Source organism: Amblyomma mixtum, chromosome 3 (assembly GCF_055824585.1).
Source record: "Amblyomma mixtum isolate Tamu chromosome 3, ASM5582458v1, whole genome shotgun sequence".
In the NCBI taxonomy this organism is placed as follows: Eukaryota; Metazoa; Arthropoda; class Arachnida; order Ixodida; family Ixodidae; genus Amblyomma; species Amblyomma mixtum.
Window position 1 is genome coordinate 335,003,582 of NC_143014.1, and position 72,089 is coordinate 335,075,670.

Consider the following 72,089-nt stretch of genomic DNA (forward strand, 5'->3'; position numbering starts at 1 on the left):
AAGGTCGTTACACCAGCTATGCATTCTGTTCATTTTCCAGTTATGACCAAAGGGATCTGAGCGTTGTATATCCTGTATTTGTACATAGTATACATTACCGCCCTACCCCTATCCTTTCTATCGCTCCCCCTTTCTTTCCCTCCCCCGGTCCTTTTTCCCTGCTTGCCCCAACTCAGGTGCTTCAGGCTTCGATGGCAGATGCCGCGGCTAGCAACATCTGTTCCTTCCATATTTATTTTTATTTTCCATTTTTCTTTTCCATTAAACAACTCCTAACAACAACAGCAGTCTAATGCTACAGCTATCAACAAGGATCAATTAATAGCAGCAGCAGAGAGAAATGAAGACCAAGAAGTAACACACACACGATGAGCATGATGCTGCTGTTTTTAATTGATCAGGCATCAACAGCTCATACTTTCGTAGAGGCTGATGTTTCTGCAATTCAACCATGCCGACTGCAATGTTCATATGTGAGTCATCGGTCTTTATTAGCGTCGCGCATATGCAAAAAGAAAGGTAGGGACAAATTTACTGCTTTCTAACATGGCACCTAGCTGTCTACAATGATCGCATGTGATGATCAACATAAGCAGTCAGAATTGAACTCACCATTCATGCGTTTTACTTAAAAATCTTAGCTCGATTCACGGGAAAACTGTCGTTATGCAGATGTCTGTGAGATTGCGCTCCTTTTTGTAAGAAAAGTAGAGACAGGAACAAAATGCATGTAATGATTGTATCACTCATTCGAATCTACAAAGTCTAAAATATAGCACGAACTACAATAAGCCACAGCAATGATAAACAAGGCAAATTTTTTGAGGTCACAGCTAAAGGATTGTGACAAATTAATCACAGCACTGAACTAATTGTTTAGTAACTGAACAAAATATGTGAAGTTGGTTGCTAGAGATAAGACGGATTCCAGTGGCGCGGTCTCTCTGTTGCGCGCGCGTTGACGATGTCGGCCATCCTATTTTTGAACGTTCTCTCAACGTGGTTGTCCTCAGAATGCTTCTTGCAGACAACGGATGGAGTTGGCTTGCGGCACTCTCTTTTGATCAGTCGCTTCCACTCCACAAGCCGGCATGACCCCAAGGCGCGCAGAAAATAGAAATCTTGTCCGGGTTCGACCGGTAGCAGCTGCGACACAGCGGTGTGAAGCATATTTTCTCCCTACCGTGATGCTTCCAGTTCTGTGGGCTTATAGAACAGTGCAGACAAGGCCAAAGAACGATGCAGACGTGAGCAAAATGCTTCGTAAACACAAGACACGGACAGTGCAGCTGCAGCGATCGCAGCGAGACAAGTGAGAGCCGCTGACGGCACTTCTACGACAAGCAGCGCCCCCTGGCAGCCACAGTTGGAAAGCAGCACTGGCGCTGCTACGTCCTCCCATTGGGAGGTCCCTCCGCTCGAGACACTGGCCAGTGTATCCAAGGCAATATAGCACGAGCGCTGAAGACCATTCTCTTTGGAGCTGATTTTTATTGTTATCTGTCTACATTCTGGTGGCGGCGAAAGACCGGAAAGAACGCAGACGAGGCTCACTGGTTGAGCGGTAGACGAAACATCCCTTTTTAGACGAGCACCCCAATATACAGGGTGTCCAGGCTAACTCTAGCGAAGGATGAAAAGATAAAATATTGGAGGTAAATCAGGGAAACCACATACATACACCTGCCAACTGGCTAGAGCATCATAGGCAATTTTGTGTTTGGCAATTAATTAATTACCATTTAAGATAATTTCTTTCTAAACGCGTAAATATTGACTTCAGACAGCAAATGTGAATAGTAGAGTTGGAGAGCACCTTCCGAAACCGCCTTTCCATTTATTTGCGGTAATGAAAGCCTCACGTGTGTCGTTTTTCCGAGCTGCAAAGAAAGTCCGCCAAATAAAAAAAAAACCACGTGACTTGTACATTCGCGCGCCAGGATTGTGCTGCTCTCAATCCTGGCTTGAGTGAACGAAATCAGTTGCTGGCAAGGCGCTAAGACTTCATTGCTCCGGCAGGCCGACATGTAGACGGTGGTTGCGGCGCAACTTGCGCAGTCGCGCTTGCGGAGTGGCTCGCGCGGGCGTCGCAACCACTGGCCACATATGGGCCTGCCGGAGCAGTGGGATCGTCGCGCCATACATGCAGCTGATCTCGTTCACTCAAACCTGGATTGAGAGCAGCACAATAGTGTCGCGCGAATGCGCTAGTCACGTGATTTGTTTGTATTTCACGTACTTTCTTTGGAGCTCGGGAAAACGATACACGTGAGGCTTTCTTTATCGCAAATAATGGAATGGGAGTTTCTGAAGGTGCTCTTCAACTTTGCTATTCACATCTGCTTTCTAAAGTCAATATTTACGCATTTAGAAAAATTATCTTCATTACTCCTTAATTAATAGCAATACAAAACATTGCCTAGATGCGCAAGCCGGCTGGTAGCTGTATGCAAGTAGTTTCCCTGTCCTACCTCAAATATCTTATTTTTTAATCCTTGGCTTAAGTTAGCCTGGACTAGAGATGTAAAATTTCAGGGAAATTTGAATGGCGTGAAGAAAACCGTTTTTTTCAGGGTTTTTTTCATAAAAAATTGGAAATTTTGCAAAACATGACAAAAACAGATTTATTTGCAATAGCACAACAATCAATAATAATGCTCCGAAGTTCAGTCGAATATGCAGTTATAGATGTCATATTGTGAAACGAACTTCTGGTTCTATTGCACCGAGAAGATAAATAATGATTTGCACTTCATGCGAATATGGAGGTATATATATCATATTTGCGGAACGAACTTCTTGTTCTATTGCACCGAGAAAGGGAACATGAAAACTGATCTATAAGTCACTCCATATGGGACTGTCGCTGGATGCGGCACTACGCGCAGCAGCATGGATTGAAGCTGTGTCCACAGCTAGGTTCGGCTGCACATACACAAGCTTTCGAACGCGTTCCCCTGAAAGCCTGTTGCGAATCCTTGTATGGACATTCCCGAAACGTGACCAGTTTGTTCGCACCTGGCGGTTGATGGTGGTATCTGCAGCAGTCTGCAAGCCAGACGAGTTAGCGACTGGTTGGGGTAAAGGCCTTGCCACCAGGTAGATGGGGTCACGTGCTTCGCTGAAGACCCCTGTCCTGTACCAAATTCCTGCGGATGTTCTGTACACTGCTATGTTGGAAATCCAGAAGCTAGGCTTCTATTTGGCTAAAACCGCTTACATGCACAGCAGCCTATGTTATTTATGCCGTGTGTGTAGCGCTGTAGAATTTGCAGCCGTTTTGTTCCACTTCAGAGTGAGTTCAAGTATTAGTGTGTTTTTATGTCAAGCCTGGATCTTATATGTGACCTGGCCTTCAACCCGCGTACTCGTAGCACGAACGTTTTAAAAAGCACTACCTGGCACCGGCGATGACGACTGCCCTCCAATCGTTCAAAGATACACGCTGTAATTGTTTTCAAAGCAAAAACAAAAACCTAAACTAAAAGCAAGCAGTCGTAAAACCTTGAAATTGCATTGTGAAATTTTCAATGTTTTTTTTTCATTTTCCCTCGTCTGAAAAAAACGAAAAAAAAAACCGTTTTTTTCCAAAATTGCAGTGTTTTTTTCAGGCCTTCACATCTCTAGCCTGGACACCCTGTATAAATTTATACTCTTTATTCAAATGGCACTTCTACCAGCCATTTACAAAGTGAACACATACCAAGACAAGACTTGTCAATTCACTGAACAGAAGCAAGAATCAAAACCACATGCACAACATACAGGGTGCTTCACGTAAGGCTAAGCGCAATTTTTAAAGATAGGCATTTTGTGTTAGAAGAGCGCTTTTTTTCAGCATAGCATTGTCAGCGGTGTATTACACCAGAATATAGCTAAGATGTGCGAACTAGCTGGGTGGTTACTGATACTGAACAGTTAAATTGTCATATCTTACTGCACTTTTATTTCTCTTTCCTTTCAAAGCCCTTTCTAACATGTGGTAGACTCCTTAATTGCGGACAGGCTTGTAGACCACCGTAACATTTAAGTTTTATAGAATATCAAAAGTGCGGTTACCAGCGACAGAGTCCAAACAAATTTCGGCTATTTAGAATGAAGGCCCCAGGACACAGGGGTCTTCATTTCATTTAATCAGCTGATGCTTTAGCAAAGGCAGCCCTGAGTGCTCCAATCGCTGACCCTCTTCCAACCCGTGCGTTCATCACGGCGGCAAGCTTTCCTACATACACTTTAATGACAGAATTTCGGGCATCATCGCACACTTCCTTGAATGATTTTCAGCACCTTCCGCTCCCTTGGAGGAGTAAAGCTCGGCGATTTCGCAAACGTCAAGTTTCCTTCATGCGACTACATTGCCGTGTGCCACAACTGAATTTTTACCTTTAGAGACCTGGTCTCGCGAGCTCCCCATTATGTCCTTATTTTGCTGAACCAGGAACCGTATATCACTTTTTTTATCGCCGTAGCTACTGATCGCTAAGGAGGCGACTGTTAGAAGTTCTCGTCCAGAAACTAAGTTTACGCCTTACTTCGGCGGTTTTTCTATTCAGGCGAAAGCCTTTAATGCCTCATCGTTGTAAGCAGTAGTCGTCGACAGAAATGTCACGCTTTTCAGTTCATCCATAAGGCTGCGACGTCGGCGTGAGCGAATTTCAAGCGGGGCCAATTGTACTTCGGCTAGTAACCATGCAACCAATTAAATGGATCGTATAGTGATTCTCCAAGTAAGTAGGAGTGAGTTTTGTTAATTGACTATTTAGCGTAATTAATCTTCATAGTCATACCAGACAGATAAATAAAACCAAGTAGGAAATTAGCTGAAGTGGGGAATCGAACCAGGGTCTCCGGAGTGCGAGACGAGCACGCTAACAACTCCGCCATGCCAGCTCGATGGTTTGATGAACAAAGGCGTGTCTAGTGAATACGGTGTCTTCGTTCACTCCCTTCTTCCTCGCTTCCCTTACGGTGAGGTGCAGGTGTCCACAGAGATATGCAAGGCAGATATATTTCCTTTCCTCAAAAACCAATTTACCGACGAGGAAGCTGTGTAGCCGGACGGGCGATCGCGTTCTGTCGACTCCCTGGCAGCGTTGCAAGACGCTGTCGCGTTCCACTCTTAGAGTCGAAGCGTAAAATCTTAACCACACATCAGTGACACAAACAGCAACACCGCGCTTAAGGCTTTCGCCTCACCACACTTTAGGTCAATAAAGCGCCGTCCTGAATTTTTTCTTTGGTGCTTTTACGCTTGGACGTACAGGCGCGGACAAAAGTAAACGGAGCACGCAACTGTCTTCGAATATTTTTCATGCGTCACCTAATTGAAATTTCCAGCAGTGATACGCGCATGCTGGTAGAGGAGATTGATGGGCTTTCTTGCAGACAGACAACGCTTCTTCATTACCAATGGAGAAAGCGTGATTGCACTTCGAACGCAATAGAGTGCTCCGTTTACTTATGGCCGCGCCTGTACCAACGCGAATGTTTGCTCCGCCATTCAAAATTTTGTTCTAGACTCGGTCTTCCATAACAAGCTTTCGTTTTGCTATTCATATTCATGTTTTTTTTTCTTTTGTTCTTTACCTGTAGAAATTTAAGCTTATTAGGCCTTCTTTTCAGGTGCTCAATTTCTTTTATCTACCTCAGCCGCATGCAATCTACAAGATCGGTAGTCACCACCTCGTCATGGCCAATCTCCCTTGTGGGTATGTGCCGTTTTATGTGGCCAACAACAACAGCAGCACACGAACGAGTAAACTGGGAGCTATTTGGACTGAATGTCTCAGTGAGCACTTTCTAAGTTTCCTATAATTAGGGGGTTTCAACAAAAAGTTGATTTGACCAACATACCCTCAGCCGCGGCGGATGCCACTTAGTTAAATAATCAAGATTATTGGTTAGTTAATAAGCCAGCACTCCTAATTAATTATTCAAGTAACACAGACTGCTGGCTAGTGCCGTTGGCGAGATCGTAGCCTCAGAGTGAACGATGTCACTTCAGGATTTCAAACAAAAAATTTCTCCTCCAAAGCCCTGCAGCGCTAGGAAATCTTAGGCTTTTTCCCTTACAAAACCGAAACTGAACACATAAAGAGCGCAGGAAGCACGGTGAAAACCCAGTGTTCCTTTGGGGACATGTTGCACCTGTTACGGCGCCAAATTTGAACTGCCTGCTCTGCTCTGCCATGGCGTCTAGTTTCCTTAGCTTCGTCGCTGCAAAAATATCTGCCACGCACAAACTGACGAACCAAACGAAAGTCCAGAAGAGTAGAAATACGGGCTGGTTGGTACATGTTTGAAGAATTGGATAAAACAGCGCAACGGAAGACGAGACAAGAAAAGGACAAACACCAGTGCTGACTAACAAACAAATGGTTTATTGCTACAGACAAGGTAGCATATAAATGAAATGGTACAAGTAAAAACACAAGAAAAGTATGAGAAAAAGGTACCGCATGACCACATAACCTGACTGAAAGTAGGCACGGCACTGATTAAGATACGCATGTTCCTTCGGTAGTAGATTTATCTATGGGCTGCTGATACTGGTGTTACTTAGCTTTTTAAAATGGCAGGCCTCCGAAATGAGCCTCGTGGTCTCATGTTTATAAAGGGCAATGATCGTGGTCCGATTGAGATGCGCCTTGCAATCTTCACACTCTGCACAATGCAATGCAAGATTGTTTCTGCGTGACTTGTTCCCTATATCTTTTGCGTGTTCACGTAGTCGATCGTTTATGCAGCGTCCCGTCTCACCGATGTAGAAACTCCCACAAGAGGTCGGGATCTTGTAAACGACACCAACACGACAGTGGACAAACTTCCGCTTATGCTTGTTCTGGCAGCCTTTTTGCTTCCGTCCTCATTTACACCTTTGCACAATCCGCTAGTTAATTCCTGGCTGAAAAAACCGGCCTAATGCCTCCTTTGCTCACTATTTTCTTTAGATTGTGCGAAACTTTGTGCTTATATGGGATTAATGCTGTTTTCTTTCTTACTGCTTGACCCGCCTCGGTGCGCTTGATCTTTCGCCGGCTACATTCAGGGAGCAGGGACTCTGCAACATTTGACACAATCTTCTTGGGGTATCCCGCTGCAGATAGCCTGTTCACCTGCGCGTAGAAACTGCCTTTGGTTTGGTGCACACATGATCTTTGCCGTGCGGCTCTTAGGCATGCCTTCGCGATTCCGCGCTTAACAATCTTGGAGTGAGCCGACCGGAAAAGGAGAAGGCTCTTCCTGGACCGCGGCGAGTATGCCCAACAAACATGTTTGTTAGAAATTGTCAGTTTCATGTCTAAAAACCTGAGCCCATTATTAGAGGACAGCTCTGAAGTCAATTGGAAGTCGTTAAGTTCATAACAGAACACGTAAAAATTCTCTGCAGCTGTTTGCTGTGAGTCATCAGTGCGATATAAAATTAAAAAGTCATCAACATATCGCACAGATGACGCACAGTGAACAGCTCCAGAGAATTTTGACGTCTTCTGTTATGAACTTCACGACTTCCATTTGACTTAAGAGCTCCCCTCTAATAATAGGTTCACGTTTTTACACATGAAACTGACAAATTCTAACAACCATGTTTGTTGGGTATACTCGCCGCGGTGCAGGAAGAGCCTTCTCCTTTTCCGGTCGGCTGACTCCAAGATTGTTAAGCGCGGAATCGCCAAGGCATGCCTAAGAGCCGCACTGCAAAGATCATGCGAGCACCAAACCAAAGGCAGTTTCTACGCACAGGTGAACAGGCTATCTGCAGCGGGATACCCCAAGAAGATTGCGTCAAATGTTGCTGAGTTCCTGCTTGCTCAATGAAGTCTGCGAAAGATCAAGCGCACCGAGGCGGGTCAAGCAGAAAGAAAGAAAACAGCATGCTTCCCTATGTGCACAAAGTTTCGCACAATCCAGAGAAAATACGGAGCAAAGGAGGCATTAGGTTGTTTTTTTCAGCCAGGAATAAACTCAGCGGATTTTGCAAACGTGTAAATGAGGATGGAAGCAAAAAAGGCTGCCAGAAGAAGCATAAGCGGAAGTTTGTCCACTGTCGTGTTGATGTCGTTTACAAGATCTCGACCTCTTGTGGCAATTTCTACATCGGTGAGACGGGACGCTGCATAAACGATCGACTACGTGAACACGCAAAAGATAGAGAACAAGTCACGCAGAAACCATCTTGCACTGCATTGTGCAGTGTGTGAAGATTGTGAGGCGCATCTAAAGGATTTCTGCGCTGTTATTGTTGGCTTTAGCAATGAAAAATTGCTGCAAGCTTAAAGGGACAGTGAGGAGAAATTGAAGTTGGCTTGTATCGATAGATTACCAGCTCCTGATCACAAAAAGGCCACTCATACTGACAACAAAGCTCTTGTAAGGTAGAAAAGATTGAGAGGACATAGTAGTAGCGCTTAAAAACAAGGACCAGAGGGTAGACAAAGACAGCACAGGCGCTAAACACCAACTAGCCCAGCTGTCTGCCTTAAAGGTAGAAAAGAGCAAGAACCAAAATACAGCTATCGCCGCCACAGGCCAAACTCGCAAGTACAAGCATAATGACGTCATAGGACAAGACAGTGTTGCTAGAACCAATGGTTCTAACAACACTGGGACACGAGAAGCCACGAATCACTGAGGCTGACAAACGAAGGTTACGCGGTTTAATACTGAAGTATGTTTTGCTTTGAAACCGATAGTGCGCTTTTATCACGCAAGGAAGACCTACAAAAGACCACCTGAATGTTGTAAGCAAAGAAAACCGAAACTTAGCGGCGCCACAGGCGGCCAGGTGAGTTTCGGAATATCATGGCGCTTCGCGTCTATGCGCTTTGCGTGCCCCCCTGGTTTTGTTTTTGACGAGTCTCGATTTACAAGCGCGGAACAGCAGAGGCGCTCCAAGTGCCGCTCCGAATGCTAGTTAATTTTTGAAAGAGCAGTTTGAAGTTGGTCAGATGATTGGCACTGTCGATGAAAAACTATGATGGCACAATTTTCGGTGCCCGTACAAGGCAGTTTGCAGCGTAAAGAGCCCCTTGCGTCTCCGTACACTCGCCCTTGGAAACGTTCCCAGTTGTGCCAGTCAGCTTCGAACTACTTGACGGAAATCGTTTATTAGGGCCGGACGACAAGATACAAGACAGTTAAGAAAAAGATATTTCGAAACTGCCGAGACTCGGCGCGGTCCTCCAACTGATTTGTTTGCGGCTCCATTCAACAGCTTCGGCAGTTGGGCGGAGCTGTTCTATTCGTTCTCGTGGCCAGTTTAATCCATTCACAGTATACACATGAAGGTACATGCAAGTGGGCGCCAGAGCCAGATACAGTGGACCCCGTACCCCCGGGAACGCGCCGGATGCTTTCATGTAATCCGTTGAAGCGTCCTGCGTCGGCTTCACTTTCAAGCCGGCAACTTTGATTGTGAGCGCCCTTGAGCACCCGCCGGTTTTTGTGGCAAAAAAATCTGGCCCTTTGCAACCGTGGGAAACCTCCTCGACGATGCCTGCTGCACCATGCAACGGGGCCGCACAAGGAATCGCAATCCACTGGCCCCAAATCCTCGGGGACAGTGACGCGCCGACCTCGCCTTCGCTCCTCGCGGCTCCCCGCACTGAGGTCACGATATAATTTGCAACGGCTGCTCACCGCCTTCTTTTCACATGTAGGAATTCGCATCAAGTCAGTGACAACGAACGCGCACCTAAAAAATAAAGAAAAACATGCAGCAGTACCAGTCAATAGCGCACTACTTTGATGTAGAAGGTATGGAGAGATGTTCACCTTCTTAAAATTAATGAGTAACGTAGAGCACTGAATGTAACGTGGAAATTACAATTCACCTACGGTAATTGCTCATACTTTTCTTGTCGTATTGAAACTTCTCATGTGTGCCTTGAAATATTTTTAGGAGCAACCGCACATATTTTAACCCAACACAAGCCTTATTGGATGCCAGATTTACTTGGGCATTCCTAATGTTTTTAGGCATGAATTAAGTGAATCTATAAAGTGAACGCAACTGAATATGTACAGTTATGTAGCAGTAACGTTCATTCACAGCTGGGCCGCCGCGGTACCTCAGTGGTTATGGTGCTAGGCTGCTCACCCGCAAGACGCGGGTGATATCCCGGCCGTGGTGGTCGAATTTCGATGGAGGCGAAATTCTAGAGGCCCATTTACTGTGTAATATCAGTGCACCTTAAAAAACCTCAAGTGGTAGAAATTTCCGGAGCCCTTGACTATGGCGTCGTTTATAGCCTGAGTCGCTTTGGGACGTTAAACCCCAGGAATCAAACTAAACTATTTACAGCTGAAATCAATACGAAGGTGACGAGTCCCAGACAAACCTACTAGGACAAATAGCTCTATATACCACAGCTTATATTTAAGAGAGAAGCAAACAAAATAGAAAAGAATAGCTGGCTCCCTCGTCGCCACATACTCCATTGCAACTATTTTTCAGAAAATTAGTCATTATGCAAGAAAAAATGTTTTACATAGCCGCAATGATACAGTTTTTATCTTGACTAGATTCATATTGCAGCGAAGAAGCACACACACACAGAGAAGGAACACGTACAAAACACGGACAAAGGCTGCACTCACAACTGGTTTACTGCGAAAAGATTTCGAGCTTAAAAAAGGCTGAAGCATCTGCGCGCCACAGAAAGAAAATCATAACAATCACGTGCCAAGAAATATCAGAAAAATCTTATTATATTGCCGCAAAAAGGTTGAATCCCGAAGCGTACAAAAAAACGAAAGCATCAATAATGCAGCAATCTGCTCTTTTCTTTATGTGAAAGGCCTCCAGGAGTTCACGTGCCGTTTTATACTTGCCGCTGCCTAGGATTCGAACCCCTATCGAAACATGGCGAACATGTCACACATGACTGGCAGTGCTTAACCAAGTGCACATTCTGTTTGTTCATTAAATTCGTTTGGTGCTCCCCTAGCCGGTTGTTAATACATCGCCCGGTTTGACTGACGTTCGCTTTCGCACTTGCGCTTAACCTCAGCGTTTGTCCAGTTTCTTTGTCCGTGTACAACTAAGCAGCACAGCATTTATGATAAGTACACTTTTCCACATGAAAGTGGCAGCTCGTATACCCCCTCAGAAGCGCATTGCACATAGGGCGTAGTGTGCTTTTTACCACACCCTCTTCTCCTAGCACACTACGCCCTATGTGCAATGCGCTTCTGAGGTGGTATACAAGCTGCCACTTTCATGTGGAAAAGTGTACATCGGTCAAACCGGGCGATATATTAACGACCGGCTACGGGAACACCAAAGGAATTTAACGAACAAAAAGAGTGTGCACTTGGTTAAGCACTGCCAGTCATGCGTGACATGTTCGCCACGTTTCTATAGGGTTCGAATACAAGGCAGAAGCAAGTATAAAACGGCACGTGAACTCCTGGAGGCCTTTCACATAAAGAAAAGAGCAGATTTCTGCAGTAGTGATGCTTCCGTGTTTTTTGCACGCTTCAGAATTCAACCTTTTTGCGGCAATATGAACTTGAGATTTGAACTTGAACTTGAGATTTATTTACCAGAAAGGCTGGTGGGTCACCTGAGCTAAAAGCTGTAATCAAACAGCTTGACGAGGCTGACGAGGATGATAAGTTGTTTCTGATATTTCTTGGCACGCGATTGTTATGATTTTCTTTCTGAGGTGGACAGATGCGTGAGCCTTTTTTAAGCTCGAAATCTTTTCGAAGTAAACCAGTTGTGAGAGCAGCGTTCGTCCGTGTTTTTTTGCGTGTTCCTTCTCTGTGTGTGTGTGCTTCTTCGCTGCAATATGAATCAAGAATGTTACCAACTTGCCCAGAAACGTGTTTTACATCTGCCTCTGACTGTACTATGCACCGCTATTTCTATCAAAGAGAGATGCAGAGATGCAAGAAAACTGAAGATGAGGGGCTCTTTGGAATTTATGATAAAAAGCCGTCAGTGTCCGAAACCAAGGAAGGCAGAGGGAAATGTGACCTTTTTTAGCCTTTAGAGGAAAAGTAATACTTGCCTAGTGGGCTTCGGGCAGCACAACTCCTTTTCTTACCTTAACCAAAATAGCTATGAACTATTATCCTACAGCAACTCTAAACAAACATGCCGTACACCATGCGCATGAAGGCACCTACTCACTACCATTGCGTGACAAACAGGAGCATTGCCTTCGGCAGGACAGCTCTGAAACGTGTAGCAGTGGTGACGAATCGAAGGTGTCTGCATGGGCACTTCAGCATTTCTGGGTGGCTCAGGGTTGGTAAGTGCTGCTAACTCTTCTACTCAGCTTTCTCAGGACATCAGTGGGCTTTTAGAACAACAATAGCCTACCAGCAGAGATCTTGTGCGCCTGCCGAAAGTAGGCAAAGAAAATAATGTCACTGTTGCCCTATACCATTCCAATAGAAATAGCACTACAGAATGCAGAATTTCTGTTTTTGTGCAGTTGCATAAGGGCACAAAATTAAAATGTTACGTGTGATTTTTTTCCAGGTTCCCTTCCACACAAGGAAGTGGAAGCCATTGTAAAAGCAGCAGTGGTTCGTAAGGATAGTCAGTGGCTGTCATCACGACTACAGACATATGGCCTGGACTCGTTCCACAGCGTGTTGATGGGTTCGCCCCCAAGTCAACCGCATTTGCATATGAAGGCATGAGGGCTCGGTGAGTCGGCGTAAGGATACATACAGAATATTATTCATCATGTCAGGGCAGTGCAGCACATAGAGCAAAAGTAAATTATTTTTTAAAATGGTAATGATGTCTAAAAGTCTCTACCAGGGTCATATTTCTTTACCTTACTAGCGCATTCCTGGCTGCTCTTCATTTTAATGAGAATGGTGACAGGAACCAGGCAAGAACAAGCGATGGCACACCCATGTGGCATTTAAAGGCCACAAAAGCCAGGCACACTGCCACATTCGTCACCCCACAGAAGACAGCGCCAACATTTGGGAAGTCGCTGTGATTTGCATATATATTCTTGTCTAGCTGGTGGTTGTGTCCAAAAGTGCATAGGAAGCAACCGTTGATGGTTCAAAATCTTTAATAAATCTACCAGGAGCCTTCATCATGTAAAAAAATAAACAATATCATTGTTTTCATCATCAGAAAGGTGAACATTTGGTAAAGAGTCCCTTTTATTGACGTTGCTGGCAAAGCAAGACATCAGTATTCACGACTCCTTCGCGAGCTTTCTTCGGTCCCACATGATGGAACTAGTCAGGCTCTAGTTTCCGGAGATTGTGGAAAAAAAGAATGTGAAGTCAACCATTGAGAGACTAATGCTTTTGTTTATTGCAGGGTATGCAGAGGACTTACAAATGAACGCCATCGAGCTGCATTTTTGTACCCTAGCTTTAGAGATGCCGTAGAACACACTTAACCGAGAGTTGGACCAGCGTAAGCAAAAACTGTGGTTTCCAGGCCATCAAAGGCAGACCTCGTGGGAGCCCACAAAGCACGCTTCTTTGCAAAGCCATGAAGTGGCTGCGGCACTGAAATAGCTGGGGAAAAAGGATTGGAAAGCCTTCAACTCATCTCCAGTATCTCATGTCATGAAACAGTGCAAAGATGTACCAATTCAAATCACTTGTATATCTTGCTACCATAAATCAGTCCACGAAAAATGAAGTATTTTAAATACGACTGACTTGCCTTGTTCATTGACCGTGATTTGTTTTTCTCATTAATCTTTTTGGCTTTTGTGTGATGTTCTATGGTAACCGAGATTTGTAGTATGGTAAAGTAATGTACTATTTTCATTCATATTTTAATTTTCACCCTGTAAGCTTGTCGTGCAATTTTGCTTTTATTATTAACATGTAATTCCCTTAATCTATGTCCTAGCGGCCCTTTATAATAAATATATGTCAAAATCCACCCTGTATCCTTCTTTTGCTGAGGTAACACACAGCACTCTTATTTTGTCAGCAACTACTAGAGTGAACGCCTTGGAAGCAACAAAATTTAAGATCGACCTCCAATTTTTTTACTTTTTACTTCGTTAACATTCCTGAATATACCTTTTTTTAATGAATGTTAGTCTTTATGCGTATTCCTCAGCTATATTGCTTATTCTGTCAAAAGTAAAGTATGACGCAAATCAACATTTTATACGTCGCCACAATACCGGTAACTTGGCAGTGACCTGACGCACTGCAGAGGGTCTTGTTTAAAGCATCTTTGGAACTCATCATTGTTACTAGCTGCACATTTTCCAGCATACTAAAATTCAAAGCTGGCAAGGTGTTAAATTAAGGCTGCACTTGTGCCAGGAAAGGACACATGTGACAGTGGGCATGCACAGCACTTCTTGAAGCTGGTTTACTAGGCGACAAATGCTATGTAAGCAACACAGGGGGCTGTATGTTAGCCCTGGCATGATATTATACCGAAGTGTGCTGACTACTTATACAACCTGATAATAGAAACAAGCACACAGCCACCGCCGCGGTGGCTCAGTGGTTATGGTTTTAGGCTGCTGACCCAAAAGACGCGGGTTCGATCCCGGCCGCGGCGGCTAGAATTTCTTTGGAGGAGAAATTCCAGAGGCCCGTGTACTGTGCGATGTCAGTGCACGCTAAAGAACCCCAGGTGGTCGAAATTTCCGGAGCCCTTCACTACGGCGTCTCTCATAGCCTCAGTCGCTTTGGGACGTAAAACCCCATAAACCAAACCAAACCAAGCACACAGCCTTTAGTGCTTTTTCAAACAATTTAAGTAGACGAATGGGCAATTCTAGCAGCTTGAAACTATATTCTCCTCACAACAGTGCGATCACACGGCGGTGCAGAGACTTGCAATGAACTTTCTATTTACATATTTAAAAGACATTGGACATCTCGACAAGCTTTAAATTCACTTGCACGTTACCTTCATGCATTCTTCATGCACTGAACTTCGTCACCCCATTTGACGGACTATGCACTCCATCATTCCATAGGTTACATCAATATTCGCCATTGCATCCTTGGTACCCATTTCATGGCCGCATTTTATCTTCGTTTTTTTTAACCTCTTCCACACCGCTCTCCTTCTGTCTTTATCTCCCAAATTCCCCTTCCTACGCAGAGTAGCATGCCAGCGATTTTTAAACGCCAGCTAAATTCTCTGCTCTTCATTAAAGAGCCTCTCTCTCTCTCTCTCTCTCTCTCATACCAACAGTCATGCCAATGCACTAACAACCACTAAACAACCCCCGACTTTCGTCGTCCTCTCGAGGTTCACTCTGCAGACAGTTCATTTTAGTTCTGTACATTTTGATTGTTTTTAAGAAGTTGCGGGCACTGTTTTATTCATATGTACGTAGATAACATGGCTAGCATTTTACATGTCAACTGCCTGGGGTAGCTTTTTCGTTTTCAGATCTGAACATTGAGTGCTTTACAAATTGGGTGTGTTGGCGTTACCCTACGTGTTCAAACAAGTGGGCTCTGCCACTTTGCTCCTCACAATAACAGTTAGTAAAAAGAGGGATTCCTTCAGATTTCTTTACATCTCTGCTCAGGAAGCCATGCACTCACAAGATGAAGTTGAGCTTTGAAAACTAATCCGACAGGCTGGCTTTAGCTGGGTTGCCTCATTCACTTGTGAAAGGGGTTGTCCAAAAGCCTCATGCACAAGAAGAGAAAAGCAGTGAAATCTTGGGCAGGTATCCCCCGTGAAGAAGTGAGACTGACGGTGGTTCTGTATATGCACAAGTTGGCCCACAATTTGAAGAACTTTAGGAGCAAGCATGGGGTATTGCTCGTCTTTGCAGCCCGTAGGGAGCTCGGAGGTCTTTGCCATTGGTTCACAAAAGAAGGAAAAAGAAAACGGGGCTGTGGAACCAAGCGTGCGTGACCTTCTATGAGGTGCACCACACGGGTACTATAGGAAATTCCCTCGCATGCGGTTTTTCATATATAGGATAAACCGAACACTGTGCATCTAATTAAATCTGAAGGAACATGAACATGAGTGCATTAGAGAACAAACGTGGATTAATGACATTCTAGTCAAAATCAAGAAGAAATAGGCTAGGCCGCGGCACGTAATGCGAAGAGAAGATAATCGTTAGTCCTTAAAAGTAATGGTCTGAATGCCAAGAGAAGTCAAGTTCAGCAGGGAGCGGCTCAAAGTTAGGTGGGTGGATGAGTTTAAGAAGTTTGCGGGGATGGGGGGCCGCAGCTGTCACAGTCCAAGGTTTATTGAAGAATTAAGGCTGAGGCCTTTGTCCAGCACTGGACGTAGTCAGGCTGATGATGAATGGATGCATGAATTTGTTCTTCGAGCAACGGACGACTGAGGCTACACATGCACGTGTATTCTGTGAAATAAAGCACCTGTGAGTGGTGCTCTGTCCTGTTGTCCTCCATTGTTGAATGTGTAGTTGCTTTGGTGCTTTTAAATAGTAACAATGAACAGCAACCGACCCACCAAATAAGAAGCGCTCTTGAGATGTAAGGAGAACTACGTTTCTCTGCTCTTGCCTTTAGGAGCACGAAATATAGCCCACACTATAAGAACCTGAGAAATCGGCTGTGCTTGCCTCCTAATATTCAGAGTATTGAAGCCCTGTCGGAGCGTCTGTTGGGAATGATGTCTATGTTCGCTACTACACAGGCTAGCAAGATGAAGCGATGTTTTTTTTTTTTTCCGAGGCGATGCCATAGCCACCGAACAAACTGTCGGTGTTCTGTGTATCGGTACCGTCTGAGAATAAACAACAAATGCACTAAGTGAATCATGCACTGTGATGACAATACACACGTGCATGCATGTTAGTAGCACCTAAGGATGAATAAAGTCACATACTTGCTAAAACTCACATGCTGCAAGACTTATTCATACGTAGTGCCGCGCACCGGAAATTAACTTCTTTTGTAGTGCATGTAGCACAAAACGCTTGCTCATAAATATATAACTGCAGTATGATCTAGTGTAAAACAAGAACATTCGTGGTTGAACGCTGTAATGCTAAGTTGTACTGTATGCGCAGCCTAACGCACCATCAAACGGGAACAGCACCTCATATGGATATCGTCGCCCATAGTTTCCCGCTGTGCTCATTGTTCGAAGGAAGCAACACGAAGCACTGCGATGTTGACGCATAGAAGGCTGAAATCCGGGTGGTCCGTGATGCAGCCCTCCGTCTGAGCCGCGACGACGCGGTCTATCTCACGGCAGCACACACACTTGAGCTGCTCACAGGTCGAAAGAGCTTGGCACTGTCCACAACTGCACCGAAAGAAACGCAAAAGCAAAAGATGACTGGGTACGCTTTTCTGCAGTACCAACGCAAATTTCACTCGTGAGCATAGGGTTCAGCCGGTAAATGAATAAGAGGATTTATTATCACAGCTCCTCTTGACGGTAGGCGACATAGCTGCTGGCAGATTTTAAACGTTGGTTTCGTGCACCCTGCAGTCATATGCTTTGGAGAAGAAAGAGGAAAACGCCTCTGGCTAGCTAATCCTGGCCAATCCCCCGCCGTGGATATGTGCCGTTAAGCCTGAGGACATCATCATCATCATCATCATCATCATCATCAATATTGCACCCGAGCCTCGATGTTAGCGAACGCACCGCTCGGCGTGTTCGCGTAGTGAACTTACGACGACGCTGGGCTGCATTACGATCTACAAGGACTATTATAACAGAATTTCGCACGTACCGGTCTCTACTCATCAGTCGTGACGGTGGCTCGGCGATGACTGCTCCCGCACTTGCTGCCGACAATGCCGGCTACTCGGCGCTTGGGCATCCAATCCTTGATATCCGGCCACATCAGCCGCTTCAGCCCTCAAAAGCACCGCACGCTCTGTGGGGCTGAGGTCGCTTAAGTGCAGGCCGCTGACGGCTTCGGGAACGGGATCCATTGTAACGCTGGCAAAACGCTGGTGTAAACGTAAACGAAGCGACGTCATGTTTTACGTCATGTGTCACGTGACATAGTGCTATGTCATCAAAAGAGAGTCTAGAGTTTGGATCAGAGCGGCGCGAAAAACTTTTTCGCGCCGCTACTTCGAATCCAAATTTCTTAGAAATAAATGCATCTTTCGCTGCCAGCCAAGTGGCAACAAAGCCATGAAATGCTGAACTATCAGATTTTGCTATAAAAAATGTTAATAGAGCTCTCCTCACTGTCCCTTTAAGATCCCTCTCGCGTATGTTCTCATCTTTTTCTTAGGTTCTGCCGACTTGGCCATATATGCGGACTTTCACACACTCAGTTTCTTTTTATTTAACTTTGCTTACTCTCTAGTTTATTTGTAGATGATGCTAATTGTTGGCATATCCTAGTGGTGACAATTAGTGGCGTTAATTAGTCAAGTTTTCGCGTAATACAATTCCGCTACTGTGCGGTGTGAGGTACTCGTACAAGGCTGCTCTTAATGAACCATTCTCAGCAGTGTAGAGGTAGAGTGCCCGGGTCTCTGCTAAAAGGAGAGCGGTGAAATTCACCTTAACCACTTTTTTTTTCTTTTCAGCGAACTTTCTTTTTTACGTCACCGCTCTCTCGACCAATCAGGATTTTCCTGATTGACGGGACCTTCCGACGCTCTCACATTGAAAGCAAAGATATCATTTGTTTTTATCCGAGCTATTTGAACTGCTGCCTTCTGTGTTCAAAAGCGCCATGTAATCAATTTCGTCATAGAACCGTTAAGAATTGGCGCATTTATGTACGCTGTTCCTTTTCTCATTAAATCTCTCATGTTTTGAGCTTGACACCGCAGATGACGTTTGCTCTTGCTGCATGCAAGACAGGGAACAATCTAACATATTTTAATCCAGTGTAAGTCCATCCAACCCTCAGTGCCCGATACCGGCGCAGGAATTCGCAAAGCACGACGTTTTATGAATGGCCAGGATGTGCTCTATTTTCGAAAGGTAGAAACAATTAAGATACGACTAGATGATTGATGGAGAAGGTATTGAGAGTAGTTTAGGAATGGGAAGAAAATTGGTAGTTAATCCAAAGATACAGAGCCCGCTAGGAATTTATGGCTAGGTCACACTTGTCCCACCTCAACAGAAATGAAGCTAATATTTATCTACCTCTATGACTGCACCACTCACAAAACGAAATCATGTGGCCACGCTCATCCCGGAGCCTACCGCCTCCAATTACATCGCGCCGCAGAAGGTATACTCAAGTGCCATTTCTTAAATTTAAATATCAAAGCTCATAGAAACAAACCACACATAAGTTACAAGACAACAAGAAAAATTCGCATTTGTCAACTTCTATACCGAACACTTCCCACTAAACTTTCCTACTCAAAGGCTAGGCAATTTATGGGTGATAGTTAGAAAATTCGGTGCATTTCAACGAGGGCTGCTAACATGCTAACGATGACTGCTTACAACATCAAGTAGTCAATATTTTGTGAAGCACATTGTCTGCTGGTAACCTTGGCCCTACTTAGCTGAAAAACCCTGCATACGGACACCTCCAGTACAACAGCACGGGTAGACGATCTGAACACAATGTCAAAGGAGACGATATGGTCTCCACAATATCTTTCTTATCGTAAATAAGATGGGAGAAGCACTATAATAACCGAGCGAGAGACCAGCGGTGAACGAAGTTCTTAACCAGAACGAACCATGGCGCTGTACTTCTCAGGCAGCATAGGCAACACGGTATTTCGAGCCTTGCTGAATCCGCGTTTTTCTTATTCCTCTTTAGCGCGTAAACCTCTCTCGTCTCGCAGTTTTATTCGTAACGTCATTATTTCCACTTTTTCCTGTCTCCCACGTCAATCAATCCCACGTCTATTTTCTTTAATGTCACGTTGCTTTGAGTTCAAGAAATTGATGCTTAGGATTTTCCATTCACAGAGCATTTTTCTAGAAACGCTATGTTCTGCAAATACATCACATGCCTTAAGAAAAGAACGTGTCAAAGAAGAAGCGAATCCTCCCGTGTGGGTATGAGCTGTGTACGGTGAATACCAACCTTTTCCACCCGATTCTTGGCCGATCCCCCAAAGTGGGTATGTGCCATTCTGTCGTAGGCTACAACAACAACAACAACATGAGCTGTGTTTACTGAGGTAAAGAAGAAGAAGAACGCAAGCGCTACGTAAGGAAAGCTCTTCTGAATCGTTCCCTTTGTTGTTTTTTTTTCACGCAGTGCGAGAGAAGTCCGCTTTGACTTGGTGCCTGCTCATTCTGATGCTTATTTTAACGAGGTAGCTGATTTCTTGGCACGGTCGGTTCTGAGCCTCGTAATATATCCCATCCCTTACCTCATTCTGATGGAAAGTTCCCGTTTACAGCGGTTCCAGCATACCTAAGCCAGCTTCCGCGATCATTTGATTAGTACCACAGTACCACGGATTTTCATCCCTTAACGTACCTTTGGAATGTCCGGACCAGTATATCAACGTTGTGGAGGTGACAGTGATGCTTCTGCGTTGCAGAATCCCGTGCCTAAATTTGTATTTATGCAAATGCGGGTTAAGCACGAAAAACCTTTCTGACACGTGCGGGGAAATTGGATCCATTGAACATTTTCTACTTTTATGCCGGCAGTTCGCACAGCAGAGAAAGACTTATCTGGACTTCCCTGCGCCACGCCCACCACTTTAGTTGGATGCGAGCGCCAAGGCATTCGCTTGAAATGGGGTTTGTAGATACCTTCACGACTACACTATTGGATTGGAAGTTTCGCCTGTTAACTGTTTTTAAAATTCTTCCATAGGCCTAAAAGTCTATTTTTCTCCAAGCTGTTTACATTTTTTTCTTAATTCTTTTCTGGTATGCAATTATTTCGCAATTCTACATTCCTGCCTGACGACCCGCTTTTCTTCGCAATCGCCTATGTGATTTTGTTTGGCATTCACCAGCAACCCTTCTTGCCAGTCCCCCCGCGTGAGTATCTGCCATGACTACAGAGGTCAACAACAACAACAACAACAAAAAGGACGGATAGAGGAATCTTGGTACAGCCGCATAACTGGAGCAATAATTGGCGCATAGGTGTATTTTCTTCAGGAATCCTGCGGCGCCGGACAAACTGCTGCACGCAAGCATACTAAGAAAGTGATATGTACTTACATTTTCCACTATAAGGAAGGTGGTCTTAATGTGCCGCAAGCAATGGCTGTTGCTTAACTGATGATCGCAGTTCCAAATGGTTGAGGCAGCATTCTCATACACTTTTCTCTCCCTTTCTTGTAAAGCAAGGTGGCTCCTGCGCCCACTGCGTCCTCTGCTTGCCTTTCGTCACACTATGAACACAGAGAGCCCAGCGTTCTCCACCCGGATTGAAGACGAGCCCCCTGAACCGCCTGTCGCTGCTAGTCCGAGAAGGGAACGTGCGTTCGACGTAAGTGTGCCTCATTCCGAGTCCAGTATAAAGTCACTAAGTGTGTTCTTTGAGCCACGTTCCGGCTGAAATCTTTGCATGCGAATGTAAAGTACTTGATATTTTTTTTCCATTTCAATCCTCCACTAACCTCCTGGTGAGCGTTTTCTTGAACAAATGTTTCCTCCGCTTGTAACATTCTTGCCCTAAGCACCTACTTAAGAAGGGGAATTCAGCAGACACAACACTTGCCGCTCTGTGGGTCATAAAGCAGTAGGGAAATAAAATCCCAACAGCTCATCCGCTTCATGGAAACTGTCACCAGCTCACTCCCTCTTGTTCGCAGACAGCAGAATTAAAAGCTGTGCGTACCCTCGAAAAGGCACCTATGGCGCTCTCAGTATGCCATCTGAGGTCCGCTACATGTGCATATTGTCCGACTGGCCCGACTTTGTGCCTGAAGCATATTTTTCCCGAAAAAAAAAATTCTTCCATTGCGCAAAACTTTCATTCAGTGAAGAAAAGCCCTGTCGCCAGAAGCCCTGTGTTGGCTTTAGTGCTCATTAATCTCTATACTTACATTATGAATTTCCCAACCTGACAGTTTCGCTGACTACGCTCGGCTCCCACATGATGCAAACTGGCACAGGAACTTTCTTCAGTCTCACGAAACGAAGAAAGCACTGAAGACGCAAGATTTGCTCTTGCATTTTTCACTTATGCATGCCCACACATAACAGCGTGAATGAGGCTTCAGGCATCGTAATGGAGCTGCATGTTCTGATTACTTCCTGCCGGTTTTCCACCATTTTCAAGCACCGAGTAAAATTCGTTCCGGAATTACGTCCTCAATGCAGGCTTTTGAGCATGGGGTGCCCTATCGGGTTCCGTTCTTTTCCAACACTGTTTTTTCACCAGCAGTAGTCGCGTGGGCCGTACTGCGTCGTGTTTTTTTTTTCATGCCGTCTTGCCCTGCGAACATTGTGGGAATCGCAGTCCTCCTGGAGGTGTCGCACCCGTTGAGGCTGTAGCGTGGCGGCCATCCATAGACTCGTGGTAAGCACCATACGCGGATCTTGTCTAGACAGGGAGTCGGAGGATGAGGGAGGGTGATGCACTGTAATTCCATCAAGGTCCAACTTGACACATCTCTGGTTCTCAGCGTAGCTTACCCAACACAACTCGCCAGGCATGTTAAAATTGGTCATATTGTATTAGATCCTACGTAGTTGCCATAAATAATCGAGTGCAACAATGACGTTTGTGCACAGGAACACAGCTGCTTGTGTCGAACTTTCCTTGCGTTTCGTGCAAGCGTCCGTCTCACGAAATGAGTGAAGGGATGGCTCCACTTGGCTGCTCTGCTGCCCCTCTCCTCCCAGTGCAGGTGCCTGCTCATCACAGTGTGCCTCAGCTGCTCCGTTGCCGTCTTTGCTATCGTCGTCATCTACTTCTACTTCTTTCCCATGAAAGAAGAAAAGGGCACGCGAGTCTGCGGTGACGTCACAGCCTGGGGTGAGAGTTACCTTAAAGGTGAGGCGCTGCCGTAGCTCCACAGTAGTGCAGGAGGCACGGAAGCTGTATTTCTTGCGTACTTATTGTTCCACTTCATGCATGTTCCGTTTTTGCGCACTCTTTCCTTTACTTCCATGGTATCGCAAGCTTGAGTAATGGGGAGCAACGAACAACTTGCAAAATGTTTAGACTTAATTATCTGACGTATACACAGTCATCACGGCATCCGCCGGAATAAGCGTTCTTGTGCTGCGGCAACCGTGATATCCTAAACTGCTTTCTTTAGCAAGACAACGTTATTGGGGGACTCACCGCTCGTAGCGACAGCGTCAGCGCTAATGCTTACCGCAACACGAGCAGAATTTCTGCTGTCAGCTGTGCGCACATTTTACGCAAGCGGGTTTGGGTCTGTTATCGGGAACAGCCTAGCTGAAGACACTTCCACCAGACACTTCACTTTTCATGCACGCGCGTATTCTCGCACTTTTCGCAGCTGTGCTGAGTCATATGGTGATTATCGACTCGGCGGTCGACACTCGTGCGTTCATATGAAAAAATTGCAAGGATCCACTCCTCGTACCATGCTTCACCACACCCCATTACTTATTTAGCCTTCAGCGATAGTCTGCCTGGCACTCGCTAGTTTAAGCTATTAATTCATTAAACTAGTCGTGTGCTTAATGAAAATCATCAATCATATTAAGTTTTACATCACGCTATCTGAAAATAGTCTCGTAATCAGCGAGAAAGTGTGCAGAAAAACTTTTGGCTTAGGTTACTTGACGTTTTTTTGCCATTGTATACCCTGCAGAAAGATGACAACGTTGATCGAGGGATAGATCAGAGCACGCTTTATCTCCTTTGCTGAAAATTGGCCACATAAATGCTCCTATGTTTCTACGCAGTAGAGCGTCAAAAACGCACTGGGGTACAGAGGAGGGCAGAGGCTATGCCAGCAGACCAAGACCTCTCCTATTGAAGTAGGGTCGGAAGTTGAGCTAACTTGTTCAAATTTAAATTTGAGAGTACAATCAGTGCGAGAACCAACGACGGTATAAGAAAGGAAGCACTCTACAAAAACGCTCATATAGCTTTCAAACCTCCGATATTTTCGCGCAGCGTTTGCCGCTTGACCTAAGAGTGGATTTGGTTGCGATGTCTGCTTGTTAGGCAATCACTGAACCATCTTCACTATGCCATTTGGAGCGCCTATCATGCCCGCTCTGGTCCAGTGCTGAACAAAACATGCCAGCGAACCCTCCAGATTCGGCGGCGGCTATTTGTCATTCACTGAAGAGGCACCCGCTCGATCACACTTGTAGCCGCTTGTTCATCTGTCCCTAGTTAGCGTCAGTATCTATACTGTTGATCATAATTCACTGAAAGCCGGTGTGTCGAACGAGCAACAGTGTGGGCTGAGCGGATTTCCTTCGGAGGCAAGTAAATTGCCAAGGGGCCCTGTATCCGACAACGCCCTGGAGCCAGGGCGTTGTCGGCTGAAGCCTTTAATGCCTCATCGTTGTAAGCAGAACTTATCGACAGAAATGTCACGCTTTTCAATTGGTCGAAATGGTCGTGACGTCAGAGTGCGCGAATTTCAAACGGGGCCAATTGTACTTTGGCTAGTAACCATGCAACCAATTAAAGGGATCGTATAGTGATGATCCAACTAGTTCATTGCTTAATTTACGAATTAGCCTAATTAAGCTTTCTACTCAGACCAGATAAACAAATAAAACCGAGAAGGAATTTGGTCGAGTTTTGGAATCGAACCAGGGTATCCGGAGTGCGAAACGAGCCCGGTAACCATTCCGCCACGCCAGCTCGATGGTTTGGAATGAACAAAGGCGCGTCTAGTGAATACGGTGTCGACGTTCACTCCCATCTTCCTCCCTTCCCTTAAAGGCCTACTTGACCGAAAGTATACTTCGGCTAATTTTGCGCTCGTTATAGTGTGTATGTTATTAACGATATTTATAGTTAATATTAGGTCTGTGAAGCGTCTAGTATTTTAGTTAGAAGCGTTCAAAAACCTGTCTAGCAGACGACGCAGCCCACTGGCGGTGAGCTAGACAACTAACAAACATGACCGGAAATGACGCACCATTGAGACACCGGCATCGCCGGCTCGCCACTCGGGCGTTCTGAAGTGAGTTAGCGCCCCTCGTAAGCCCTTCTTCTGGCGCGTTTCTGGCTCTTTTCACCGCGTAGCTCTATGGTGTCCGAGAAAAATTAACTGCTGGCATCATGTCGACGAAGTGCGTGGCCGCGGAAAGGAATACGAGGAATGCGGAAAGCACTATGTAAACCTCTCGGCCACTGCCCTTAACACCCTATCTCGAAAGCTGATGTCAACTGTCTGGAGCTCAGGTTTTAACGTGAATTCCCCTCTGTTCTTCAAAAACGACAATGGTAGGTGACTGACGCTTCTGCCTCGCGCTAACCCCTTTTGTGGGTTGAGATTTGTCAACAGACCTCTCTCGGTCTACGTCATGCATCAGAGCACGCACGTGTTTCTGGCCCGATCGGCAAAGCGTGCCATGAAGCGAGAGGGTTATAATTGGGAGAAGAAAGGCTTGGAGGCGTCTCTAATGAGGAGAATAAAGAGGACGGGGGACTGCTCGTCACAAGCTAGCTTAGCCGGTTCAGAACCTGAAGTGGACGGCTTTGCTCATCGATGAACGCCCTTTTGACGTCACGTTGTTTACACCAGACAGAAGTCTAAGGAGAGGTCTGCTTCGTCTGAAAAGGAATCAACATGCACGCGTTGATGCAGGGACGCGCAGCTCTGTCCAGTGCGCAATAATGCCGTCATGCACCGAATGTATCTGCCGCCTCGAAGATTCGTAGGCCTGGCTGACAATCCTGGAAGGCCACATGAGCGTTACTGAAAACGGGACTCACTGCCTTTGAGGTCTATTACACTTGAGGTAGATTACACTTGATCGATTACAGGAATTAGCATGACCATTCGAGGCGCGTCTGAAGGACTTCAGTGACCAGAACGCATGTTATTTGAATGATAATATTTTCAAAGCAAGACAACACGTAATTTTGATTATATGTTCTGCATTATTACTTAGTCGATTCAGATACACATGCCTACCGGCAATCTGCGTGGTAGGCGTATACGGTTGTCTGGGGTCCGGAAACCTGCGGTTCTGTCCAGCTGCGTGGTTTGAAAAGATTAGAACAACTTTTCCGTCTCTGCAGTCCGCGGGCTTCAAGAGATTCTAGTCAAATACAGCAATTAACGCAGCGCATAAGTTATTTTTCCTTTTAACCAGCATGTATTTTGCAACGGGAAGTGGCTTGCCCGACCGAGGCGCGCAAAGATGAACCAGCCCACCATCGGCACCGCATTGATAACACGGTCCTCGAAGAGAAAAATATATATTTATTTAGACAAATTTTGCTTTCGGCATATTCTTTTGCTTAACGCATCACTTAATTCTCTTGAGCTCCCTGTTCAGACATCTAGCTGTTTTTATAGATTTACCTCGCGTTCACAGCACCTGTTTCAAATTCCTATGCACAGGCAGAAATACCTTTCGACGGGGGAGGAAAATGAGAAGAAAAAGGAGAAGGGAGGTCATTTTTTTTAATCAAGACAACAACCATATTGCACGCACAGCAAAGCGCACATGTGCTGTTGGCACGCGCGTGCCCGCTCAAAAAAGCCGACCTGATAATGCAAGCATTTCTACTTGGCCTCCATTTGAATATGTTTCCTTCCTCCGCTATGTCCGAACTTTGCACAAGATATAATCGAATACTGCCAGGGAAACAACGCTCACTAACATTGCGGCGCGATCATCTTCGCTGAGGTTGAGCGAGGAGTTTTCTGGTCAGCTACAGGAAATAAAACACGTTTCATACTTTTTCTAGGGCATTTCATCCGTTTTGAGACGTGTGTTTTTATATATAACCAGTATTTATTGCGCAAAGTGCTGCATGCACTACCAGTAACAGCGCTTTGCACGAGCCGCAACGAGCAGATGCTCCGAACCTGTCCGGACTTCAGTCTCAAACATGCGTCACTTCCGGCGCGCGGGAATGGCGCCCGTTTTTCCAGTTTCGGCATTGAAAACTGATTTTTGCGTGCCGTTGGCACCTTAACTGCTTGAAACTGGAACGTAATGTTTTGTCGGTAGCATAATACGGGGGTATACTATAAAAAACAACCTTTTTACGGTTTGAAAAATTTCGGTCAAGCAGGCCTTTAAGGCGAGGTTCAGGTGTCCACCGAGATATGCGAGACAGATACATTTCCTTTCCTCAAAAACTAATTTACCGACGAGGAAGACGTAGAGCCGTACAGGCGATGGCGTTCTGTGGACTCCCTGGCAGCGTTGCAAGACGCTATCGCGTTCCACACTCAGAGGCTAAGCTTAACATGGTAACCGCACATCACTGACACCAGCAGCAACACCGCGCTCAAGGCTTTCGCCTCTCCGCGCTTTAGGTCAACAAAGCGCCCCCCTTAATTTTTTGCCCCAGATGGGAGATCTGGACGCTGCGCGGCCTTGTGACTTGGATTACGTAAGGGCTCACCAAAACGTGCGCGAAGTCATCGCTTCCACAGAACGGACGAATTCACTGTGCTCGGGAAAGTGTAACGCCATGCATGAAAGATGAGAGCAGACGCAATAAGGCTTAGCTAACTCCGCTGACAGCGAAGACACACTGGATAAATTACTTCTGACAACCCTTGTAGCTTCTTCATATACTCTCAGGCTCCGACGGCTTGTACTCGTTTCAATTAAATGTGCACTTAATTGCCGAAAACTGAGAAAGCTCTATTCTGTCCTTGTAAACTGAGCGCTCACTTATTACAAAATAACGTGAACCACATAGCCCTTGAAATGTTCTTAGCTCCGCTTGTGCTTACAAATATTTTGTGCTTGCACGCACTCGGTCTGCAGATAAGCACAATTATCTCGTATATGGCAATTCGAGCGCGTTGAGGTACTCACGCGATCGCAATGGCCACAAAATTTGGACAGGATAAATATACATAGAAAAAGATATCTGCATAATGGTTTGTACAGCTACTGCAATAGCACTAATGAGGACGTGGACGGAATTTGGGAAGTGTGGCTACTCTCGTCATGGTAGAAGAATTGGATGAGATGGAAATAACTGGCCTGAATCCCAAAGCGGACAGATAGATGCGTATTTCACGACTAAACGCAGCAGAGAACGACTCCATAAAAAGAATTGCAGTCTGTCTAGTCAACATTAGGATCCATTGCGCGCAAAATTCAAGGGACACAACACGAGCATTAGCACTCGTGTTGTGTCCCTTGAATTTTGCGCGCAATGGATCTTCATGGTGGCTACCCACTACCCCGAACCCTGACCGTTCTGTCTAGTCGTTGGGGGTAGGTGGAAGCATGAAATCTCATGCAGAATGCGAGTAGCGCGCATTCTAGGGCGCCTCACACATAGTGATGGCCGCTTTCGGCTGTTCACCTGGTTCTTTGGCTGCTCCATGGGTCGCTGCCCGTGCCCGCTTCTATTACGAGTCCAATGTGGCGGGCATGATCACCCTGGCGCTTCCGGTGCTTGACAACCTTCCGTCATTAGCCACTCGGCTCCGCTCTCAGGTTTTGGGTATTACGTGCAGCTGCGTGTTTAGGGGCGTCTCTTACTTCAAATGCTTTTGCAGTTTGACGCGCCATAGTGCTCGCGCGATCTACATCGGGCTTAGTGGCGCTTGCGGCCTCCTTAGCAGCCGTCTGCCCATCTCTGCGTGCGGTTACACACAAGCTTCGTTGGGGACAAATCGAGTCTTTGTAGCTCTTGTCTCATTCACCCGTTAAGTTGTACGTCCACGGGGTCTGCAGAATAAATGCTACAGAACATTTGGAAGCGCAGTACGAACGGCTGAAACATGATGAAGGAGACTATTCGGGACATTTGGCGAGAGCGGCGACAATTGGAACCCGTAGCGCCGGAGGGTATATGGCTATGGCGGAGTGGACGAAAGTGTCCAGAAAAGAAGCTTCCCTGCGCCGGCGATTGTTCCAAATCCACCCGGGCTAAGGGCTCGTGCAGAAGGGTTCTGCTTTAGTCGTATGCCTTATACGAACGGAAAATTTCGGAATATTTCGGAAACATACGGAATCATGTTCTGCAGTTCCTGGTCATTGTTCGCCTGAACTTGCCGAGAATGGGAGCTGAAAGCATTTGACACTTACAAATGCCGCCACCTCGACTTCTGGCGATTCAGACAGTGCTCCCTTCAACTGAGAGCGGACGCTGATATTTTTCTTTTTTTTTTTGCGAGAAGTGTGGTTGGCTTAAATTCATCTCTTTTGGAAGTTTAATCTCAGGTCGCGTAAAATTTAAATTATATTCGTGACTGAAATTGCACATAGTTCAAAAACATGAATTCTGTTTACATTCTTTCTGGTACAAAGGCATGCCTAAAATAACCATCATTCAGTGCTTCGCATGACAAGGAAGAGGGTAGGTTAAGAGGGTAGGTCCATAAGCTGCACACTAGCTGTGAAGGACGCCGTACTAGAGGGATTCGGGTTAATTTCGACCGCTTGAAGTTGTCTCTCTTGCTCTGACATCGCACAGTGCGCGGGTGTGTTTGTCTGTCTCCTCTATCGCAGTGCAGCGTCCAGGCTGGGACTCAATCCAGCAACCTATAGGATTCAGGTGGCGACTGCCAAAGCCGCTAAGCTACCGTATCGGTCGGACTTTATATGAGCGCACGATAAATATATTTTGTTATTTCCAGCCTATCCGGCTCCTAAAGTGTGTCGATCACAGAACATCCGAGGAAGTTCTTTTACATACAACCTACTTTCGCCGGATCCATGGTTCTCAACCTATTCAGGAACGGAAGGAGACAGCGCCTCATGAGACCGGCACCTTGAAATTTTATGATGCGTTTTGATGTAACTAGAACTAACCAGATTGAAAGAAAAGGAATGTATCGATGGTCCGTGAATGCTGGCCACCGGCATGCTGTTTCTCGCACTCGCAGGGAAGTTCGACACATGTCTCGGCTCATCCATCTGCGAACTGGAGCCCCTGTGCGAAGCGCAGGATACCGTCACCTGCAACTCGCGGGTGCCATGGTTCGAGGGCAGATGTGAGTGCTGCGACTGGTGCCTCCTGCGAACGCTGGGTGCGTTTATCGGCCCCTAGAGCCACTCACCTGAGCGGCCTTTTTTTGCGATGCGCGCCGAGTTTGTCGCACCACAGGCTACGTTCAGGAACTGAACTCACGAGTTCATTGAGAGAACAGCAGAGTATAACCAGGAGTACACTGGTATAACGTTACAACCGCAGTAAAATGGAAACACTTTTATCGAAACGCATTTACGAATGCGTGTTGGCACTCTACTTTACAATACCACTGATCTAGGTGCCATGGGTTGCACCTACTTTATTAACTTAAGCGAAACATACATAGTAATATCTAGGTGTGCCGGTGCCCCCAGTACTTATTGAACTTTCTCACTGTTGTGTAAGGTTCTTAGCGCGCGAGCGGCTAGGATCTACCAACTGAAGTTCTGGACGAAATCTCGGCAGGAATTGAGCTAATATCTGACGAGCCGTAGTCAGCGCTTAGTACCTGCAGGAATTTTGCTGACTTTTTAGAGCGACAGCGGCCAAGGTCAGGTTCCGAGTGTCTACGGCGCTGGCGTTGGCTTTGGCATATCGCTAAGGGCTTATGAGGAGGAAAGGGGAGAGGCGCCCCTGTTCGGAGCAGCGCGAATGTCGCAAGCAATAGTACGTGGCTCTGCACGCGGAAGGCATCACTCCGTGACGTGTCGGCCAGCGCATTGACCACTGCAAATTGCTGTCGGTGAATTTAGCGTTGCGCAGTAGCAACTGGATGCTGGTCAGCTTTTCGCCTATATTAAAAACTTTGCTAATTGTCTGCTACTACAGCGGACCCCAAGTAGCAAGTTCGATCATTTTATGTCAGAAACCTTGACGTCACCAATCTTTTGAAGCCGAAAACTTCGATTATATCCCATTTACTGACACTAGATGAATACCACGAAGTGATCGATGCATAATAATATCTTGCGCATCTTTTCAAACAAGAAAACATCCCACCAAAATTATGTGCCTGTACTCTCTTCAGATTTGCCACTGAGACCTAGCTTAAAACCTACTGTTTTGCATGTACAGTGGTGAGCAGCCTTGTTTAGAGCGCTTGAGCAGTGCGCACTTGGTAACAAAAACCGAAAATAGAGAGCAGCCCCTCATTACAGGGCAAAGTTTTCGTGCCTACTTTGTTTACGAGGCTATCTGGCGCTACTTCCGTGCAAGCGTTGCAGCTGAACCCTAGAGGCTGCCACAAAATCTGGATTTGTTTGCAAGGAAGTGCACCGCCCGAGCGCTCTAGACAAGGCTGCTCACCACTGTACGATACGAGGTCTACATATTGTGACCATCGTAGGCCAAAAGTTTGTAAAATAATTTGTGCTTTACCTGGATACCAAACCAAAAAAATGGCCTGGTTTAGCTTATGGTTAAGCCTAGGTTGCGAAGCATACCGCCGGCGGAGGCTGGGCGTCCGCAAGCGAGCGCACGAGTTGAGCCCCAGCTTTCACAGTTGTTGTGACGTCTGCGCCCCTAGCGGAAGGAGCGGGAGTTAGGCCGCCGGTGGAGGCTGCGCGTCCGCAAGCGAGCGCACGAGTTGAGCCCCAGCTTTCACAGCTGTTGTGACGTCATATCACGTGGTGCGCCGATGTAGGTCAAGTGGTAGCTACGCGGCCGTGCGCGGCGCAGCAAGGAAGAGCTCGGTTGTGCGGCTAGTATGCTTCACATAAAATAGGGGGAGGAAAGCTCGAGCAACTTCCGTTCCGGCTAATTAGAGAAACTTCGACTGAATTCGTAACTGGTCCGCCTAACGCTGTTAACGCAACTGAAGCAGCAAACGGCTCTAATGTGCGTATTAAAGGAGAAGATTTAACCGCAAGCAGGTTCTGGAAAGACAAAAGGTCTCTCTCTCTCTTTGTTCCTTTTGAATATCTGACCGGCGCGGCCGTTGCAACCGTTGCGCATACTCTGCGTGTTTCGAGAACTCAATCAGTCGCATTATCTCGGGCGTGGTCGCCCACTTTACGGCGCGATTCGAAGGCACTTTGGCGTCGGGTTCATTTGTTATCGATGTCGGTTGCTTCGAAAACTACGGCGGCGTTTGATTTTGTGCTCGCAGCTTCGAAATTGCGAGGTGTGCAGCGAGACCCGCACGGGTGCGACAGACACCGCTGCCTCACCGCTCATTTCGGTGCCGCATATCAGGAACTATGATTTAGTCACAGCTGTTAGGAAAGCAGTCATAGTGTTTGGTCCACAGAAGAGTCGGCACATCCTGGTAATGATTATGCAGGAGTATGTTAACTGAATTTTATTGGTGTCACATATAGCATGGTTAGTGAAGGTTTGCTTTCACGCGTTTAAATAAATACTGAACAATTTCTTTCGCTATTATTTAGAATTGTAAGGTACATCGTCCATCGCATGAAATTACCTGCACTCTCTGCGCACAGAAAGATCCTCCTCTATTACGGGCCGCCGCGGTGGCTCAGTGGTTGTGGAGCTCGGCTGCTGACCCGAAAGTCGCGGATTCAATTACGGCCATAGCGGTCCCATTTCAATGATTTCGAAAATCCAGAGGACCATGTACTGTCACTGTACGTTGAAGAACTCCAGGTGGCAGAAATTTCCGGAGCCCTTCACTAGGGCTTCTCTCATAGCCTGAGTCGCTTTGGGACGTTAAACACCATAAACCAAACAAAACCTTCTGTATTGAGTGAACAGTATGCAGGGAACGATCGCACATATATTGCATGAATGATGCGCGTAGTGTTGTTCTGAACATGTCAGCTGCGCCATTTGAGAGAAACTTAACACTTCCGTTGCATCGAGACACATTATATGTAGTGTACAGAATGCTGTTACATAGACATAGAGTGTATTTCGAGAAGTATGACCTCTGAACTGAAATTAACGTGAAGGATATATCTGTCAATAAAACGTTCGAAAATATGCAGTGTGTTCTCCGTACACGGCCTAGCGCTGTGCTTACCATTCCTGACCAGCAGCGCAACCAATTTTAACCTGCCACAACAGCAAACAAATGGTGTACGAAAACCCAAATAAAGGGTGGCGCGCCGCCCACGCGCAGAGCAGGTGGACAACGATATATCCGCGCGCTTCCCCTAGCAGACCCGATTTTGGACCAGCCCGGGCGTGAAGCAGATGCCATGCGAACCGCCTCTACGCCCGCCTGTTTCAGTCGTCCATTGTCATGGAGATAATACGCCATAACTGTGCCGCCAGTCGTTGTGAACGTAACTGAAGGAGGAATGGGCGCTACGGTCTGTAATTCGTGGCCGCTGGGAGGTATACGAAGGTTCACTCCCCTGCCAAAAGTTCTAGGTCGATTAACTACTCTTGCACACAGGGCGATTTTTTGAACCGATGCGTTGTTCCCTAATAAGGGAAAATCAAGTGTTCACTTCTTTATAGATTTTAGGGCTGAATTTCGAAGCTGATATGGTGTACATCGCAAGTTAAAACATCCCATTGGTTATTTTCAACATGCTACTTGTTGCGCAGTTTATTTTTGCGCATACGAAAGGTTGCGAAGGAATAATATCGCCTGATTACTTCTTAGCGCGTTCTCAAAGATCTTTGCGAACTCAGTTCTTTAACATGCTAGCAACCACGCCAGGGTGACAGGGCGTCGAAATTATCCATGTCTGCTGTAACCCGCCTAACTCTTCATCCGCGCGATGCTGCGAAACCGATGCGATGCTGCGATGCTGCGGCTGTAACTACGAGTCAGGCGTGGCATACAATAAAGGCTCCTCCGTTTTGTAGGCATGGAACAGCTCGTGCTGTCGGAGGCAATAACCATTAGTGAAAAGCAAGTCACGGAGTTTCTCGAAGTCTTTCGCTATTGTCTCCTCTTCGTCGTAAAGCTCTCGCTTTAAACATCAATACACGCGTCCACTGCAGTTTGAGACATTCTATACATCGAGTGATTTCTTCATTTGTGTCATTAGAGGCGCAAGAGACCTAAATGCAGTGAGAGGCTTCGGAAGTTTGATGGAGTACAGTGGCCGCTCCTTGCAGAAGACACCGGCACCTAGACATCATTAGGAGAGACCTTTGGAAGGCAGCGAACCTAATATGGGTTAAAATAAAGTTCAGTGCTTGTATACTAGAGAAAAACCTACGATGGCCGCAGTTGTGTTTACCATTTTTTCAAATTTATTACCAGAAGTTACAGCAGCTGCTGTGGAGACAATATAGATTTAGCCAATCAGTATATTTCCTTTACGTCAAGGGGGCACTTTCGATTGTTGTGGGCGTGATTTATAGCGAGTTGCACGGTTTCAAAACCGGTTGACGACGCTGTGTGTAACTTCCAAACTATGATTGCTTTTCGTTGGTGTGCCAATCGGCAACAAATGGCTCGTTATACTTCTTGACAGCAGTAAATTAGATTATTTATCGTGCCGCAGGCAGAAATTAAACTTGGAATTATCCTGCTGTTGCTTTATAATTCCTGCAAAGTGTTTGCTTCCAAAGTTGTGTGCGATTTCATAGTCGTCTGCTGTCTTCAGCACCTTTACTGCGCGCTTAAATGCGTGCAGTTACCAAGTACATGACAATGAATTCCTACCGTAAAACTTCTTACTTCACTCAGCCTCATAGTGCAGTGACTGAATTCTATTCGAGTGTAATTCTTAATTTTCTGCTACCGTTTATTTCCGACTGACAATGTTAGTCCGTGTAGGGTCAGTTGACCAATGCACGTGAGCAACGACATTGCTCTTGCTTCCACCTAACAGGAGGCACTGAGAGCAATGTTTTAAGTGCTGAGCGAACAAATAGAAGGTCTGCTCTAGCAGAAATAGTGATGGTGGCCATGATTTCCTTGCCTGCATGATGCCTTCTTTCCTACAGACCTAGATGTAGTCTTAATGCCATTAGATGGCTAAGAACAACTAGCCTTTTGAGCGTGACAATTGCAGTGAAAGAGGACTAGCCTACATAGTTACGCCCAGCTCTCTAGTTAGTCTATCATAAAATATTACTGTTTTTATGTAGCAATGTGTGGCGCAAAATTTAGCAGCACTGCCGTTATCTTTCCCAACGGGGTAGTCTGTATTTTTTTCGGGCACTTCGTGAGTATACAGGTATGTCTGTCATGTCCAACCATTTCGCAAAAAAATTTTGAATATTGAAAAATTGTAAGATGCTTTTACGGAAATATCAAAGGTAATGTACAATTCTTCTGATACGCAGAAAATCTTTCTTTAAATGTTTCCATTGATCGCATTGAAGAGTTAAGTCTCCAGTAGAAAACCAATGAGGGACGCTTTTGACGATAGCTGAAATGTTAATAGAAAAAAAAATTGAAAACATGCCGTCCGCTGATCTGGGGATATATTGATTGTTATAGTGAAATTTTGCAGCATTTGAAAAAAATTGCGCTAATAAGAGGACTCCCGCTCAAAACTGCTTCTGTCCAGTATTGCTGGGTATGAGTCCTCCACCTGCTTTGGTTTCTCAGCTGAGGCGCAATCATTACCGAGAGCAGTGTAGCAGTGTACAGAATTTGATTACTTCAGTTTGTCTAGCATAAGAAGGCGTTTTTCGTAGAATCTCTCTAGCACGAGTGGAAAGGCAATGGGACAGCTCACGCTCCCTCCTTTCATTTAGCTGGCGCGCAAGCCCCTATCTGCAGTGACTGCGATGTGAGGGGAAGAATAAGACATCCCTTCATTATTTAATTGACTGAGAATCTCACAACGGGGTGTCCATACCGGCTGGTGGGTTTGGTCTGAAGGCGATATTTAAAGGTGCTTAGATGAGGATTTCGGGCAACGGCCACTTCTTCACACTTCGCTCCAATTTTTACTGCGAAACTGGTCTAGGCGCGGAGAATGAAAGCAAATCTGAAAGTCATAATAAGAACCACTTCGAAGTTGTGTTTTCGAAATGGGGATCTTCCCATGTCGTATCGCCGTCCCTCGGTCTTATTCTTGCTTTCCTACGGAAATGAAATGGGTTTCACCGTGCTCAGCCTCCGCTTCATCCCCTACCTTTTACAGCCTGTGTAGACAAAGACCATGACCGAGCAAGCTTCCAGTACTGCCAGCTCATCTGCAAGCATCTGTGATCTCATGGGGCCTCTGCGTGATTCGGCTCGGGAGTTCCTGTGCCATGGATCTATATTGCGTGTCAGGCTTGGCGCAAACGAGTGGAAGTGCCACGACTTTGTTCGGCGCATCTCTGAAATTTGATCTCTTTTGCTTCAGCGACATGACTGATCTCTCGTGCATCAAATAGCGTACGATGCCCCTATGTAAATGAATAAATATCAATATAAGCCGTACAGGGCGGAGGGCTCGTTGCTCGTGCTGATATAAATTCATAAGCAACAACTCAACAAGACTGCTTTCTACAGGTTATTCAGGGTAGTGATTGGTGTGAGAAATGTTTTAGAACCTCAGGCATTGCGCGTTCCAAGAAAAGGAACCTCGGAACGGGACTGTTCAAACTAAAAGCGATGTTTAATGAGGTGTTTCGGCCACTAATATTGTTTCTAGCTTCTTGATGATTTAAATTCTTTCTGTGCTGTAGTCGCCATAGAGAAGAGGACAGCGAATTAAGGTAAGACAAATACGAACTCCCAGGAAATCGCGGTATTTCACGTCTCACGCTCCCGTTTTGTGTACACTGCACCATCTTATCAAATCAACCCTCATAGGGCGTGTAGTTTCCGCTGACAGGAAATTGATGTTCGTCTATTGTGATTAAACGTACTCAGGAGGCTATAATGAGAAAATTGTCCGCTGCGACACGCGATTCTACTAGTGGCGAAACACGTGCCGAAGTCTGATCTTTCGCCAGGTCTGCAGTTACTTAGGAAGTTGCTGCTCATTCGCTAGAGCATATTCCGCCATTGTGCTATTTAGATAAATGGGTGTTTTTGGAGAACACTTTCTCAAATGCTTGACGATATGTAGCGTGAAGCAGACAGAAAGTGTTTCCAAGAACAAACTGTCTGCCACTGTGGGCATGCATTATCACAAAATGTTTGTAATTACGTGCATAAATATCCTCAATTAAAAATTAGAATTTTAATCTAGCACATTCTGGTGGCTAGTGGCAATAAAAAGTTGTAAGCCGCGCGCAAGACGATGCCATGTTAAGTTTTCAAACGAGGAAAAAGTGTCTTCTGAAGCCCTCCAGTGCGAGGAAATCTTTGTTTTCCGCACACGACCGCCAATGAGCGCGTGGGTTGCGCGTGGAGCTGAGTGCTAACGCGGCGTACGCTGGTGACACGTTATAGTGCCCACGACAGCGCCCGATTCCGACTGCTTTCGATATGCACTGCGACATGCGCTTTCTTTTCCTTCATCGCTTGATGTACGTGGGACGAAAGTCATCCTTCACCTCCGTGGCCGCTATTTTGGCGAGCGATATGGGCAGTCCACATTTTCCTCTCCACTCATAGTTTTATCATCTTATACAAGTAATCAAACTGGTTCACCATTATTTTAGCGCTGAAGTGTTAAAGTTCCCGTTCAGGAGGAAAACCGCCGACGCTTTCGCACAAGAAAATGTGAAATGGCGAAAAAAGTAGTGATGGCAATGTGAAGCGGATGATTGGAAAGTGATTAAAACATTATATATATATATATATATATATATATATATATATATATATATATATATATATATATATATATATATATATATATATATATATATATATATATATATATATATATATATTCTTAGCCGCATGCAAAGGGAAGCCAAGAACTTTGCACTGTGTGACGACAGCAATGGGAGAGCCAGAAAGGTGGAGAGAGACGAAGTGGTTGTGTGAGCGCTGGTAGGAGGAATGGTTGAGAAGGAGAAGCTCGGATTTCTCAGGAGCAGGAGAGAGGCCAGCGGTGGTGAGAAAGGAGTCGATGAGATCTAGGCCACGTTGCAGGGTGTCCTGTACGTGACCGGGAGAGCCAGATGAACACCAGAGTGTGATGTCATCGGCGTAAAATATAAGATGCAGGTCGGGAATTTCAGCTAGCTGGGAGGCGAGAGGGGCCATAGCGAGATTGAAAAGGGTAGGAGAGAGAACAGCACCTTGAGGAGTGCCACGGGTGAGGTGGTGTGGGTTAGACAAGTGGGTATCTACTCGAAAGCGAGCCACGCGTTTAAAGAGGAATGAGCGGATATAGGAGTACATGCGGGAGCCACAATCCAAAGAGGCGAGTTGAGAAAGGATGTGATCGTGGCAAACACCGTCAAAGGCCTTGCGAACATCGACGGTCACAAGTGCGTGAATTTGAGTGGGGGTAGGTGACAGAAACGTGTGCTGGAGAACCAGAAACATGTCCTGTGCACAGACGTGGCGTCGGAAGCCGATGAGAGAATGAGGGAAGAACTCCCTCGTCTCGAGAAAATTAGAGAGGCGAGTCAGGGCCATTCGCTCAAGGGTCTTACCAACACATGATGTCAGGGAGATTGGGCGGAGGTTAGAGAGAGAGGGAGGCTTGTCCGGCTTTGGAATCATAGAAATGAGGGAGGAGGTCCAGGAGCTGGGCAGGCAGCCGCTGTCCCATGCATCATTGTAGGTTTTAAGGAGGAATTCTTTGGCGCAGTCAGGAAGGTTGCGAAGTCTGGTGTATGTAATGGCATCCTCGCCGGGAGCCGAGCGTGTAGCATTAGCAGCCAGAGCCGATTCGAGCTCCCGGAGAGTGAAAGATTGGTCCAGATCGGGGTTAGGTCCACCGCAGTACACCGGGTAGGAGGGTGCCAGAGTGGGCGGGAGATAGAGAGAGGCGAGCTGATCAAAAACATCGGAGGGAGTTCCTTGAGTGAGGGCTTTAGCTAGAGTGGGAGCAAGGGCAGGCTTAGTGCCAAGGAGGGATTTGAAGAGAGACCATGTGGATCGCGAGTGCAATGCAGAGTCAAGACGGTCACAAAGAGCACTCCAACGAGAGTGCTCGAGGGAGGCGCAGTGGGCGACGATCTCGGCCCGCAAAGCAGTGATCCGGGAGGAAAGTTGGGCATTGTGTGGTTGGGAGCGAAAGGAGCGTTGAAGACGTTTACGGCGACGCCATAAACGGAGAAGATGAGGATCTGGGTCTTGGATTGGGTAACGAGAGCGAACGCGACGGCTACTGGACGTGAGCGCTGCAGAGATGCGCGACGTCCAGTCGTCGTAGGATTGAAAGGAGTCGGAGGCGAGATTAGTGCGAAAAGCATGCCAGTCAGTGTGAATAATCGGATGACAGCGAGGGATGTGGGAGAGAGAGGTGGTGATGTGGATGAGAAAGTGGTCACTTAGAAGAGTTTCGGCTGTCACCTGCCAGTGAAAGGAAAGCGAACCCCGAGAGAAAGTGAGGTCGGGTGTCGTAGGGCGTTGTGAGGCAGTGCCCGCTCGAGTAGGAGAGCCAGGAGTATTAAGAAGGGTGAGGTGGCGTTCCTGGGCCAGACAATGGAGGAGGCGGCCGGGTTTGAGGGTTTGTGGGTAGCCCCAGAGTGTGTGAGGGGCATTAAAGTCAGCACCAAAGAGGAGATGGGAGGTAGAAGAAAGAGAGTGAAGGAATTTGCCCAGAGCAGAGAATAAAGAGGAAGTGACAGGGGGGTTGTAAAAAGACAAAAGGACGAGTGAGATGCGGGAAGAAGGGTGGTAATAAACCACACCAACTAAATATTTAAGGAGGGTGGAGGGGATGTCAATTTGCTCTACGAGCACGTCACTACGTACATAAATAGACGCAAGTGGTGTGGCCGTAGTGGCATGGTAGGCGCGGTAGCCTGGGACATTGCGGGCCGTCCGGGTCTCCTGGAGAAGGAGAAACTGAGGTAGGGAGGGGCGGGTGAGTAGATACTGGTGGAGGGGGGTCTTATTGTGGCAAAGATTTCGGCAGTTCCACTGCACAATCTCGAGGTCCTCGCCAAACGCCATTATGATAGTGGAGAGGAACGCGATGGTACGCGTTCCTTCTTTTTTGCCGGGGGCAGTGACTCATGGACGGATTGGAGCATAGATGCGAAGGTTTCCAATTGCTTTGATTGTGCTTGGAGGGTGGTAAGGATCTGGAGAACCGAAGTTTCCAGCTGCACCAAGCGAGTGTGATGTGCCTGTGTGGTGGTTTCTACAAGGTCAGCCAAAGGGGCGACCTGGGCGCTGGGGGAAGGGGTGGTGAACGTGGCAAGGTGCTCATTTAGCTTGCTAAGCTGGGAGGTAAGAGAGGAGGTGGTTGTCTGGAGGGTTTGAGTCAAGGGATGTATCTGCTGTTGTAGATCGTGGGAAATGCGCTGCTGCTCTCGCTGCTGGCGTTCCAGCATTGCGAGCCGGAGGTCGAAGGAGCGGCTCTCGTCAGTCAAGGATGGAGAGGGTGGTGTAGTGGAAGAGAGGGACGCTGGCACCGAGGATCCTTTAACTATGGCGGCGTAGGAGCCTGGTTGTGACGTGATCGGAGATGATGGACATTCATGATTAGAGGAGGAGGAGGAGGAGGAGGAGGAGGCGGGGGAGGGGGGAGGGTTGGTGGGTTGAGTGGCCCGGCGCAAAGCTAGGCGTCGGAGGTATGCAGCTTTAGCACACTCGCGTTGCTTAGCAAGGATGAAGGGGCAAGTGGGGTCGAGGGAGGGGTGGGTGTTCACCTGGCAATGAACGCACCAGGGCTGGGCACACACACGAGCGGAAGGGTCAGCGGGTAGAGGAGCAGCACAGCGACGGCACTTGGCCGGAACGCTGTGCTGGGGGCATTGGTGGGCGCGATGGCCTAGAGTGAGACAACGGGTGCAGGTGGGAGGCTTAGGTTTATGAGGACGGCACCGGAAGGCAACGCGTTTGAAATAAACAAAGTGGGGGATGACGGTGCCAGCGAACGTTATGAGCACTGATTGAGTGGATCCCATCATGCGAGCAGCGAGAATATCTGTTTTGAAAGATTCCAGGTCATGCATGAGGTCATCAGGAGTGAAGTGGCCCCCGACGTTATGGATGACGCCGAGGCATGAGATGGGAGGATGGGGGGTGTAAGTTTTGATGGTGACAGGCTTACCATGAAGCTGAAGATGCGTGACAGAGAGTAGGAGGTGGGCGGTGAGAGGAGAATGAGTCTTTAGAAACACAAGGCTTTGGGCTGGCCTGGGCTGAAGGGTGATGTCGGCACTGGTCTTCGAGGAAAGTTGTGCAGCGGAGGCGACTGCGGCGAGTACGTCGTAGAGAGGTAGCTTGGGGGTGAGGGTTCGAGGGGGAAGCTGGATGGCAACTGTGATGAGCTCGGCGCGGGGTCGGGCTGCGGTGGCAGGCTTACGGTTGGCACCGATGGTGGTCCAGCCGATTTCCTGGGAAGGAGTGTCGTCTGCCGGGGACGTCGTAAGGTCCATGTCTGAGTCCTCAGCCGGAGTCTCAGTGTGCGACGCGGGTGCCGGGCTGGAGGTCTTGGTGTCAGTGGGACCTTTGGCTGGAGTAGGTGCAGCGGCTCCAGCGGCGGCGACGAACGCAGCCGGCTGCGACGCGTCTATGGCCCCGAAGCTCTTGGCGTCCCTTAGAGCGTAGAGTTGGCTAGGTGTGGACGCTGCGCCGACGACGAACGCTGCCGGCTGCGCCGCGGCCGTCGATCCGGTGCTCCCAGCGTCGCTCAAGGCGTGCAGTGCGGCAGGAATATGCTCGGTTGCGTGGGCGGCGTTGAACGTACCCGTTTGAGAGACGGCTGTCGACGTGGTTGGAACAGGCCCCGCGGTGGCGGCATCGGTGGGTCTGGGCTGCAGGGGCTTGGTCAGACGCTGCATTGCGGCGGTGGAGGCGCGGCGCGTTAGGTTTAGCGAGGCGCCGCGCCGCTTCACAGTTTTGGAGACGCTTGGAGGGCCAGTTCGGCAGCGGGCAGATGAATGCAGTTATCACCCCGTCCCGCCTCTTCCTCTATCGCTATCGATCGGACCCTTCCTGTCCCAACTGCCCCTGTATCTATGCGGACCTGGCCCATTGCCTCTTCTATTGCCCGGCTGCTCAGCAGCCGGGTTCCTTCCCCCCACCCTCTCTATCCATCACCACCTGGCTCGACTGGCTTGGCGCTGAAGGGGAAGAAGAACAGCGGCTTCTGGTCGCCCAGGCGGTCGAAATGCTCGGCCTGTAAATTATGGTCGATTAAAAGTCTTTTACTACTACTACTACTACTACTATATATATATTGCCGCGGTGGCTCAGTGGTTATGGTGCTCGGCTGCTGACCCAAGAGACGCGGGTTCGATCCTGGCCGCGGCGGTTGAATTTCTTTGGAGGAGAAATTCTAGAGGCCCGTGTACTGTGCGATGTCAGTGCATGTTTAAGAACCTCAGGTGGTCGAAAATTCCGGAGCCCTTCACTACGGCGTCTCTCATAGCCTGAGCCGCTTTGGGACGTTAAATCCCATAAACTAAACCAACCAACCAACCAACCAACGAACCACACACACACACACACACACACACACACACACACACACACACACACACACACACACACACACACACACACACGCACACGCACACCCACACACGCACGCACGCACGCACGCACGCGCACACGCACACACACGCACACACGCACACACGCACACACACACACATACGCACGCACGCACGCACGGACGCAGGCACGCGCGCGCGCACGCACACACACACACACACACACACACACACACACACACACACACACACACACACACACACACACACACACACACACACACACACACACATATATATGGAATGAGGGGCTCGTTATAATTAACACTTTTTAAGAGAAGCCAACAGCCACAGAAATCAAAGGAACAAAGGGGATTTTATTTTATATTTATTTTATTCTGTGCTGCTTATCAATGGAGAATATTACTGAATATGTTATCGCTTAAAGATAATTGATTAGAAAAGCAGAAGAAAAAACACCCCCATGCCGCCGGTGGGAACCGGACCCACGACCTCCGAATTACGCGTCCGGTGCCTGCCTCTGAGCTACGGCGACGGCTGTCAAATCTTCTGCTTTCGGCGACATTTATGTTTATAAGTAACCTAACATTGAGAGTGTTCATCAGCGCCACCCACGTTCGTAAGCGGCGGAAGTAGTACGTCCTGAGTCCACCAGCGGTAACTGTTCCCAATTCAGGCCTCGGAACACCTATAAGCAGGCGGTGAATAGCATTTGCGAGATAGTGTCTCCCTGCCTGACATCCTTCCTTACTGGAATTTTATTCCTGACTTTATCGACGACTATGGTTGCTGAGCAGTCGTTATAGATATCTTCCAATATTTGCACATGAAACTCTTCTATACACTGATTGCGCAATGCCTGCAAGACAGCTGAGGTTTCTGCTGAGTCAAATGCTTTCTTGTAATCAATGAAGGCTGTATATAGGTGTTGGTTCTAGTCTGCACATTTCTGTGTCGCCTGATTGATAGCGTGAATATGACCTATTGTCGAGGGTCCTTTAAGAAAGCCTGCCTGATCATTTGGTTGATTGAAGTCTAAAGTTCACCTGACACTATTAGCGACATCTTGGTAAATACTTTTAAGGCAACGGACAGTAAGCTAATCGGCCTGCAATTTTTGAAGTCCTTGACGTCTACTTTTTTATGAATTAAGATATTATTAGTGTTCTTTCAAGGTTCTGGTACGCTCTAGGTCACAAGGCATTGCGTATACAGGTTGGCTAGTTTTTCTAGCATAATCTTACCTCCATCCTTCAACAAATTCCCTGTTACCTGATCCTAACCTGCTGCTTTCTCCCTTTTCATTGCTCCAGGGTCTTTCTTTACTTCGTTTTTCGTTACTGACGGAACTTCCCATTCCTGTGCATTAATGTCTCATTAACGCTCTGATTGCACTGACTGTTCTATAGATTTGTGTATGATTCTTCGGCTATTTTAACTATCATATCCATATTGCTAATGACATTGCCTTCTTGTTCTCTAAACGCATACATCTTGTTTTAAGCTATGCCTAATTTCCTCCTGACCGCTTTTAGGCTGTCTCCGTTGTTTAAAGCATGCTCGATTCTCTCGATATTACACCACACTTATTTATTAACTTTCATACCTCCGCTAGTTCTATTCTGCCGGTAGAGTTAGACGCCCTCATGCTTTGGTGCTTCTCAATCAGATCTTTCGTCTTCTGAGATAGCTTGCCGGCATCATGTCGAACCATCTTACCGCCTACTTCTAGGGTGCACTCCGTAACGATAGCTGTGAGATTGTCGTTGATTGTTTCAACATTACGCTCGTCTTCCTCAGTTAAAGCGGAAAATCTGTGCTGTAGCGAAATCCTGAATACCTCTACTTTCCCTCTTACCGCTAACTCGTTAATGGGCTTCCGGTTCACTTGTTTCTTCCGTTCCCTCTTCAAATCTAAGCTAATACGAGACCTTGCCATTCAGTCGTCCTTACGACGAACCTTTCCAAGGACCTCGGTACACTCTACAATGTCAGGGTGAGCGCATGGCATGAAGTCTATTTCATTTTTAGCCTCACCACTAGGGTGCCTCTACGTCCACTTCCTCTTTTCTGGTTTGCAGAAGAAGGTATTCACTGTCCGGAAATTATTTATATCTGCGAACTTTCCTGATAACTCTCCTCTACTGTTCCTAGAACCTATACCATAGTTACCTACCGCCTGGTCACCAGCCTGCTTCTTGACTACATCCGCATTGAAGTCGCTCATCAGTACAGTGTACTCTGATTATACTTTGTTCACTGCCGATTCCACATCTTCATAGAACCTTCATATTAGAGATTTCGCTACAATATGCAGCAAATATTTGTTGTCTTACGCCACCCTCCCTTAGCCAAAGAACGGAGCACCTTCCGTACGCCGCGCACGCGTAGAGCAAGTTGAGCTACGGTGGATCAGGGTTGGGCTTGCCTTCACTCCTGCTGTCACTCGAAAGCGGTCTCACTTCGAAGGCTTGTTTCCCCGCCCAGGGTATCCTTTACGCCTCTCCCGGAAAGCCGCTACCTGCCGAGAGTCTTCCCAGCATTGGAATTGATGGAAACCGTGCACCAAGTCGCAGGGGTCTCTCGCCGACAGTGTTGAACCGTGTGTTGCATGGGCGCAGGGACCGCATCATCGGTCTTTTCTAGGCTTCATTAGATTTGCCAACCTGTTTTTTTATTAGTGTAACCATCCACCTTTTACGCCCTGAAGCAATGAACACCGCATTCTGAACAGTGTAGTCCATGCTCTTTAAACGTTTCGTCTTGTCTACAATATGAATTCTGATATTTTAATGTTCATCTTCACGGTACTGTAGTACATTGCTTCAAAGAACGCAGCCTGCGTTTAGACGGCGGTTGCGTCGACAAAACCTGCCACAGCGAACACCTGAGGTAGAGCCACAAAGTCTTGGCCATCCACTTGATAGTCCGCGATGAGTGGCCGTCTTGCCGTGCTATGTGGAGCTTCACCTACATCTTGAGTTCCTAAATCTCGGTGGCGCCAAAAATAAGGGACCAGGAAGGCTTCCGGCTCTCAAAAAGCATTTATTGTATCCTTACACCTTGACTCTCACACAGCCTTCTCCTGTATCTTTTCTGTTACCTGTTTAATGACCTTTTCGTCCCCGTCATCTCCGATGTCCTCCTCTTCATCTCCAGATGAAGGGTCATTGTAACTGGTAATGATAGATTAAAAATAGCCGCAATTATTCCTGCTCTCTACTCAGCGTAGCGTTATTTAAAAGTATTTGGAAGACCGTAGGTCTCCTGGAGTGTGCCGTGATATCCCTGGGCAAGGGCGACAGCAGAAAGCGAAAATGAGCACCCTTCTGCCTGAAGTTGGCACGCGGTGATTCCCCCCCAGTGGGCATATGCCATTTATCCCTTGTGAACAATAAGAAAAAGAGAAAGAGGGAGACGAAGAGCCACGGTAATTTTAGATTTAATTATACTCCATTCCCTGTACATGAGTGCGTTTGTATCCGCTATGCACCCTGGCCAATCCCCCGCCGTGGGTATGTGCCATTCAGCCCGAGGTCATCATCATCATCATCATCATCGTCTCGAGGTCAAGCAGCCATTGGGTCGTTCTCTTCCGAAAGGCGGTGGACACTCCTGGCCTACCAGCTGCGTTTCCTCCTGTCTACGATCCGAGAACGCCCCAGAAGGATAGCCCAATGGAAACTTGCTCCTCGCTACCTTAGGTAAGAGCGGTGGGTCCGATGGCTTCGGAGTGTGGAAAATCCTGTGTGCAGATATCCGCACTGCCAGTTCCCTCTGCGCAGGGATGTCAGCACTAGGCGCCATGACAGCATGAAGCGGCGGTCGGCTGACGTGTTCTGCTCCGCCTTCGTCGCGTTCCCGGGCATCGGCTACCGGCTCCTGCTCTGTGCGCTTCTTGTCAAAGAAAGCCAGGTGCGTATTATCTCGTTAGCGGCCCTGTGTCGCAGAAAAGCCGTCATCGGCGTTGTCCGGTGGTGTGGCCGAGTATCTAAAACATAACCGGCCGGTTTGTGACATCGCAGTTACATGACCTCGCATGGGTAATTGAAACACCCCTCACACTCCTGCTTTCTGTATTTGTATGCTGCTCCGTCAGCACGCAGGACCGGCGCAGGGAAGGGTATAAATTGTTGCTAGCGTGCTTCCAGTGGTCGCAAACGTCTTTAGGCTACTTTTGTATGCGAAGTAAATCAATTGCTCTGAAAAGTAAATTGCGCGGAATTCCAACCCACGACCCCTGGATTGCAAGACGGGCACGGTACCCATAGGCCACAAACACTCGTCGGTTTAAGCGGCTTAAATGTATACCTGGTGAATGCGCTGTGGTCTGTGGCTTGCTGTGTTGTCGTAATTACGTCTAGTTATGCATGCATAGCTAATTTTGACTCTCCTAAATAGTGATTAGTTAACTCAACTAGATGAATTCTATTTCTGAGATGGTTCATTTTACTGGAATGGTTTGATGCGTGTATATGTGTGATACATCGATGTGTAGGGTATGATTCGAGCATCACTAATCGAGGAAATAGAGGTATAAACCCGCAGCGAGGCTGCCGAGGGTGGCCGCGTGGTGATGCGATACTATTTTGACAATAGGTCTCGTCTTTCAGGCGGACAGTGTCCATCCATAGCCGAGTCCTTTGTGGGGCGCTGGGATTCAGTTCGTCTGCGGAGGCGGGCCGATGGGCGCCCGCTGCCGTAAGCGGCGGGCCGATAGTGGCTGCGTTCGATGGCGGCTACCGATTGGTGGACCGATAGCGGCTCGCAAACTGGACCCGATTACGCTATCGCGTTCTAATCTTAAAGGCGAAGCTAAATAGCCTCCAACATTTTTGCAGTGCTGAACATAAGGCTAGGGATGAAAGAGAAGAAGACAGGCCTCTGTCCTTGTGCCATGTCACTGAGGTAGTGTCACTGCGCCAAGCAATCCGGCTAGTAGTGTTGTTTCCTCCTGCCTTCCTTTCCCTCTGTAAACCGAACAACGAAGCCTCGGTCGACGACGCAATGCTTTGACCACCGCTCTCTCCCCTGACGCATAATCAGAATCGCGGTGGGCTACTCCTTGGGTCCTTCTCTTATCGAGCGCGAGAGAGGAGTAGAAGCTTTTTGCGTAAGTGTGTTGGCTTCGTTACCATCGTCTTTAGGAGTACGTTTCACCGAGGAATGGTATTTGCACTGCGGACATCCAGCTTTGGCTGTAGAGCCATAGAAAGCTGTCCGTGAGTATATCATGAACTCGCCCTAATAAAGGTAGCGTTGCTGACAGAGGGGCTGTAGCTAGCAGGACCCAATGCAAGGAGTGAGAATAGAAAAAAATGGCCAAATTCACTTTTAACACTTCATATCACTGCAATCCTCTGCATACGTTCTTGCATACTTCATTGCACCATTCATGGCAGCCTCGTGGCGGAGTACTGTAGTCGTCGTCATCGGCGCATTCCTGGGAAAGTATCGAGCTGACACGGTAAATTTTGAATTTCGTCCTGCTATCTTGAAGGGCGCATTTAGCTATTTTATAAACAAGCAACAGAAAAAAGCAAGCAGGAAATATTGAAATCAGGAGCCAGAGAGCCGAAGTAGTCGTGTTGGCAGCATTTTTGCTGGTCCTACCATCCCAGGTCAAAATCTTGTCCTGTGCTTAACATCGGCACATTCGAAGGTGGTGAAGATGAGTATCGGGGTCTCGTGCTTGAAGTCAGCGCTCACGAAGTCTTGCCACCATCACAGGGGCTCTGCCTTTGCTCTTAAGTGTGAAAGGTTGGCAGCAGCCGGCTATCCGTAAGGGTTCGTTGCTTTTGTATGCGATGTATGCGAAGGTTTGCTAAAAAGCCTCAAGAAGAGCTATGGAATCACGCCGGGTGATGGTAGATCGGTAAGTCAGAAACCTGATGTCATACCAGACGTACATAAGTTGTCTCACGGCCTGAAGAGTGTGAGCGCTAAGTACGCAATACGCGTGGCTTCCTCGGTGCCGAAAAGTTTGGAAGGATCAGCCTTGTCCTGGAGCGCCGGATGGCAACAGCGCTTCAAGCATGACCAATCGGATGTGGTTAGGTACGGGACAGGCTGTGTGAGGTAAGCTTAGTTTAGAAGGTGCCGGTGTCGTGCAGCCGCAACTTTATACGCCAGACAGGCCGCTGCGTCAATGTGCGGCGGCGAGAGAATATTCTGTATTTGGGTCACACGGCAAGCTCGCATCTGTCAACACATTGTGCCACATACAGGGTGTTTCACCTAAGACTTTCTGCAATTTTTAAAAATAAGCTATTTGAATTAGATGCCCGCTTTTTCTGGAATTGCATTGTCAGTGGTGTAGTACATCATAATGCAGCTAAGACGTGCTAACTAGCAGGCTTGTTAACCAATATTTAATTGTTAACTTTTAAACTATTACCCTTGGGCTCCTTAATTATTGAGAGGCAAGAAGCCCACCGTAAGTAATGTCCATATCCGTTTTTAGAATTTCGAGAACGCGATTATCCTCGGCGCTGTGGCCCAACAAATTTTGGCTATTTCGACGAGTTAGTTTCACTGGAGAGGTGGCTTTGCCTGCAAGCTTCTCAAACCGCGTGTATTTTGGCGCGATGTAGGCGAAATTTGTTGGCCCACAGCGCCGAGGATAATCGCGTTCTCGAAATTCTAAAAACGGATATGGACATTACTTACGATGGGCTACATGCCTCTCAATAATTAAGGAGCCCAAGGGTAATAGTTTAAAAGTTAACTATTAAATATTGGTTAACAAGCCTGCTAGTTAGCACGTCTTAGCTGCATTATGATGTACTACACCACTGACAATGCTTTGCCAGAAAAAGCGCGCATCTAATTCAAATAGCTTATTTTTAAAAATTGCAGAAAATCTTAGGTGAAACACCCTGTATAGACAGAAGGAACGGGAAAGTAGTGGAAAGAAAACGAAATGAGTGCCTAAGCCGCTGCTTCATGAAGCCTAGATTTTAATTTGTCAACGTGATGAGTTTGGTTTGAATTATTGGAGTTTAACGTCCCAAAGAGACTCGTGCTATGAGGGGCGCCGTAGTCAAGGGCTCTGGAAATTTCGACCACCTAGGGTTCTTTAACGCGCACTGACATCGCACAGTACACGGGCCTCCAGGATTCCGGCTCCATCGATATTCCGCCACCGCGGCCGGTATTGAGCCCGCGTCTTTTGGGCCAGCAGCCGAGTGCCGTAACCACTGATCCACCGCGGCTCCGCGTGGTAGGTAAACAGGAGAAGTTTCTGAAGCCTTATCTGGAGAAGTCGGGTGAATGCGTCAGCCGTCCCCCCATTAGGCTGTATGATAGGGAATGAACATATTTTGTTTTGCATTATCGTTGAAAACCCGTCCGGTTGTGGGTTTTCGATTTACGCCCCCTTCATGCATGAGCATACATCAAGATCATAAATGTGCTACTGTGGTTTAATGAACTTTTCATTTGAGAGGCAGCGCTGTGTTTGGCCTCTTTCATCTTGGTCCTTGTGTTTCGCGCTGATTTATTTGAGTATGAATCATTTCCAACTAGCACAGTTCGCCGTCCTAAGTGAATGGACGCTATGAAATATTCGGGAAGCCAGCTTCTCAGAGCAGCCAAAGCCCCTTCACCATGGCGGCCAAACCGTTCCTTGAGCAGAAATCGGGTGCGCGGGTTAATATACAGTCGCGCCCATTTATAACGAACCTGACGGTTGCGCGGATTGCGTTCGTTGTATCCGAGGTTCGTAGGAAGTGAACTAGCCTTGTTACATGAAGTCGGACATCATCTGATTATAAAACCTAGTCCCTACTGCAGCGCCTTGCAAGCTGTCGAGCACAGTCACATGCTCACTGTGGATAGCATCCCACAATCTGCTTTAGGGACGCGATATGACTAAATGTGGTTGAAGCGTCCATTGCAGCTCATGGAACGTGACCTTCCGTGCACGTCGTCTTCATCATATTCATGGCAAGGGAAAAGTGTTCGTACTTCGCGCACAAATTTTTGCTTCAGTTCATGGTTCTCCGATGTAGTATCATCACCCGCACCAACGAAGTAACTGCAGGCAACATCAGTTCCGGCTAGGTTGGCATCTACGACTCGTTGCCACAAATGAATAGGCGTCCGATAGCGTTAGTGTTCTACACTGTCCTCCATTGTACTAGGGCCTATCAACTGTGCCCTATAGAAGCAATTCTTTATGCATTCCGCAGTAAGTTCCGTTTTCGCGTCCTTATCATTCCATGGTGTAGAAAAGAGGTGCGAATGGGACGCTGTCGCCTGGTCAGTCAGTTGCTATCCGTACGCGCTGCTTACACGCCGCAGATAGAATACGTTCAGCACGTGTATTATGTCCATATAAAGTGCCTGGTCTTGCTCGTCGCTGTCGGTGGCAGAAGAGCGTGGTCACCGCAGCGAGGGAAGCCGGCACTTGGTGTGTCGCACTATGGTCGAGCACGAACAGGACCTTCCAATTCTTTTCAAGCCACTCGAACAATTTGCTTGTCATCTCCATGCACCTCTAAATTAGCAACTAGTGGCACACTCGTTCAGTAAAAAAGGTCACGTATCATCCAAGCCTTTAGTTCGCGCCTGTAGCGTACGAGAACGTAGCTTCCAAAGCGCTCCTCTTAGTGAGTCTTCCTGATGACAAACAGTGACCGCCGGTCGCTGTCGTCTATGTGAGTGCACAGAAGGACACTAACGCCAACTTTTTTCGTTTTGCTTTTTGCTGTGGCCGCCTTCTTTCCTTAGAAAAGTGGAGAGGGAGGGTGGGGTGTCACGGTAGTTTGCAGGCGTTCGTCACTCTCTGCGCCTGCAAGAAACGGGGACGGGGGGTGTTTTGGCTCCGCGGACGAGTGTACAGGGCCTCCTCGTTCTCTGTAACCCAGTTTGCGGCCACAGTTGTTTCTTGCACCTAAGAATCTACGCCATTGCCATCAAGTAGGATACAACTTATAAAAACAGCAGTTTCTAACACTGGGCTATGGTCCACGGCGTCCTGCCTTACTGCGCTCCCCAGTCACAACAGTAAAGGAAATCAGATTTTTTATGTTTGACTGTTTTAAACGAGGAATAAAAATTTTAGAGCTAAATTTTTTTCTTTTAATCACCTTCATGTTTAGGTAACAAGAAAAGTTTTAATAGCAGAATACTTTTTTGTCGTTGAAGAATTTCGTGTGTCGGTCCTGAATGTGGGCGGAGCTTCACAACAGGGTTAAGTTTTATCCGACTATAATATATGTATATTTTCATGGGAGCCTCGCCATCGTTATTAATAGGCGAGCGTTCGTTATAACTGCGGCCATTATAAATGGGGTCGACTTGAATGTATTGTCCGAAGAGTGCTGCGCGCCCTTCTTGCTCGCTTCTGCCTTGTGTTGTAGCGATAAAAGGATTAAGCATGGGCCGCCGCGGTGACTCAGTGGTTATGGTGCTGGGCTGCTGACCCGAAAGTCGCGGGTTCGACTCCGGCCGCGGCGGTTGAATTTCTTTGGAGGAGAAATTCTAGAGGCCCGTGTACTGTGCGATGTCAGTGCACGTTAAAGAACCCCAGGTGGTCGAAATTTCCGGAACCCTCCACTACGGCGTCTCTCATAGCCTTAGGCGCTTTGGGACGTTAAACCCCATAAACCAAACCAAACGAAAAGGATTAAGCGCAGGTTTACGAAGCCATTCCTTCCCAGCTGCAGTTCAACCTGTCCGCGTTACAGTCGTGAAGGCAGCGTGAAACGCAGCTGTATCGAGTAGTATACAGCCCTGCACCCAAACTGTGCCCCTAGGATGGGCCTTGATGCCATGGTAAAGGGGCTTTTGTTAACCAGGAAAGCTGACTTGCAGAGCCTTGCAAAGGTTCAAACGGAATCTTTGCACTGGGTATCGCAGAAAAGCCGTGTCACAAGCATTCACTTTACGTGGGCGGACAGCGAAATTGCGTCATAAAGAGCGCAGCTTAGTCTGCCTTTCCAAGGCATATGAGCGTGAGGACAGATATATGTGAATTTCCTTGATCTTTATTGGTAGCCATTGTTATTATGATGTTTTCTCTATCGGATCTTTCCAATCGTAAACATAACGCTTCTAATGGAGGGTTGCATAAAGTTCACTGCTGCCATCAATCTATTTATTAAAAGGGAAAATGAAAGGTGTCAATACACTGGGCCCGCTTAATAATACAGGAAATAATTTTGTACAAATTGAAAAAATGCGCCTAACATTTTGTGAATAACATTATGCGTCGCAAACTGACAACCAGGATGTCAATTGCAAGCGCCTCATTTATTTTCGGGATGCTATTCGCGAGGCTGCCAGCGGTCACATTCAAAGGAAAACTTTTTACAGCCCTGTGTTACTAGTGTTTATACCGTTTGCCGGAGCCAATCGAAAGTATGCCATGCGCACGTAAAGAAGTACTCGTGCGAAACACGCGACTTTGACTGTTTTTGCTTCACTGAAAAAGCATTAAGCTGAAGTTGAGAGTGAGTGGACACTTCAAGGCACAATGACTGATTTCCAATTGCTGTGAGAGGTTCGGTTTCAACAGCGGTGACCAGGGAGAGCGCCGCGGCATTTATTTTGCGATGTCGTAAAGAGCTGCGATGAGCTCAGATGTTGATCACCTCGGCTCGCTCAATGCGCGGGTTGACTAGATCGGCCTAAAAGTAACTTCAATCTTTGAAGGATGCCGCCCGCCTCCATCCCTGTGGATTCCCTTGACGTTAAACCTGTCCCCTCGCCGGACGCCATCGTGTGTTTTCACGCGCTTTTTGCTGTTTTTAGTGCTGTTCCTTCCTCTTACGTCGCGGTACCAAAGAACCCGAGCCGCTTATCCAACTACGAATGCCATGAGAAGCGTGATCGCTCCCGAGAGCGTCTGCTGGTTGAGCACCATCTAGGGAAAGCCATAGTCGAAATGGGAGAGAGGGAGCGGCTGTGCAGGAAGAGGAGATAGATGGCTCTGCTTTTACATTATTGAAAGGATTTAGAGGGGCCGCATGCACGCTTGCATGAGGGCAATCCATGACGTCAGCACTGCTCACTGAGCGCCTTGTATGCATTCAGATAAGACACTGTGCGTCTATTTTCCTAATCCTGATTCTCAGGTGCGCCCTCTCACATCCGTCACGTGCTTATCTTTTATATCTCAAATGTAGGGCACGTCCGTTTTTGACCTTTGTACAAATTGCTGCTGTCCCAAAAGTAGAACGGGGCACGCGAGCAGAAAAAATTATCAGTCGCGGCATGCTCTAACATCCAGTGAGCATTCATACGCCATAGGCACAGGTCGCATACCAGCCTGACCTCCGCTATAATCCTGGTGTTCGTTTTAACGGCGACCCGGACGATTAATCGCAGTTATACCTCAAACTCGTGCTGCGTTATACCTTAGGAGCACCTGCACAACGATGGCTTTAGGGGCCTACTGTGAAGTACGACCGAAAGTGTTAGAGCCAATGACCTGCCGTTGCACCAGCCTACTGACGAGACGGACTAGTTTGCAGCATCCAGGTTCACCAGCTCAGCGATTGCCTTGCAGTGCATATTTGAAAGGCGCTGTCTTTGAAGAGGTGCCCTGAAGACGCAAACAATCAGTCATTTGTTATGCTGGTTCATCCCCTCTTTGCGCCGGCCACGTTGATGTCACAGGTAGACAATAATGGCGACGAATGCAGTGTCATCCGTGTAAGAGGAATTGCAAATGGGTACTTGTCTGGGCTAGTCAGTACATTTCGCAGGAAAAGGTACAGACACAGGCGCTGATTTACGACTTATGATTTTATTGCTATGATGGCGCAGTAAATAGGAGAAACTAAGCACAATCAAAAGGGGGTTTTGCATTGATGATTAAGTACGTCAACAAACAGGCAGAACGAAAGATGAAAAACCAACACTTAGTCGCTGAGATAATAAATTTAGTTGCTGAGATAAAATCTCTGAGTGAGTGCAAAACATGGCTTGCTCACGCACATTTCTTGCTCTTGATGAACCAGGAACGCTTCAACTATTTCTCTCGCGCGCTGGTCTCTATGCTCGTCCAAAATGGTTGCCCTGCTGAAGGCTGGGGTACATTTGCACTCAAGCCAATAAAGCAAGATTAGTTCTGAGGGTGGTGTGAAGGAGTAAGGAGTGTTCATGTTTTCTTAAGGGGACATTCACATATATATGCCTGTTTGTTCGATGTAGCATAGTCCACAGGATGCCAAATTTTGCACACATTTTTTTCGGCATGGCACATAAAGGAATTCATGGTTCTTCTCACATTTGGCGGTCTTTCACCGTTGACTGTCCTTCAAAGATGCTGTTATTTGTTAGGAGCGGAAAAGACGATTCGAACACCGGCTTTCCGGCTATTCTTTTCAAGTTGTGCGATACTTATGTGCATAAAGCACGGTGTAAGAAATATTTCAGGTGATACAGCTCACCGCGCCGTCCACACGGCGGCCGGAGAGGAAATTCAGTACCCATTTCCCTCCCACGCCACTAGATGGCGTTAGGGCCGAGGGGGCTTGGCACCTTACGCTGTGTTCGTAGCGTGCTGCTTTTGCGCTTCCTTTTCACGTTTGTGTCTTGCTTTGTTCGTGATCATTTCACTTGTGTGGTGGTGTTTGGTTGCCAAGGATTATCTCCTTCATGCGTGTAGTCTAGTCGTCTCTTTGAAGGCAAGAGAAATGGGGAAAAAGTGCTTTGTGTTAACCCGTGTTTTCTGGTCACACTATGACATGCCATTCGTTGCAGACACTAAGCATGAAGGGAAATTGAGGGCTTGTGCTAAACTCTATTCATACTCACATCTAAACCCAACAAATACTGAAAAGATGCGGGTGAAACTAGCAACACTGCTGTTCAGCCTCAGCGTACCAATGGGCTAGAGTTCTATTCCAAAAGAGGTACGCCATGTCTAGATAATGTCAAGGGGACTGTTGATTTCACTGTGAAAATGAGCAATTTATTCGATGCGTTGAATCGGAAACATCAAAAGGAAGGGTTAAAACTGCACAGTCAAGATTTTGTTGTTCTTGAATCTCTTCTGAATTGGCTCAATGAATGGGAAAAAAACGTGAAGGCAGAAATGTTCTGTCAAATTCAACTGCCGAAAGCTTAAGAGTGACTATTCTCTCAAGCATGCAACTTTCCAAGTACCTGTTGGAGAAATCCAATTTCAAGTATGTTTTAACTCGAAGTTTGACCAAGATGTGCTCGCAAAATTATTCGGTATTATCCGCCAAGCAGGTGGGCAATATGAGCACCCGTGTCTACCAACTTTCTTGCACCTGTACCGCATGCTTTCTGTGTACAGCTTGTTGAAACCTCCAAAATATTTTTTGGGTTTATGGGGTTTACCGTCCCAAAGCGACTGAGGCTATGAGAGACGCCGTAGTGGAGGGCTCCGGAAATTTCGACCACCTGGGGTTCTTTAACGTGCACTGACATCGCACAGTATACGGGCCTCTAGAATTTGTCCTCCAAAGAAATTCCAGCCGCCGCGGCCGCGGGATCGAACCCGCGTCTTTCGGGTCAGCAGCCGAGCACCATAACCGCTGAGCCACCGCGGCGGCTCCAAAATATGGTAACTGCCAGGTACCGTCTTTGTCAAAATTAACCAGGCTGCATGGTTTGCTTCTAGCTCATACAGTGGAACCCTTACAGCTTCCCTGGAGCTCAAATGGTAGTTAAAGGGAAAGACGGGGGGTCTTCTTACCTTCCAACAACTTTTGGTCTTTAGGGAAGCCACAAGGGCTCAACTATACAAGCTAGAAGCAAACCATGAAGCCTGGTTACTTTTGACAAAGACGGTACATGACAATGAAGACTCGCGTCTGATAAACACTGTCCGACATGATTCTAGCCTTCAAAGAACCTTACGAGGCCAAACTTGATTGTCTTGTAGAGAGAGAATGAATGTGAGGACTTTATTCACAACGAACCCGACGCAGGTAGTGTAACTGATTGTATAATTTATTATGTGACCGGGTTTCTATGCAGGAAACTGCTGAAATGCACCGATTGCTCAGCGCGCAAAACTGGGCTAACGGCTTCTGCAAACGTGACCAGGCCTGAAGCAGCCTTAGTTTTGCAGAAAACACGAGGCGGGCTGCTACATGCAAATGTTGCCTTATTTTCTCTTTTAAACAAATTATAAAAAGTTTCAGGAGCATGCTTCTGATAAGAATGTCTACGACATAACTGTCGTGTGCATTCTAGACAATGATAAGATGTCATTTCCATGCGATGAGCATAAAGTCGACATAATAGCACAAGTCGTGCATCATTACGTAGCACTACGCATGCGTCAGTATTGCAAGCAGCTGCAATAGAATGCTGAAAACAAAACACAAAAGCTGCGCAAGCTATCGAAGCTAGTTTAAAACTGTTTTATCCTCGTTGAAATTTGGAAGTAATCTCTTTTTGTTGCATTGTCACAGATTAAAGTATCGCCCACGGGGCCTGTTTGTTGTCATAACTGCGTAATGAATTGGTGCATTTCATGGCTTGTGTTTTCAGAGAATAAATTGAGGTGCGTTCTATATGCCTTTTAAATTCTTGCAGCTACTTCCCTCTTTTTAACCCCAGCTCTACAAACACCTATCTGTAGTGAAAAGCCGTTTGTGTGCCACGAGAAAAAAATATACACACATACTACTTGTCAGTACATTTGTGGGCGTCAGTATTGCATCCAATACCTCTGGTTCTAAATTCCGTAGGAATGATGACCTGTTACCGAGCTATGTACACCAGTGTCTAGCTGTTCTACACACACATGGAAAGCAAAAGTGGCGATCGAAATAGCGGACGTTAGTAGACATGGCTATCTGTGATATAATTGTTGCAGCTCGATTGTGCTTTTTTATCTACACAATAACAGGCCATGTTAGGCGTTCGTTGCCTGAGGAAAAGCGGACCACATGCCAAAAATTATCGCGGTTTCAGATGTCATCGCATCTTTAAAGTAACATCAGGTCATAACCTGGAAATCTAGCTGACCAGTTTCGCTGAAAAGTACTAGTAAAATCAAGTTCATTTCGCACAGGTGACGCATCACCGACAACGCTAGAATTGCTGATAGCAAGCGTCAATATTTCTTACACCGTGGCACGCGTCACGGCGCACATTTAAAAGCCTCCTGTACAGTAGCGCCATCTCACGGTGAGGCGTCGAAGTTGGTACGAGATTTTTGCGGCCGCGGAGGCGCTGTTACTACACCTGAAATATTTCTTACACCGTGGCATAAAGTATTACCGAAAAAATACGGCTCTACACATCTTTACGAGAGGCAATTTTTGTTCTTGGTTGGAAGTCGGCAAGCATCTTTTCTGCCACTGCGCGCATGATGTGTTCCGGAAAACCGGCTGTTGCCAGCCTCATTATCTGGCCTTTGAAGCTTGCTAGCCAGCCTATATATTCCGCCATCATAGCAATAAAATCAGTCGTAAGTCAGCACCTGTGTCTGTCCGCTCCCTTAGTCCTGTCTATTTTGCGCGGTACCTTTTTCTGCGTGTAAGAGGTATAAAAAGGTCGTACACTCTCTAGCAGGTGTGTATTGTGATAGACAAAAAAAATGGGCAGTATTACCTCCACTTCGGAAAAGAACGGTTCAAGTCGAATACGTCAAAATGCCTGCGTGGCGGTCCATGCAGCAAAGGAAAATCTGAGGTCCGGTTACACTTTGTGTAGTACTTTGTGAAGTTTTCGGGAAACACTGAAACAGGGATTGAAAGGTTTGTCACCCGCCGAACAATGAATTCGCGGCAGCAAGTCGACAGCGTAAGCAGCGCTTCGTTCACATCCCATTCCGCTGTTTCTTTAAACCACGTTCAATGCAAGTCGAAGGGTTCGTAGGAAAGAAAAGAACCCATTAGCGTGATTGGGCCGCTGTATTTGTGTGTAGGAGTCCCGCTGCTGCTTCTGCCTCGTGCCGCCGTCCACCCCGCAGCTGGACGAGACACTGAGAAGGGCGTCGACAGCGTCGGCAGCTGACGAGACGCTGTCGACGGCCTTCTCGGCGTCTCCGCCGGTCCTCGTCTTCGCCAAGCTGGGGACCATCCTCCGCTGGGACGTCGACTAGGCGGTAAGCGATGCGCTTTCCCGGGCGTCACGCATCTCTTGGGGCTGTCAGCAGCCTGCCCTAGCTCCCAGGGACAGATGCGAAATAAATTTGATTTGGTTCTCTCAAACCTACTCAACAAGCTTTTAACTTGCGCACTGTGCAGGGTTAACGGTTAAGGAGCCCGTGTCTCTGAATAGTCGTCGTCGTCGCCGGAGTCGTTTCCGTGCACGATAAATCCACCAAAAATTCCCAGAGAAGCAACCTGGGTGACTCACTCAGGCGGACCACGTAGGTGGAAGGTGGGCCACCTCGCTCACGTGACCTGGTGTCGTCACCGCAACTTGCCCATTGGATTGTAAGCAAACTGCCCGTTGGGCGAGTTGGCCGTTCAATTCATGATTGGCCGCTGCAGGTTGCTCGCGAAGAGCAACATTGGTCGCAGAAGCCCCACCGGTGGCCGCACCTGCCATCGCTTAGCATAGCGCCACTGCGCCAGGAGTGGTATGAGGGCGCCTAGCGATCGATGAATATAAAGTATATAATGACCTATTCCGCATATATGGGCATTACCCTATTAACGCTATCATGTCGCACCCTTATGGCGGTGTTCAGTGTCCTCCTACTTTTGTTGCGAAAACAACACTACGCCAGCCAGCTCGCCTCGTCGCGTGGTCGCACATCAGCCGTATGCCGTGGGCCACGAACGACCTTGAGCCGCCGTTGCCTAGAAACGCCGCAGCCGCGCTCCAACTTACGGCGCCGCCGTCGACGCCGCTGCCGGTGCCGCTCGCTCCACCAGATGTGCTCCGCTCGGGTAGACGGAGAGGAGGTGTCGCCTCGAGGGGGGGGGAGTATATATATAAGCGCTACGCCTCAGTGGATTCTAGTCGTTATGGAGAGCGCGAAAGAGAGGCAACAACGAAAGAACGAAGCGAGGAGGAGACAACGCGCTAAATTGCTTTCGCAATTCAGCTAGGGTTAACCACAGATAAACTGCAGTCAATTTTATCGGAACGGATTCATAGCGCTTTGAGTGATTTTTTTTCCGCAGCTTTCTGTGGGTTACTGAACCGAAAACCTAATCCGTAACTGCAGTTTTTTAAAGAGTTATGTTGCGCAATGGTGTTTATTACGTATGCCATTGATAAATTAAGTTCACGGCTAGGAAATACGATTGCACCTAATTTCCATGCGCTATATATTCCGGTCACACAGGCCCTCTTAATGCACATTTAACCAATGTTCACGAAAGCCGATGCTCATCTTCGAACAAAATCGTTTTCAATGCCGGTCGACACCACTGAAGTATGACATTTGACCGGCAACACTTAACTCCACGGACTAATTAACTTTGTCCACAAACACAGCTTGAAGCGTGGCACCTAATGTAGCAATGCAAGGCATAACAGGCCTCGTTAAAAGATTTATTACAAGCAGGTGACACCGGCCAGCAGCTCAGGGTCGCAACAGTGTGGACGCCTTCATGGCTAATAATGAAGTTCATTTTTCTTCGCAAATACAATTTAACCTCGCCACAAGTTAGTGACTACCGCTTTTTACGTGTGCCTGCTGTTTACGTTGCTGGGATGCTTTTTTCACGCCAAAAGTAGGTCCATCAGGCACGGCCTCAATCGAGACCGCCTTGGAAAGCATAATTAAAAGGGTGTTTATGTAGCCTCGTATCTGTTCTCAAGGTATCACAGTAAAACATTTTACACCTGTAAGGGTGCTAAAAAGGTGCTCCGGCAAAATACACCCTTTGGCGCTCCTTTATAAGCCCTTATTTTACCATATACATTCTTTATCACTGTCTAAAAGGGTGCTATTCCTCCAAGCACCCTTCATTTTGGTAGGGTGTAGAAAGGGTGTAAGAAGGCTACTTGTAATGACAATATATTTATGTATAAATTGCTTTGCAAGGCACGTGTGTACCAGAGATAAAACTAAAAACAGGGTAGCCACGGATGAAGAATAGCCATTTAACATTAGTTTGACCAGATGTGCATATTTGGCAGTTTTTTTCAGTTGCCATTCTAAACACGTGTATTCCTCAAGGAGTTTTTAGGATTGTGTAACACATATGCGCACTACCAGTCTGCCAGAATCACGCTGAAGAACTCATAAAACAATTTTCCCTTGATTACATCACTTCACTGCTGTATCATATTTAAGTGCCTTGCATTTATCTTCTGGCATTATTGTAAAAAGCAATATAATCTGAGGACCTCATCTGACACTACAGATGAAAATGAATGAAATCTATTTTGATAAAAATTATTTTGTTCACCAGAAAAGAGTAGCACAAAAAGTGGAAACAAGACCAAATGCAACATATTACATTACAAACATCCGCAGAAAAATTAACACTTTGTACTTGAGGAGTACGTAATAATGAAAAAAGTTCAGTACGTGCAATGCATGTGTAGAAGCATGCAGCAAGCAATTGGAATTTCAAATTTTATTTTATTTATTTATTTATACATAATGCAGCCCTATTGGGCTATTGCAGGGGTAGGTGTGAACAAAAAAATGTGGAAAAATATGGAATCCAATAATGGGAAACATCCGAAACAATATGAGTGAAATGCAAGGAAAACATCAAAACTATTCAATAGCCGATAAAAACAGCTCTAAAAGAAGAGAGCGAGTAGAACCAGGCAAAGAATTCCAACATTCGATAACACGCGGAAAAAACTGTATATAAAAGTGTCCGTGCGGGCAAAATAAGGCGTGATGTTTAGGCTGTGGTGACTTCTAGTTTTAGATGGTATAGCAGGGATTAGGTAATCATTTGCAGAGGTGCAGCAGGAGGAGTTAATAATGCACTACAGAAATTTTAAAGACACAGACTTTCGTCGAGATGAGTGGTTGCATGCCCAGTGATGAAAGTGCTGTGGAAGGCGAAAAATCCCTGCGAAATTTGTGGCATGTGAAGCGAACGGCTTTCTTCTGCACAGCCTCGATTTGGTTAATTTTGCGCTGTTTGTGCGGGTTCCATACAGGGGAGGCGTATTCAAGTAGTGGACGGATTAGTGATTTATACATTAGTAGTTTCGTATCTCCAGGAGCAGCTTTTATTGTGGACGGAGTTATCCTAACCTTTTAAGTGCCTTTGAGGTTATTGAATCTTTGTTTGGACCATGGCATATTGGGTGTGAAAATAAGACCAAAGTATTTGTATAGACTCACACTCTGGATAGGGCTATTGCTAATCTTGTAAATAAACACGGAAGGTGCCGACCTATTAGTGAAAGTCATAACAACGGTTTTGCGGATGTTAAGAGTCATTTGCCATGCAGCACACCAAGAGCTAAATTCTGAGAATGATTTCTGAAGGTGTCAGTGATCATCAAGGCAGGAAATTTTATGATATAACACGCAGTCACCAGCATACACACATAGGTTACAAGTGATGTTACAAGGTAAGTCATTTATAAAAAATTCAAGAAAAGCAATACACAAGAAACACACACACACACACACACACACACACGCACGCACACACACGCACGCACGCACGCACACACACACACACATACACACACACACACGCACGCACGCACACACACACACACACACGCACACACACACACAAATAATGAAAGTTTAGTTTCCGTGTCCTGGATCTTCACAGTGTAAGTATAAAGGTGCAGAATATGGCAGGAGGTTGATAAATAATTCAGAAATCAGTAAAGCAATGAAAAACATGCATCCAAAAAAGTGCGTCCCGTGTGCTCTTGCATGTACAGTGCTTCTGTGTTAAAGCTGGGCACAGAGGTTAAAACTTTATCTTCTTCAGTAGCAGACACAACATCGAAATGAAAGTGCTCATCAAAGTAAACAGTTTCAAGCAGTCTCCCCAACAGCAGCAATACCTTGTTGATGTAAAATATGTCACAGAGTTGCACAAAACTTGGCAGGGAATTATTAGGAACATGTTCCACAACAACACAACCGGCTTCGTATGTCTTCCCATCAATACGAACTGAGCTTACAGTGTAGGAATCAGTAGTGTCAAGGTTGTGCTCAGAAATAAACTGCTTGATTTTTTCAGGGAGGTTTGCAAAAATGACAGGCAAACATCTAGTTGTCTCTGGCACTGTATTGTTGGCCTCCACTGCCAATGAAAAACATTCAAACTATTGGTGCCTTACAGCCAAGCTATAGGCGAGGGTTTTAGAATTGTGTATCCTGCGAGCAATATCCTTAAAATATTGGTGCTTTGCTTCAAATCGCATTGCCCAAAGCCCAGTCAAAGGCCAAAAATTTTCAATGCAAGATGGATAATGGATCATGTAGTGCATCTTACAAGGAAAAGTCACGGCTGGAAACAAGGCCTTGAAGTACAGAAGAAAGAAGTGAGTCTTCATCTGCAAGTAAGCAATCAATGGAGTAGAAATTTCTGGGCACATTATTATGTCCAGGATTTTGCGGAGAAGCAAGTAAAGATGCTAAATTTCGTTGTGCAATGGCACACACTCTCCAACAAAAAAAGTCAGGTGGCGAAAGAGGTAGAAATTCTCTGAAGCTGAACCTTTCATGGTGGCCTTTCGTTGCAAAAACTGCTTCTGGATGGGTTCTGTTTTATTTCGCATATCCTTAGGATCATACGTCTAATGAGCAATTGATTTTTTCATCTGGTCAAGAGAAAAGAAACCTTCCGAGATTAAAGAAGAAATGATGTGTTTAAGTGCAAACGGTATGACACGCTCATGCATGTCGTGCATAACATCAGGGGGAAAGTGTTGCGTTGGATTGAATCCCAGGCTAGTGATAGCACACGCTTGCTTAACTCCGTACAGTGGTCCAGTTGGCAGGCCGGCGTTCAACATACTTATGTGGTGTTGATGTCCTGCTGGTGTGGGTGGTGAAAAATCACTCTCCAGATATTTGTTCGTGATTTCATGGTGAAGTGCCATACAGAACCTACAAATTCTACCGTGACTGAAACTTAGCTGAAAGCCACCAATCCTATAGGTAGAAAGGTTGTCACCGGTAAAGACAAATATGGACCCTTTCACACGGCTTTCATTAACAAATATCCCATCACTTTCCAAACTCTTAATATCTGCAAGCAGTGGTGCAAGAATTGCAGTCATGCCGTATGTTTTCACAAGTCTGTCTTTAACTAAAAGAGCCAAGTGAATGTGCGACAAAGTGGATCTTACACTTTTGCTGAAATTAAGCAGTGAGAAGTACACTGCCATCATCTTCTGCTTTCCTCGTTTGCTGCCCAGAGGGTTGCACACTTCAAATTCGTCACTGTGTAGTTGTATACAAATCTTAGTGTCATCACCAGCAAAGTATTTATGTTCACGAAAAGCCTATCAAACACAGAGCACAAGTGGGTACTATGCTTCAAGTAACCATTGAAATTCTCTGAAAATGAAGGTTTTTCCAGAAGAATTTGGAGGACTTTGCACAGCGGCACATACTGCAAGCTATCAACCTTCCCATTATTCTTTCCTAGCACCACAGTTGTGGGTTCAACAAGTGAGAGATGGATTTTCCAGTACATAAACCTGCCACGCCGCGTCAAGAGCTACTCAGTTTCAGGGGTGCATAAGAGCTGTTTAACATTTGAGTTCTCTTCTGTGGTGGAGTGCTCGTCTTCAACAATACATTTAAGAAAAAAAATCACGTCATTTGCTATTTCATCCACGGTCGACTCTGGCAGCCTCTTTCCTTCTTTCCACTTAAGTAGCAGTATTGCCAGTTACTTCACATATTCACTTGTCTCACTCTATGCTTTGTCCTGGTCTCTATCTTTTGGGGGCGTTTCTTCAGTGTCTTCCAATGGAGCACACTCACTTTGTCCTTGGTCGAGAGGAACTTGTGGTGTATCCATCGCCACTGTATCTTTTTTAATCATTTCAGCATGATTCCCGTACACATGTCTCTTGTATGAAGTGAAGACTGAAATTATTCATGCCGCCATTCAGACTACACACCCAGTTTGTCTCGTGTCCATGAATTAGCCACAGGTGCCTGAAAAGTCACCTCAAGGAAACCCAGTCACACCTAGGGCAACGGAAATAGCGAATGTCTGGCATCTGAAAAGCAAACAAAAGCAGATGTTTTGTTTAGCATTGGTTTTAGTCAGCTCTTTGTCTGAGGCTATGCCAAGTATGAGCTATGATAAGAAATATAGCATGTGCTAGGCAAAAACTTTAGGTTAACAAATTCCGGCCTCACCACCGCCATACTCACAAGACGAAGCCACCGAACCTTTTCGTCTACTGCAACTCATTCCTCGGGTGACAAAGGAACAAACTAGGTAATATTTTAGAGTAGAGGTATTCCTTTCTAGGCCTATATATGAAGATGCTGTGCAAATATCAGGGAATCAAAGCTTTAGATCAGGGATTAAGAGAATTCAGTGCACCCAAGGTAGTATTACGCATGGCGGATGCGGGCAAAAACGGCAGAAGCACGTCTGCTGAGGCTAAAAAGAAGACTAAGTAGGGCTAATTGGTGCATATTGACGGAAACAACTGCACAGCACGCTACCCAGTCTTTCCGAGAACTCTTTCAAAAATTCCTACCAAATGGGAGTTTGATATAGACAGAAATGATTAGCATTAACCAGATCTCAGCCGTGGCAGACATAATTTTTGGCGGACCCCTTATAATTAAACACCTCATCAACAAAGACTGCCTAATTGCTTTTTAATTATTGTAGTTGGGAGGATAGTTCCAATGAGAAATGGGAAGCCATGCAAAGATGATGCCAAATCAGTTTTTGAAACGACGAAAAAGTCAATTTCTAGAGGCGTGCAACATGAGGAAATCTTGCGCTTTTTGCGCACAAAAGCGAAATAGTGCACTACACGTGCAGGAAGCTCAGTGCAGGTGCGACATTCGCTGATGACGTATTGCAGAGTCCACTACGCCCAGTTCAAATGCAAGCGGTATTGTGCCATGCACATTATTTTGCTGTGCAGCTCGGGGCTGTAAAAACAACAGTGCTTGAAGGCTGCGTGGTCTTATTTCGAAAGTGCATTGAGGGAAACGAAGCTCATTACATGGCAAAATAGAGGAGGCGATCGAATTTGGCGCTGTTGCCGCTGCCAATCGTGATCAGCGGGCATCACGGCTGCGCCATGCTTCCTACGTGTAAAGTGCGCTCAGTTTCGGTATCGAGCAAAAAAATGCGCCGACAGTCCTCGCACTGCAAAGCTTTAAAAAAAAGTTGGCAGTGGCTTAGCTCTCTATGCCAGGATGTACGTAGCATGAGCAGTGACGTCACGTGGCTCTGCGCCGGTGGCAGCAGCGGCGAGGCGACGGCGAAAGCGCGCGGCGAGGCGCTCCACCTGTGCGCAGTGACGTCACTCGCGCATGCGCAGTAAGGTCCACGGAGGGAGCAGGCGAAACGGCGAGACTGTGGCCAATGTAGGTCATGCTACAAAATGTGCTTTTTTTCTCTTTCAAAAGCTGATGTGACATTGTCTTGACTACGGCTTCAAATTTCTTATTGGCACTATCCTCGAAGCTGTGGTAATTAAAGGGCGAATTGGCATGCTTTCTTTTAATTCGCTGTATACAGTGTAGACCGCTTATACGTACGTCGCGGGGGCCGGGAAATCCGCACTATAAGCGGCACCACGCAGTAACCTAAACATTAATTTTTTCTGGTTAACATACACACCAGACAGGTGGTTTCGTTTTCAAAAGCGCACTATTAACCACTGAAGAATAAGCATTCCACGAAGTCTTTTGCACGCTAATATTACTCGTAGTATTAACATATCGCGCACCTAGGGTCCGCGGGGGTTACCGCGGCTGCCGCCGCGGAACTGCGTGCAAGATTATCAGCGTGTGCCAAGTTCCGTGAAGGCGGTCGCGCTGCACGCGGTATATGCCAAAACACCGCTTTCGATCGTTTCACGGGATAAGATATGTCCTTTCCCGGGCTTTTAAGACACTGACGACGAGGACGCCATCACGATGCCAGCTCGGCGACAAAAGGTCTATACTTTCAAAACTCTGACACAGCGCCCCGAACAAACGCAGGCGTGGAGGCCCGTTTAAAGGCCATGGACCCACTCGGCACAATCGAAAACGCACCAAACAACGCGCTGTACCTCGGACAAAGAAAGAAAACCACAACGAGTCACGGCTTGTCTCGAGGCGACATTGCCCCACAAAAAAAAAAAACAAGGCTGAAACTTTTTGCTTGGCTCCCCGTCGCTCTTACAAACAGCATTTTTAAGCAGACAGTGCCAATGTCGAGTCATGCTTGAAGATAGTCTATATTAACTTACCAGTCAATCTGTTCCAATGACCAGTATCTTGCACTGGTTCCGCAGTCGTGAAATTCCTTGCTGCTTGAGGTTTCTGTCGGCGTCTCTTCGAATACAACGAACAAACTTGCAGTGATGCGATCTGGTTCCGGTATCCTCGGTCACCGCCGATGACGCCAAAACGAACTTCGCGGTGTGCAAGCAGCGCTTTCAGTGAACAACGGTGACCTATCGCCGCCCCATGACGCTGAGCACGACAACCACACGTTATTGCATGCGACTGAAATCCTTCCGCTGGTGTACTTGCGCCTTGCGCCTCGTATTTTTTTCTTTTGTCCTACTCATTGCCTTCTTCAGACAGTGCCTGCAACATTAAGGATCCTAGTGGCCTCTGGTCTCTTTCTAGTTCTCTCTCTCCCTCTATGTTTTTTAATACTGTAGCTCTACCTCGCTTCCACGACGCCGATCTGCGCTCTAACAGACACTATTGCTCAAATGTACGTAGTTTTGAAACTCATGATTATTTTAAAATCATAAAATACTACTTGTAATAATAAAATTTATAACTGCTCATGTTAAAAAAAAAACTTACGCGGCTGTATAATAGGCTAGCGCTACCCCTCGGTCCTTCAGAGACACGCACGGACACATGGACGGACATGTGCACGGCGCTGCGGGCGCAGCGGTGGTTATTCGCATCGCTGATCACGTGATGTTTTTCTTCCCGCACATGGCGCCCACATCACCCGCATGCCGCCCGCAGTTCGTATTCTTTCGTTGTCACGCTGGTGCGCTTGGTGATGACGGACGGTGACGGCGCAAGCTTTTTATGATGGAGTGCTTTTGAGCCCCGTGGGACTTTTGCGGCGCAGAAGTGCCGCCTGTGCGTGCAGTGGTTTTTGCTCCGCATGCGAATGCGAGGTGGACGTACACAATCCCGGAAGGCTCATTCTCATGCTTGACAGAAGCAATCACGTCATGCCCCGTTTTAGGAGGTGTCGCCGCCCGTTTGGGAGTGAAATTTCAGGCGAGGACCATTTTACTGTGACCGCTTTTTATCACATATTGCGAGCACAATGAAGTGCGCTTGCTCTGTACGTGTCATATTGGTTTTTGGAAGCTGGCGAACGAGGGCCGGCCGCGCGAAGAGAGTAGAAGGGAAGGAAAAAGGCTGGAAATCTGCGTCGCGCAAGTTCGCGTTTTTGCTCAAAAGACACACAACGCAAGGGGACGCGAATAGTTCCGTGTTCCGCGCGCGTAAATACGCGCAGAATTGCTTTATTGCGCGCCAGAGACGTCCTGCGAAAATAGTAGGCGACGCAGCCTCTATGCTAAGCTGCATCGCGAGACATGGGCGATTGACGCTATAGTGCTATAGTGCGGCTGGCCGCGAAGTACAAAGGACATATTCTTTTGTCTTTTTGCTTCCTGAGCATTTCTGTGAGATTTGCAAAGCTTAGAGCGCACCACTTTCACGTCATGAAAATCTTTACTGGAATTTTTTGTACATTCTGGATGGCCATTTTCAAGAATATGTTGACCTGGAAGCGGCAGATGAAATTCCAGACATGGCTAAAGTCACTATACTAACTAATGATACTCAAGCCCCGAATCAATCATCTGAGCCACCGCCTTTGGTAAGTTACTACCAGCAAGTATCCGGATGTCATTGCAGAATATATTGCACCATTTCATACTTGCTAATTTTTCAATCCATGCAGTTTGCTTATTGAAATGCACAAAATTTCTAATTAAGTTCACTATACAGGGAAATATTGAGTAAAATTGGTAAACTGGTTTTTGAGAAAAGTAAATGGCGCATTATCTGTCTCACATATCTCGGCGGACACCTAGGAGTGAAAGAAGAAAGAGAGAAAGACCACCTGGGGATCTTTAACGTGCACTGACACCATCATATTTAAAAAAAAGTAAATTTTGTACTGTATGTGGTGATCATTGGTATAGCTTGGGCGTACTCGCTTTCATATTTTTTTTCTGTACCTATTTCAGAGCAAAAACTCACAATAACTCAGTTGTTTTAGTTGTAAATTCGGTTTTATATATCTCAAGTTTCAAAGTTTTGTTTGCCTTGATATAAATGTTCTATGGATTTTAAAGCGACTTGTATCACTCCGTTGCTTTGGCTTTTTGAAATTTGTTCTCCCATTTGTCATGCTGCTCTGGCTTGGTTTTGCGCTCCCCTATAGCTTATGCCTGCATGATTAACACTAACTGTTGAAGATTAACAGTAGTGCCATTTCCTGGTGAAATATGAATTTGGAACTTTTATTCAGCCAACGTTCATCTTTTTGTGTGTGTGTAAACTAAAGTCAAGCACCGAAATATAAAAACAAATATAGTTTCTCCATCTCGATAATTTCTTACGAGTGCATGATTATAAGGGCTCACAAAAACGAATTTTGCTGTCGCAGTATAATTTTTATCAAGCACAATTATTGATGTTTTTGTTTTTATGTAAGAAAGTATTTAGGATGCCTATTTATTGTTTACATTTTCCTTACGCATTTTGAAAATTGGTGATTGAAAGCACTGCCTGACCAAAATGCTTGATGCTTTTTGGTTGAAAAGCGAAAGTCAAAACTTAGGTTGCCAGTTTCATAATAAATGCATATATCAGAAATAGCTGTTGTCAGTAAATGTTTGCAGTAAAGACTTTGCTAGTTATTTGTTGTAATAATTTGTTGAGAAGTCAGGAAGAATTATCAGTCATTTTATAATGGTAATATAATTTCTCATTGGTGGCTTCAGAACACAGTGCTTGAGATGGAACGTGATACGCCTGTTCGCACTAATATTGGAGCTGAACCAATGCAAGAGCCTGTGTCCTTTGATCTGTAAGTCTTTTTTTTATGCTTGATCTAAAGTGCATTTGGTCATTATGCTGCTGAGCTTTCTCTAACTAGTATTCCAACTGGTAACTTGCACTTGCAGTAGTGAAAATATTGATGTTGAAAAAATTATTTCGGTTTAGGTATTGCCCACAGTGCCAGTAATAAGTGCCTCAATAAATTCATCTTGAATGCCGTTTAGCTATTGTGGCTGTTTCAAGCACCAGTTGAATGAACAGAAATGCATGTTGAACTCTAAAAACAAAAGCGTCTTGCCTGTCAGCACAAGGAGAGAAATTTAATGACAGTGCTGAAGGAAAATGAAAGCAGTAGTAAGAAAAAAGATGGCCTCTCAGTGGTGCCGTATTCTTTCATATAAACTTGTAAAGTTGTGATGTCAGTTTATTAGCGAAGAAAAAAAATATCGGCAGTTAAAGAACCTTGTAATATGAAATTAATTTACTAACCAGCTGCTGAAAGTGCTGGGTCTCTGCCAAAAAGTATGTGCCTACTGAAGCTTCCCTCATCGTGTCCAATCCTCGGCACATTTGGATTCTGGTCTCTGCTTCATTTTCTGGATTGCTAGACAACTTTGAGTGGTTTCCATTTTATGCTTTCTTCCCGCCACTTTTTTCTGTTGGGTTCTTTTTCATCAAGTGAATAGACTTTCTCAGATTACTGGAAACAATTACACAGGCTTAAATTAAATCTTATTTTAGGTCGCACTTTTCCACACGACGGAAAGGCCTTTGAATTGCCGAGCTTCGGTGGACTTCATGATTTAATCATGTCTGGCAAGCCGCTCACTTCATCTGTGCAGAGGAAGATTGTGGATCTTCTATTCCATGCTATGCTGAAGTACACAATGTAAGTTAAGGAAGCATGACTCATTGTTGCATCTGCGGGGCCCATAGAGTGCCACTGAGTATGTAAAATGCTATACATTTTCCCATTCCAGACTTGCCGTAGTGGTATTTCTGTTTGTGTGCAATGTTAACAAAGTTTTGCACATTTCATTTTCTCAACTCATGCAGCCTTTTCAGAGTAGCCAGAGTGATTATATGTAGTGGATAAACTTCCAGGTTATTAAATGTTTATGCAGTAAACCCTTGCTATTTACGTGCATTTTGAAGACTCAGATAAATCGAGCTTAGAGCATGGTCCTGGCCACCGTTATATGGTGACATACGCTGTTAGTTTAGACACAAGAATCGCGCCAGTTAATTGGGTTGCATTTTGCTACAGGGAGCAAATGCCAGTTTACATGATTTAAGCTACACATTTATCATAATGCTTATATAGTACCTAATTTACAAAGGTCGTGCTGGATACATCAGAGGCTTCTTTGGTGTGTGGGGTTTAATGTCCCAAAGCAACTGAGGCTATGAGAGACGCCACATTAGAGGGCTCTGGAAATTTCGACCACCTGACGTTTTAACATGCATATACATTGCACAGTACACAGACTCCACGCTTTTTGCCTGCATCGAAAAGCAGCCACCGCGGCCAGGATCGAACGCACGTATTTGAGGTTAGCAGTCAAGCGCCATACCTCTGAGCCGCTGCGACGGGTTACCTCAGGGATGCTTTTGGCAAACTTTTCGTTGTGTGCTCTGCCACTATGGGAGTCGTTCTGATTTTGCTTGGTAATCCTATTAACAATAAAACGGCTATATTGCAATAAATTTGTCGAAGATTACAATTTGTAATGTTTTTTCGAAACTAGTATTTTAATGTTTCATACGTCTCTAAAAATACCATTGCTTTCTGTACAGGGTGCCTACAAGGGACTTCTATGCTAGAGTTACTCATCTTCTCCTTCAGAAGTACCCACAGCTGACAGACGTTGTGTGAACTGGATCAGTAAGGAAACTTTGATTGTTTCTGTGTTACAAAACATGATGTAGCTCCTTTTTGTATTCTTGTGTGCTTTGTTGACACGCCAATTTGCCTGGAATAATTTTAATTTTACAGTGATTTCTTGTGCATGTAGAGGTTGTCGAGTGCTTTGAGTTCTCAGCTATTTTGAACTGTGCATATTGAGCAGTGCTGCTTTTTATTTATTTTGTCACGTTTCTTTTACAGGATTCCTGCAAAGTTTCATTACGGTATAAGTTTAAGAATCAGCGACGACGGCTTTCAGAAGATCCACGAGTTGCTGAAAACAAGAGAAAATTTGGTGCACAAAGAAAACAGGCTCAAGGCTTCACGTCAACCGAATTGAAGAGGCACACAAGACCAAAGCTAGTGAGAAATCTTTAAAGTTATAATCCTGTGACTTATGCATTATTTACCAGGATGATTTTGCTTTGCATCCTGGAAGTACACGTGCAGTTGCACTCATTCATATTCATAGTAAATTGTGCATGCTCTCTAAACACTTTTTCTTTTCCTGCATGCAGTTTATCATGTGTCATTCTTAATATTTTTAAACTGATGCCACTTTCTACTAGTATGCGTCGGTGAAGGTAAACTTCAAGCTTTTTCTGTTCAAAACCCTCATACTCTACAGGAGGTATCAAAACATTGTTATGATTTGTTTTGCAATTTCACAAGCTGGAAAGCGAAAAATCAAAATGGCATGTACAAATCCGAGAATGAACTTAAAGGTAAAATGTTGGGTCAGATCAGACTAGCAGATGTAGCTTGCATGAAACAT

General features: G+C 46.4%; 1 protein-coding gene and 2 pseudogenes across 1 annotated transcript; 2 read left to right on the plus strand and 1 right to left on the minus strand.

Annotated features, from left to right (window-relative positions):
- The first annotated feature begins 21,227 nt into the window (after positions 1-21,227).
- LOC149356030 (uncharacterized) lies at positions 21,228-35,994 on the plus strand. Its single transcript, XM_089577731.1, has 4 exons — positions 21,228-21,323; positions 22,685-22,835; positions 29,821-29,964; positions 35,927-35,994. Exons 1-4 carry the CDS (start codon positions 21,228-21,230, stop codon positions 35,992-35,994), a joined length of 459 nt encoding a protein of 152 aa, XP_089433857.1.
- A 26,795-nt stretch (positions 35,995-62,789) lies between these two features.
- Positions 62,790-64,391, minus strand: LOC149356031 (uncharacterized; annotated as a pseudogene).
- Positions 64,392-65,676: 1,285 nt separating this feature from the next.
- Positions 65,677-72,089, plus strand: part of LOC149356032 (uncharacterized) — a 9,544-nt pseudogene continuing 3,131 nt past the window's right edge.

What these genes read in the sequence shown, in the direction of transcription:
- LOC149356030 (XM_089577731.1), top strand. Translation starts at nt 21,228, where the DNA reads ATGAACACAGAGAGCCCAGCGTTCTCCACCCGGATTGAAGACGAGCCC. An exon ending in GGGTGAGAGTTACCTTAAAG is followed by an intron (nt 22,836 to 29,820) that starts GTGAGGCGCTGC and finishes TCGCACTCGCAG; the next exon opens with GGAAGTTCGACACATGTCTC. An exon ending in GTGCCTCCTGCGAACGCTGG is followed by an intron (nt 29,965 to 35,926) that starts GTGCGTTTATCG and finishes TACCTTTTACAG; the next exon opens with CCTGTGTAGACAAAGACCAT.